Here is a 72,089-nt window from a genome sequence, read left to right on the forward strand (position 1 = left end):
AGTTTATACTGAGAGGTATATATGTTCTTATCTCTATACTGAGAATTTAAATAGATTGATACCTTACTATTTCATTTCTACTGATAATCCAGAAATTGGTTGATAATGTCATTCAGTTTAAACGTAGATTTTTGTGAAAATGGCAAAACTTCGGCTCTTGCCTCTAATGATATTTTTCGGTTCCTCAGTAACGTGATGTATATATAGCTAAGCAATTTAATTATTCTTTTCTCATTTTACTTTCAACTTTATTAATACTGATTCTTTATTCAGATGCACCTAAATCTAACAATAAAACCGGGCATGCACCTAAATCTAGATTTGATGTATTATAGTCTCCAAATATAAAAAGCTAGTGAGTATTTCGACTTGGAATTATTTTAAATTGTAATTTAAATTAAGTTATAGTATTATTTTTCGTATAATGCTATTATCTAAGCTGATTTGTGAGATTATATGGTCTGGAGTTTGTAAAATTTGGTCACAATACACTTAACAAAATTCTTAAAATCTGTGCCGAAGATATTTAGGTATATATTTTTGCATACGGAGGGTGTATTTTATACCATAATACTTTATCAGGCCGTCTACCAAAAGACATTTGCTCGCATAACAACCTTCAAAGACTCAAACTACTTAGCCTGTGGTCGAACAAATTGGAGGGAGATATACCGTTGAGTTTGGGTCAATGTACACAACTTGAGAGTATTTACTTGTCAGACAACAACTTTGGTGGAAATCAACTTGTACATTAATATTTTAGCAATAAACTGCATGCTTTGATAATAAAAAAATGACTTTTTAATTTTATTTTAACAACTGAAAACCAATTTGTAAATATCAGAGGGCCCATTTAATTGATTCATTGCCAAGACTAAATTGAACCGAGTCAAAATTAAGTGGATTCGACAATTACCATTTAATGTTCACTTAATAATGTATTCGAACTAACAAAAACGAACCATTAAATATAGTGTTCTAATACTTATTATTTTTGTGGTCGTGTTATAATAATCAAATCAATTTATTTTACGAATTGGCAATTGTGGAGGCGATATTCCAAAAGAGATTGATTATGTATATCCTGGGAATAAGAAATTCCACAATGCTATGAAAACTTTAGCAAATCTTTGGCCATCTTTCGTTCAATTATAAATCTTAGCCTCTCAGCTGCACAGAACATAACTCAAATCAAAAGTGATGAATCCATACTTCTTGCTTTAAAATCCCACATCACTTCAGATCCTCACAATATTTTGAAAAATAATTGGAGCAGTGGAGCCTCTTTTTGCACGTGGAGAGGAGTTTCTTGTGATTCACGTCGTAGTAGGGTGACAATATTAGATATCTCTGATATGGGACTCGAAGGAAGCATTCCACACGAAATCGGAAATCTTTCTTCACTCGTTTATCTTGATATGAGTAGAAACTCTTTTCATGGTTGTATTCTTCTCTATCCATTTTTAAATTTGTAGTTAGTAGAATCTATTTTATTTATATGGAAATGTGCCTACACAAATTTGGAATATCACACTGCTTAAGGAATTAGACCTTAGTTGGAACAATTTGATAGGTATGTTCTTATCTCTATACTGAGAATTTAACTAGTTTGATGCCTTACTATTTCATTTCTATTGATAATCCAAAAATTAATTGATAATGTCATTCGGTTTAAACGTAGATTTTGGGGTAAATGGCAAAGCTACGGCTCTTGCGTCTAATGATATTCTGCAGTTCCTCAGTAACATGATGTATATATAGCTAAGCAATTTATTTATTCTTTTCTCATTTTACTTTCCACTTTATTAATACTAATTCTTTATTCAGATGCTCAATCTAACAATGAAATCGGGCATACACCTAAATCTAGATTTGATATATTATAGTCTCCAAATATAAAAAACTAGTGAGTATTTCGACATGGAATTATTTTAAATTGTAATTTAAATTAAGTTATAGTATTATTTTTCGTAATGCTATTATCTAAGCTGATTTGTGAGATTTGGTCACAATACAGCTAACAAAAACTTAGCAAAATTCTTAAAATTTGTGCCGAAGCTATTTAAGGTATTTATATTTTTTGCATACGGAGGGTGTATTTTATACCATAATATTTTATCAGGCCGGCTACCAAAAGACATTTGCTCACATAACAACCTTCAAAGACTCAAACTACTTAGCCTGCACTCGAACGAATTGGAGGGAGATATAGCATTGAGTTTGGGTCAATGTACACAACTTGAGAGTATTGACTTGTCATGGAACAACTTTGGTGGAAATGTCCCTCGAGAAATTGGGAACATCACACAGCTTAAGGAATTACGCCTTAGTTGGAACAATTTGAAAGGTATGGTCTTATCTTTATACTAATAATTTAACTTAAATAGAAAAAATATTAATTTATTTAACTTATTTTTTTAAAATAAAAATAAATTTAGTTATTTTATTATATTCTCTACATTGTAGTTTTTTACAATTTTTTGTAACTTTTTTAGTTTTATTAAAAAAATCAATTAAAAATAAAAGATGCAAAAATATAACTACAATATAGATAATACAATAAAACAAAATTCTATTAAATTAATTGAAATTTTTTCTATTCAACTAAATTGTGGGTGACCAAAATGTGGCTGCATAGATTTATTGAATCTAATAACCATTATAGGTTCAATAAGTTTTGAAAGATCACGTTTAAGTACTCAAAATATCACAAGAGATACATACATACATTCATTTAATTTCATATAGTTGGATAATGTTAATTTACATTTCATAATTGATAAGATGTATGGATATTTTTATTTTCATTATTTGAATTTTTTTAGTCCCACCCTTGTAATGGGATATTAGCTCACGTATTTATGAAGGTCTTGAGATATCCTAAAATCTTACTTATGTTATTTTTATTTATCTAAGATAATCGTAAACAATAATTATCAACACACCTTTTGTTTATATCCACAACTTCCCCCATTGACGTTCACATTTTATTTCTTCGAGTTTATTTCTCTTCGCTTGCCGTCACCAAATTTTCTTTGGATTAAAATATTGGCCAACAATCACTTTAGTTCGTGATCGCGATGCACGAGAAGGCGTACTAATTATATAATATTTATCCTCACTTTCATATAATTAGAAAAAGCACATAACTAACTATTTTTCTAATACTTATGATTTTGGAGTTCATACTATTTGTAACATATCATTATACTTGATTCAAATCGAGTTATCATGACTTAACACAATTTCACAGGTGGTATACCGAAAGAGATTGGTAATCTTAATAATCTAGAGATATTAGCCATGAGTTCCAACAATCTTAGTGGACCGATTCCAAGACAAATTTTGAACATCACAAGTCTCCGTCAACTAGACCTCAGCAACGTCTCTTTAAATGGTATGTCTGCACTACTCTTTAAGCCAAAACTTTAGTGAAAGAGTTTGGTATATCGTAACTAACCATGAGAATTGGAAAAAATATGTGATACACATTTAGTCTTATGCTTAAGTCAAAGTCTATTGCCCGTCGTGTAAGAGATGATTATATTTCCCTCTCAACCGATTTTTGAAAATTATTGCATCCAAGAAAAATAATTGAAAGCAATTTTCCATATAGAAGATGCCATTAATTTTTTTTATAGTTAAGAAATTTAATTATTCATTTGTCATTCCATGAGCCTAAGAGATCCGATTACTTATTGCAAGATATAGCACCAGAAATCGAACATACCAGCTTCAAAAGAGGTGAAATAATAATAATTTTTTTGGGATTATCTCTATACTGAGAATTTAACTACTTTGATACCTTACTATTTCATTTCTATTGATAATCCAGAAATTGGTTGATAATGTCATTCAGTTTAAACGTAGATTTTTTGGAAAATGGCAAAACTACGGCTCTGTCCTCTAATGATATTTTTCGGTTCCTCGGTAACGTGATGTATATATAGCTATGCAATTTAATTATTCTTTTCTCATTTTACTTTCAACTTTATTAATACTGATTCTTTATTCAGATGTTCAATCTAACAATAAAATCGGGCATGCACCTAAATCTAGATTTGATGTATTGTAGTCTTCAAATAAAAAGCTAGTGAGTATTTCGACGGGGAATTATTTTAAATTGTAATTTAAATTAAATTATAGTAGTATTATACACATAACAAGAACTTACCAAAATTCTTAAAATTCGTGCTGAAGCAATTAAGGCATATATATTTTGCGTATGGAAGATGTATTTTATCGATAATACTTTATCAGGCTGTTTACCAAAAGACATTTGCTCGCATAACAACCTTCAAAGACTCAAACTACTTAGCCTGGGGTCGAACAAATTGGAGGGAGATATACCATTGAGTTTGGGTCAATGTACACAACTTGAGAGTGTTGACTTGTCATGGAACAACTTTGGTGGAAATGTCCCTCGAGAAATTGGGAACATCACACAGCTTAAGGAATTAGACCTTCGCTATAACAATTTGAAAGGTATGGTCTTATCTTTATACTATTAATTTAATTGATAATCTCCAAATCAATTGATGATATATAACGTCATTCAATTTCATGCTTTGTTTTTCAAGCTTTGCATTGTTTTACAGTTCAATAAATCTATGCAACCACATTGTGGCCACCCGCAATTTAGTTTAATAGGGAAAATTTCAATTTGTTTAATTTATTTTTTAAAATAAAAATAGGATTTAGTTATTTAATTTATTGTATTCTCTACATTATAGTTATTTTTTTGTAATTTTTTTGGAACTTTTATTTTTAATTTATTTTTAATAAAAATAAAAAGTTACAAAAAATTATAAAAAAATAACTACAATGTAGAGAATACAATAAAATAACTAAATCTTATTTTTATTTTAAAAAATAAGTTAAATAAATTAATTTTTTTTTTATTTAAGTGAATTGTGGGTGGCCACAATTTGGCTATTTAGCATTACTCTTTACATTATATCCATCATATGAATTTACCATTTTGTCATAATTATTACTCATTTTTCTCGTTTTGGGGTTTGAGAAGAAACGGATTTTGATGTCAAATCTAATAACCATTATAGGTTCAACAAGTTTTGAAAGATCACGTTAAGTACTCAAAATATCACAAGAGATACTTATATTCACTTAATTTCATATAGTTGGACAATGCTAATTTACATTTCATAATTGATAGTATGAATATTTTTATTCTCATTATTTGAATTTTTTCAGTCCCACCCCTGTAATGGGATATTAGCTCACATAATAGTATTTATCAAGGTCTTGAGATATCCTAAAATTTTACTTATATTCTTTTTCTTTTAGTATATCTGTGTATGGAATTCGGATTATTCCAACTCCTTTTTCTGCATTTGCAACTATCCACAATGGATAGGGGAGCAGTTTGAAGTGGCATACCACTAATATGTCATGACTTAGCTAATTTGTGCCAAAAGATCTGAATGCTTTACATCTCTATCTTTAAAGTGATTTGTATGAAGGGTTATCCAATTTTTAGGTCCAATACCATCTACCATTGGGAATCTATCAAATTTGGAGTATTTATTCCTCTCTTCCAACAAATTAAATGGTGAGCTTCCATTCTCCATGTGCAACATGACATCCCTTCAAATTCTTATTTTCTCAAATAACAGTTTGGAAATCTTTGGACATATTTCATCTAAATGCAAATCACTTTAGTGGCCCCATTCCATCAATATTTATGAGAGGGTGTATTTTTTGGTCTAACAATTTGAGTGTTAATAAATTGCAAGGAAATTTGTCTATACGTGTGTTCATATAAGATATGCGATTTGTCTAATTCCTTTGTCACTCCATGTGCAATATGAAATAGATTTATATATAAAAAAAAAGTTGAGTAATATATTTTCTCGATAAAAGAAAAAGGAAAACATACTCTAATATTTTGAAAAATAATTGGAGCAGTATAATCTCTTTTTCACATGGATAATGGAGTGATTTATTTAGAACTCTAGCTGGGGTATGACTTGTGGGACTCAAAGGCAGCATCCCACTAGAGATTGGAAATCTGTCTTCACTTGTTTATCTTGATATAAATGGAAACTCTTTTCATGGTACTATTTCCTCTATCTATTTTTTAATTTGTTGTTAATAGAATATATTTATTTATATGGTAATCCTATCAGCGTGTGTGATATCCCGACTTTTCTAATAAGCCAATTGTTAATCATATTTATCGTCACTTTTCTGTTCTATTTTCTGTTCTTTGAACATTGTATATTACTGCTTTGACTCGGTTTACAATTTACCGTTTACAGTTTAACATTAATATGATTGTCAGTGAACAAAGGATTAACCTTAGCAATAAATTAACCGTATGCTTTGATTAAATAAATGACTTTTTAATTTTATTTTAACAACTTATAACCCATTCGTAAATATCAGAGAGACCAGTACTTAACTTAATTAATACTATTGCTCATGATTACTTTAGTAGAAATATTTTTATTTTCATTATTTGAATTTTTTCAGTCCCACCCTTGTAATGGGATATTAGCTCACATAATAGTATTTATCAAGGTCTTGAGATATCCTAAAATTTTACTTATATTCTTTTTCTTTTCGTATATCTATGTATCGAATTCGGATTATAGTCCACCCAACTCCTTTTTCTGCATTTGCAAGATAGGGGAGCAGTTTGAAGTGGTATACCACTAATATACTTTATAATCAAACATAATTTATTAACTTGACATTATTTCACAGATATTCCGAAAGAGATTGGTTATCTTAATAATCTAGAGATATTAGCCATGAGTTCCAACAATCTTAGTGGACCGATTCCAAGACAAATTTTGAACATCACAAGTCTCCGTCAACTAGACCTCAGCAAGGCCTCTTTAAATGGTATGTCTGCACTACTCTTTAAGCCAAAACTTTAGTGAAAGAGTTTGGTATATCGTAACTAACCATGAGAATTGGAAAAAATATGTGATACACATTTAGTCTTATGCTTAAGTCAAAGTCTAGTGCCCGTCGTGTAAGAGATGATTATATTTCCCTCTCAATCGATTTTTGAAAATTATTGCATCCAATGCATGTACAATATGAAATAGAACACGTCTGATATTAAAAAAAAAACCATTTTTTTTCCAATTGCATGACTTAGCTAATTTTGTTTTCTTGGCTTGCTAAATGACATTGAATATATGAGACATTCGTGGGTGATATAAGAATAGTAGTTATAATTTAATTTGTGTCAAACGATCTGTCATCTGAGTGCTTTACATCTCTATCTTTAAATTTGTTGTACCTAGACCTCTCGTACAATGAATTAAATGGTGAGATTCCACTCCATCTACAACTTGACATCCCTTGCCATCTGCAACTAGGCAAAAACACTTGCAAAAAATGATCAGATCTTTAGCTTATTTTGTTTTCTTAGCTTGCTGGCTTGTTCTCATATAACTAACTTATGCTTAGTTAGATAAATACTCTAACAATAGTTGGATTTTCAGTTTCCCTCTATTTCACAAACTTTTTTCATGGTACTATTTCCTCTATCTATTTTTTAATTTGTTGTTAATAGAATATATTTATTTATATGGTAATCCTATCAGCTCGTGTGATATCCCGACTTTTCTATAAGAAATATAGAAGATCTTTACTTAGTTTATTATTGATACACGTCCATTTTTAATAAATTATATTATTCCAAAGAAATTTTACAACTTTGACGTTCGTGATTTTTTTTTTTTAGAAATTAGTTGATAATGTCATTCAATTTCATGCTTTCACTACCTTGTTATGCCATTTTTTTTAATTATTCTTTATTGACTTGATTGGAATAATAATATAGTTTTTGAAATAATTCAAAAATATGGAAAAGAATTTTGGGTTTTCTAAATTTTTTATAAAAACTATTTTTGATTGAATTATATTTTTATGTAAGAATCAATAGAATACATGTTTTTATTGAAGAAGACCCTTTCATAAAAAATTTAAGAAAGGGAGCATTTTTATCTATTAACACTTACTTTTATCCATCTAAACTAATCCTCAAAATTAAGTTTTTATAATATTTTTGATGAATTAATAGTTATTTGAGTAAAAGTCAAATTTTGTGGCTCAATGATTTGACTTCCACGTGGCATTGTCACATAAGTCAAATAATGACTTGCAAATTGAGTTGTCTTGTAAATTAATACTTTATTCGTTCCATAAAGGTGTGCATCATTTTTTGTAGCACGAGTTTTAATAAAATGTTAAATAAGTGTATTGGGAGTTGAAAAAGTGATTGTGTACTTTATTAAAAAATAAGAGTAAGAAATAAAAAATTAGTGGTGTAGTAGTGTCCAAAAATGCCAATGCACACTCTTATGGGCCGGAGTAAGTAGTCTCCAAAAATTCTAGGCTCACAAGAACAGTTTTAGATTTGAATATAAAGGGCATTTGTAGGCTTCTAGTCTCCAAAATTCTAGGCATATTTTAAATCAACTATTACTCTCTTTTTTATTAAAAAAAAGATTAGTAACGATTTTTCATTTTCCCAATAGTGATTCAAATCCCTAATCTATTAATTGGAAGTGGAGAACTTTACCAATTGAGTCACGCTTCGTTATGAAATTAACTATATACTTATAACTTTGCATGACTATATGTGACTTTGAATTTATTAGATATAAATTCTTGCACATTAATCTTTTTGCAATATGCTTTGATTAAAAAAAATGACATTTTAAGTTTATTTTAACAACTTAATACCAATTTGTAAATATTAGAGGGCCCACAAAACTTAATTGATACTATTACTTTGGTAGACTCTAAACCGAATTATTGACCACTACTTAGACATATCACAAGTATTTATTGCTCTCTTCCAACAAATTAAATGGTGAGCTTCCATTCTGCATCTGCAATTTGACATCCCTTCAGTTTCTTCTACTCTCAAATAACAGTTTGGAAGGGACAGTTCCACAATGCTTTCGAAACTTGAGCAAATCGTTGTCCATATTTCATTTAAATGCAAATAACTTTAGTGGCCCCATTCCATCAATATTTATCAAAGGGTGTAGTCTTGAGTCCATCAATTTGAGTGGTAATAAATTGCAAGGAAGATTACCTAAATCCTTAATCAATTGCAAAAGTCTAAAGGGTCTCGATGTTGGAAATAATAGAATACAAGATGAATTTCCGTTTTGGATGGAAGCTCTTCCTGAGCTTCGAGTGCTCGTCTTGAAGTCTAATAAGTTTGATGGTAACATGTCGCTGCCTTCACGAAGCAACCTTCCATTTCCTAAGCTGCAAGTTTTAGATATATCAGAGAACGAATTTGTGGGCTCTCTACCTCAAAGATATTTCAAGAGTTTTAGAGCAATGATGGATGTAAAGGAAAATCAAATATATAGAGGTTATGACGACTTTGGAGGATATTTGGAGATGAGAATCACTTTGAAAGGTCTCGATCAGTTATTGACGAGACTGTTGGAAGCCTTTACAACCATTGACTTATCGTCCAACAATTTCTCTGGTAGTATTCCAGATTCCATAGGTAATCTGAATTCTTTGAGATACTTGAATTTGTCGCACAATAATCTCATGGGACACATACCTGCATCTCTTGGAAATATAAGTGTGCTTGAATCATTGGACTTGTCATCGAACAAATTGGATGGAGGAATTCCAAGTGAATTGACAAGCTTGACATTTCTTGAGAAATTAAACCTGTCAATGAATAATCTAGTGGGGCAAATACCACAATCTACTCAGTTTTCCACATTTGAGAATGATTCATACGTGGGAAACTTGAGATTGTGTGGATTTCCGTTGACGAGAAAATGCAACGAGAAGAATGGGCAGCGGATGCAGCCAGAAGAAGAAGATGATGAAGATGATGAGTACGGATTTATTGATGGATTTGGATGGAGAAGTGTGGTGATGGGATATGGAAGTGGAATCATAGTTGGGATTGGAATTGGTTGTTGCATTATTCGATTTGGAAGGCCAAGATGGTTGGTGGAATTCTTCTTTGGCGTTGGATATATATACAAGAAGAAGAAGACAAGGAAGAGAGCTACTCCAACACAGAGGAGAACTTGATTCAAGACAAATATATATTATGAGCTTTTCTTTCTTGCTTTTTTGTTCTGTCCCGGATTTCAGATTGTTGTTTTTTTATTGATACTTGTGAGTTTGTGCTTTTGAGTTTATAAAATGTTGTTTATGATTGTTGTTCAAATTTGCTAAGTTTAATTTTATCTCGTTATTAGATAAGCATTTTTGTCATCAAATAGATTTTGTCTAACAATACTTGAATTCCCTTCTTCTCTTGGAAATATGAGCATTCTTGAATCACTGGACTTGTCATCAAATAGATTGGATAAAGAAATTTCGAATGAGTTGATCAAGTTGACATTTTTTACAAAATTAAATATTTTGATGATTGAATTTTTCCTATATCTCATTTTATCATATATTCATGTCAAATAAGCATTAAGGACATTTCATCGGTAAGCCCGCCGCCGCCGCCGCCGCCGCCGCCGCAGTGCAAATCATCCGTTCCGGCTAAATTGTTCCGCCATCACTTCTGCTCTTCCATTCGAGGTACTTCTCCTTCTTCATCTAAATTAGGTCGATTTATATGCGACCACTTTCTGAAACAAATTATGTTGTCAATTTGCTGTAATTCATGGATGTAATTTGTCCCGTAAGACTTCTTCGGAAGAATTCGGTAGAATTTTCTGTAGTGAAGGCTGAATTTTTACTGAATTGATTTGGTTGTATGTGTTTATTGAATGTTCTGAAGGTAGGGTAAAATTATAATGTTAAATTTGATTTAAACTGATCAAGGAAGTAGAAAGGTGAATTAGGAGAGTGAGTTGTGAAGATGGAAAACAGAGGTGATCCTGAGCAGCAGAAACAGAATAATGCATCATTTGTTGTGAAAATACCTTCATATGAAGAGGTGGTTGAGAGCTCCCAACCTAAGTCGCAATCTTTATTCAAGCCTTCCTCCTCCTTTTCGCAAGCTTTCAATTTTATCAAAAACACTGAATTTTACACCACCCCGCCGTCTGCACCAGTGGCTCAGTCCTCCAAAGATGCCCCTTCATCCTCTCAAGGATCCCATCCAAGGTCTCTATATATCTATGTATAATTATGAGAACGCTTTTTTGCTTTAGAGTGGTTCATGTAGGATGTTGGTTACATCAAGAGCTATTTTTGTCATCTTCTAGGCAAACCATTCATTCTGAAGCTCCATCCACTTCAGTTTCATCAGCTGCTGCAAATCGGAATGCCATCATCGTAAGCCATAGACAGGTGAGTTACTTTTGTTGTGCACTGTTACCAATATGTTCAATCAATAATAAGCATATGCCAAACTCATTGTTGATGTGTAATTCGTTATGTGGACTCAAAATGACTAAACATTATTACCTGGTCATTATGTTAACCTACAGACTACAGTTTTTATATGCTTGGGTTAGCACACTGCATTTTTCTTTTATTTTTGTAAATGTGATCTTTAGCCAGTTAAAGAATTTTGATATAATGCATTTTTTAACCTCTATCGGCATATAAATTGGTGACTTGTATTTGTTATTTTGCTCAAATTACATTTAGTTTGGCCTGTTATAAGCTGATGCCTTCCAAACTCTGAGACTGTAAACTGTTGTGGCATATTCATGCTCCATTGGGAATAGATAACTATGTTTCTCTATTTCTTGGAAGTTGGAGTTATCCAGGTCCTGTAGGTTGATACTTGATAGTATGATTTATAAATTATCCCATGTTTGTCTTGTAATGCAGAAGGGCAACCCTTTGCTAAAGCATATAAGGAATGTTCGATGGGTTTTTGCTGATGTTGTTTGCGACTACTTGTTGGGCCAAAATACTTGTGCGCTTTATTTGAGGTTTGAAGTCAAGTACAGTTTCATCGATGTTTATATGTTGGAATCAAGTACATTTCCTATGGCATGGTTTGACAGCACTCTTATTCCAATGTAGCCACTATTATGATCATAGAAACATGTGTTTTTGGCACAGGCTCTTGAGATAACAATATCTTGACACCATCATATTGAAATGCACCTATTTGATATACCTGAAATCTCGAGAAAGGACCTTTAACAACGCCTCTGTGCAACAATGAGGACCATAAACCTAACTTGGCCACTTCCTTCTGCCTTGGGTTTATTTTTTATCTGCAAAATCTTGGTTAACTCATGTTCTTCTCCGGCATCTCTGAAACCGCAAAACTCATTAGAAGAATTTTAGTTAATCATATAGCCCAATTTAGTCTATTCTATGCTAGTTAATCTTAGTTAATCTTCTATTAATTTTATCACTATAGCCCCTTAATTAAAATAATAATAAAATAATTATGATTATACTATTATACCCTTATAGCCACCATTTAAATTTTATAATGAATTATAAATTTATAAAATAAACAATCTGAAAGAGGCGTAAAACTGCAAAACTCATGTTCTTTTCCGGCATCTCTGAAACCGCAAAACTCATTAGAAGAAGGCGCTCCGCCTCATCCTTAGCGACTTTATCAACTCCTCCGCCTCTTCCAAGCACTCGTTATTCTGCAAATATTCTATACAAGTTATCAAGGATTGCTTCTGTGACACAAATTTAGGGTGCCAAGCAAAGATGGTCTTCCTCAACGATCGCCTCCTGCTAGATGGCACCACGTCGTTACAAGTGGACAGCCGCCTTTTGATACTAATCGAGCTATTAGAGCTTCGGCCTTATGTAGAGTAAGCATCGATCAAGAAGTTAGGCACCTGACTCCCACTCCTCGAATATCTTCTCCATCTCTTCAACGTCGTTAAACTTCATTAATGAGCGCATCATGCTAATATAAACTTTATTAACAACCTTCCTACCCTTGTAAGCCTTCCAGATTCTGTACAATTCTTCTTTCTTCCCTGCTTCAGCACATAGATTGAGGAGAAGAACTAACAAAACATTTCTCCTCAACTGCTTTATAAGTTTCTTGAGTAGTTGCATAGATTCCTCAAATGATCCAAATCGCTGAAACCTGACTTAACAACATATTAGACTACAACAAGCTAAGGCATACCAAAAACAACAGAAAAATTAAAACCAGCGAATCACAAATTATAATCACATTTTCCACTGAAAATGTTGCGGAACTTGAAGCTTAGCTTAGCTGCAGTAATGGAATCGATCACCATGAGACTATCCTTTATCGCCTTCGCCAATTCCTGTGGTGTCTTAGGCCTCGACTGCTTGAAGAACGAGAACGACGTTATGATGATTCATGAAATCACGAAATAGTACTTCGATAATCGAAGAGAAAACGACATTGTGATGATTCAGTCGTTGGCGATGGCGACGATATCTATAACATCTGACGAGGCTCTGCATGTGAAGAGAGAAAGAGATAGAGATAGAGACAAAGGGGCTATACAAATTTGAGTTGGGCTATATAAATAAATTAAGAAATATTTGGAATGAGGCTATATGAATTTGAGATTGAACATAAATGTTTTTTTAATTTAACTTTTATGACTTATGATTCATTATAAATTCTAAACGGTGGCTATAAGGGTATAATAGTATAATCATACTTATTTTTATTATTATTTTAATTAAGGGGCTATAGTGATAAAATTGGGGGTATGTATAAAATTACCCTTTTTAAAAATAATGGCCAAATATATATATGTCAATGTGAGCCTTATGGGCCGGGCCGACATGGTTTGGTCAGAGATCAGCCCAACTTTTGATTCAGACGTATATAAGGTTAGAATTGATTTATAATTCCTATACAAGGGTATTGTCTTATTGAATGTATATTTAGACATAGGGAATGCTCAAATAAATGCACGAGATTGTGTGTATTGGTTTAGGATTCTGTTGGATTTTTTTGGATTTTAAATATATATTCAGACTGTCTTTTTTTCTCTCTATACATTTAGCATTCTCTATCGATATATTCCCTATATAAATATATATTTTCTTTTTTCTGAGAATTACAAGAGGTATTTATTACATAATCAAATAAGTAACTCGCACGCACGCGTGACCTCTACACCATACAAATTAAGGTGAGAAAACTATCTACATGCAGGTAGGACCACTGTCCACACAAAAGTGGAAAAATTACTCGCACGTAGGCAGGATTGAACCCAAGACGGAGAGTTATCTTTCTAGTCACGTTATACTAGCTAGAGAGTCCAATTTTAATTGTTATTAAATTTTAACATTTAATATTATATGTCGATATATCATATAGGAGTGTAGAAATTGTTTTTATCACCAAATTAAAAGCTGGGCCATGTGGTCTTAATTTCCACACGTCTACTTTTGCAGATGGTCACACACCACATACTATTCAGACGCATACATACACTCATATTCTTCACATATTTCTTTTTGGAGATGAAAATTACCTTTAAAGTGAAGAGACTGATACTTGCTCCAGTTATTTTAATCTTTGTTTCTTACTTTTTCTTCATTTTAATTGTTTCTCTCTTTCTCTTTTATCTTTTTGAATTAGGTCGACTTATATACTACCACTTTCTGAAACAAATTAAGTTGTTAATTTGTTGTAATTCATTAGTTTAGTTTTCTCTGTGAGACTTCTGTCGTGCTAAGATATTTTGTAATTGCAATTCCGTAATAATTCATGGAGTTGAGGCTGAATTTTTCCTGAATTTAATTTTGTTGTATTAATTACTAGACCAAATATCCACACGTGGTCGGTGAGACAGAATCTTTGGTGCATCAATTTTGCTACTTGAATTAGGCCTCTTAGCATAAATTATTTTGGTTGTGTCACGTTGATTGAATCATATACTATTGAATACATTGTTAGAAATGATGCTTTAATGCATTTCATGATTGATATAATTATAGTTCTGAAGGTTCAATATGTTATAATGTTAACTTTAATTTAAAATGATAGGGAAATAGAGAGACTTTGTGAGCTCAACAATAATGGAAGTTGAATAGAAAGGAGGGATTTGGAAGGCAGAATTAGGAGAGTGGGGTGTGACGATGGAAAAAATGAATTTGTTTTTTATAAATTAGGAGAATTAGGCCATTAAATGGAGGTTCGAGGAAATTGGAGGTGTTAACTCTTCTTGGATTTTCATAGATAACATTCATTATATTCAACATTATGACCATTACTTGCACCAATTTACTTTTCAAGTTTGCCCTTTTCTCGATAAGAACACATTAATTTTCTTGGTAGCAAAGTTGACATGTCTAAATAAGTTTACCCAAATAAGTTTCAATTAAAAATTCAAGCTTTAGTTGGTTCAATTGAATTTAATGATAAGATGGTTCCTTAAATAAAATATCAGGAATTTTAATTTTATTATATTTGAGAAAAAAATCTAGGAGAATAACTATACTCTATTATCGAAAGCCTTCAATAAAATTGTAAAATGATAAATATATAAAGGGTAAATATGTCTTTTTATGTTGAACATTAATTAATTTTTGAATTTGATTCGGATCAAATTGATCCAAATAGCAAGGTCCTTTCAGAAAATTATCTCATTCAAGAAAATAATACAAGGCGCAATTTTTCATAAGGAAAATATACAGTTATATATTTTGCCATTATCATAATCAAACCGTTAAATTAAAATTCAAAAGATTGTGTGAAATTGTGAAGATGTGTGAAATTGTGAACCCATGATTAGATATAAATTCTTGCACATTAATCTTTTTGCAATAAACCGTATGCTTTGATTAAAAAAATGACATTTTAATTTTATTTTAACAATTTAATACCAATTTGTAAATTATCTGTCGTCCATTTCAGAAAGTGGTCGCATATAAATCGACCTAATTTAGATGAAGAAGGAGAAGTACCTCGAATGGAAGAGCAGAAGTGATGGCGGAACAATTTAGCCGGAACGGATGATGCGCACTGCGGCGGCGGCGGCTTGCTTACCGATGCTCCAGACGGCGGCGGAGAAACGCGGCCAAGGAGAGAATTGGGAGAAACAATATTAAATATTAACTGTAAAACTCTTCCAACTTATCTTGGATCAAAACGACATCGTCTTAATTTATGAAGTATTAAAAAAGTCATTTCTACAGAGTTTCACATACTGAAAAAATTGTTTGAGGATATATTTGCATTGTTTCTTGTGGTTTGGATAGAGTAATTAGTCAAAGTCGATATATAATTTACCATCAACTTGAAAAAAGTGTTACAATTTAGGATATTATTGAACATATTAATTAACTTCAAATTTAATAATTAAAACATATATAATTATATATCATTTAATTTATTTTTAAAAATAAAAATAGGATTTAGTTATTTTATTGTATTATCTACATTTTAGTTATTTTTTAATAATTTTTTGTAACTTTTTTTTATTTTTATTAAAAAAATAAATTAAAAATAAAAGATGCAAAAAAAATCACAAAAAATAACTACAATATAGAGAATACAATAAAATAAATAAATCCTATTTTTATTTTTAAAAATAAATTAAATAAATTCAAATTTTCTCTATTAAACTAGAATGTGGGTGGTCACAATGTGGCTGCATAGATTTATTGTAATTATATATCATTTGTCAATAATCAAGAACGACAATAAATACAAAAAGATAAAGAGTTATTAACGCCTAAACTAAATACACGAACTTTGAGCTTATTTTGGATTTTCCACTCATTTTTTTATGAACTTTGAGAATTGTCAAAAAAAGTACATGAACTTCGGCTCATTTTTTCCCCATGAAATATATTGTTATTAAAAAATTATCCAAATAATTCTTTTATATTTAACTAGCTAGCTTAATTGATTTAATTAATGATAGACGATAATTATTCATGTGTGACATGATATTTTTTAAGTTGAACTCGTAATCAAAACGACGTCGTTTTGAAAAAAAAAATTAAATAATTATTTGAATCATTTTTATAACAATATATTTCGTGGGAAAAAATAAAATTAAGCCAAAGTTTGTGTAACTTTTGATAATTCTCAAAATTCGTGGAAAAAACAAAATGAGTTAAAGTTTGTGTATTTTTTGAGAATTTTCAAAATTCATGGAAAAAATCAGAATGGACCGAAAGTTCGTATATCTAGATGCCAATAACCTAAAGATGAAAAAAGAAAGAGAGAAACAATTGAAGCACAAGCTCTTACACCAAACTTAAGAAAAAGTATGATACAAATAGTGGCGGAGCCAGGATTTTTTTTTGGGGGGGAGGGGGGGCTGAATTGTTACGGGTTCGGGGGCGGTAGCCCCCGGGAAAAAATTCATTTTTGATGATTTTTGTACAAAATTAAATTTATGATACATATTGATTATTTTTTCATGATCAAATTTGATGACATTTAGAAAATAATTACAATATAAAAAGGTAAAAAGAAAAAATATTTAAAATTTTAATGGATGAAAAGAGGAAAAAAATGGAGGTAGAAAACTCCTCTTTTATATACTATAGATGGGTTCATTGGTGGTTTTAACATCACTAGTACACTGTATTCAATTTCTACATGAATCTTCAATACGCAATTAAATCACCACTCAATTATAATTAATTATAAATTAGTCTTGGACTTTACTTGATAATAATAAAGTTATACACTATTAATCAAATTATAAAATGCTTGACTACAGTCAATTACATACAACTCAAAATCTTATCACTCACGGATGGATGGATGGGAATAGATAAAAAATATGTGATGCACATTTGGTCTTTTGCTTAAATCCGTTTTTCAAATGGAAACAATTATATATCATTTTCAATCAATTTCTGAAAATTATAAACCTCCAAAAAATTTAATACAATTGATTAACCAATTATTGTTCTGCGATTATCGCGATACCAAAACATTAAATATTGCAAATTCAATTTCACAATGACTTCCTCTAATGATCAATGTTAACATACATGGGTGTGATTCAATTTCACTTACCATTAAATATTGCGAATTTAATTTATCCATGAAAAATGGAAAAAAAAAAATATACATGTGATACACATTTAGTCTTATGGTTAAGTCAAAGTCTGGTGCCTGTCGTGTAAGTAACAATTATATTTCCCTTTCAATCAATTTTTGAAAATTATCACATTCAAAAAAATACTAATTGAAAGCAATTTTCCATATAGAAAATGTCATTTTTGAAAATTATCACATTCAAAAAAAATACTAATTGAAAGCAATTTTCCATGTAGAAAATGTCATTGTGGGCTCCCCAATAATTTGTTTATAATTAAGAAATTTAATTATTCATTTTTCATTCCATAGGTGTGAGAGATCCTATTACGAATCACAATTCCCCCAAATCAAACATCTCAGCTTCAAAAAAAGGTGGAATAATATTTTTTTTAAATGTTGCGTATTATATTTTCTCAAGAAAAGAAAAAAGAAAACAGACTCTAATATTTCCGTTACATGAAATTTCATGAGTTTTCTTCTTTGCCCGAATCACACTCCAATATTGAGAGCATAAAGAAGACTAGGTCAATTAATTTTAAGTCTAGACAAAATAATTTGTTATTTTCTTCTCAGTCTCCAAAACTCTAGGCTCACAAGAACTGTTATAGATTTGAATATAAATGGCATTTGTAGGCTTCTTGTTTTCTCACACAATTAGCACTCACAATATGGATACATTTTCCCCACTTTCCCTTCTTTCGCTTCTCATATTGTTTTCTTGTGTTAGCCTCTCTGCTGCACACAACATAACTCAAATCAAAAGTGATGAATCTATACTTCTTGCTTTGAAATCCCACATCACTTCAGATCCTCACAATATGTTGAAAGATAATTGGAGCAGTGGAACCTCGTTTTGCACGTGGATAGGAGTTACTTGTGATTCACGTCGTAGCAGGGTGACTAAATTAGATATCTCGGCTATGGATGTCACGACCGGCCTTAATTAAGGATAATTAATCCGGGAAAACCATGACTGGGGAAGGGAAATTAAGAAGCGGGTTTAGAAAGGGGCGCATAAAAGAATACTCAAAGAGCTTGAATACGCGTGAAATATTTCTTAAAAAGGAAAAAGGCATAGTTCGCATAAAAAGGGTACTCAACGAACTTGTATAAGCGTTATATTCCTAAAAAGGAAAAAGGCATCGTTAGGGGCTTGGCTAAAACATTATCAGAGTTTGCAACGGAAGGTGTAACTGAAATAATCAGTGTTTACAGCGGAATGCATAACTGAGATACATGTATGAAGACATGTATCCTTTCTGAGCCTACTTTAAGTTCAACAAAAACTCCACTCAGCAACACTTCATCGCCCATCACAACTCAACCTGCACAAACATAAACATACGAAGGGCTGAGTACAAGAGTACTCAGTGGGCAGTGCCAAACATATAACATAATATCAACAACAAAACACAACTTCGCATAAGAGGCATAAGTTTCTTTCAAATCCTTTGCTCATTAAACATTTCCATATTCATAAACAGCATGAGCGCATTCTTCATCATTAACAATCATCAACACGCATCGTGTCGTGGAGAAGGCCTTCCCCAACGAACACGGGCATCGCACCGTGAAGGGGGCCTCCCTCAGCGGTCACGGCATCGTACTATTGAGGGAGGCCTCCCCCAATAGACGCTGTAACACTGGCATACTGGCATACTGGCATCGCGCCGCGAGAGAGGCCTCTCTCAGCGGACACGGGCATCGCGCCGTGAGGAAGGCCCTCCTCAACGGACACGGCATCGTACTGTTGAGGGAGGCCTCCCCCAACAGACGCAAGCATCAAACATAAGCATAAACTTATCAGCGTAAAGCATTCAAGCGTAAATAAGCGTAATCATTTAATGTGCATCATAATAAAGCTTAACTCATTTAAGCGTAATAAAGCATACCATACTTGAAGATCCAATTTGCATTTTAAAGCATAACACTTGCATAGCATTTTATTTACGCGTAAGAAATTGCCCACCTGATAGCAAGGTTTTGCTAAGGTATTTTGACTCCTTGAGTAGTTCTTACTCTCGCGCTTGACCTTAATCACGAGAATATAAAATAAGACATTGCTTCGAGGAAAATTCTCAATTAATGAGAAAGCATAATTTAACTGTGCATGAATCTTGTATGCATGAACTAATATTTTTGAACGATATTTGGGAATTTTTGGGAACCTTTTGGATGGCTGGAATCGCCTTGCAAAACACTGCCGGAGCAGTGTGCTTATGGCAGAACTCGTGGCTGCTCTTCGGTTCCTTAGTGAAGAATGAAGATGATGAAAAGATTGTTGCCTGTATAATGGAATGTTAGATGCATTCTTGCGTGTGGTGGGGAAGGGAGTAGGTGGAAAGTTTGGTGTAGTGGAATTAGTGGAGTGGAAAGGGTGGTGAGAAAAAATGTAGTGGAAGAAAGCAAAAGGTGATGGAGATAGTTGGTGGAGTGGAGAAGTGGAGATTATGCGTGTATAGTGTAGGAAACATTAGGGAGTGGAAAAATAATGATTTGTAAAGTATTGAAGTTACAAGTATTTGTAAAACTAATATTGGGTTCTACTAAATAACGACGCTTCGTTATAACTCTCTACGAATTACATATTTTATAATTCGTTTTATAAGTCGAAAATTAATCACGACTTCAAGTAAATAATAGAAATACTATTTCTATCGCATATAAATTAATAACTTGACTTTGCTAAGTCAGTTATCAAACTGGATAATAAATTATTGAATGGCTCAATAATCCTCGTCGCGTTTTTCTTATACGTTATAAAAGTATAAAGCTAAAATAATAACTCCGTCTCTGATAAAAAAAAAAATCAGGACCATAAACTGGATTCATTTATAAAAATTGCATTTACTAGTTTTTATCATAAATAAAAGAGCGGGCTACTACATACTACCCCTCTTAACAAAAATTTCGTCCCGAAATTTGTATATCTCTGTTAAAACAATCCGGGTACTTCTCTTTCATTTTGTCTTCAAACTCCCACGTAATTTTTTTTTATATCTGCGGTGCCTCCATAAGATTTTCACTGATGTGATTGAAACTGATTTCGCAAGTGTCCACGTATTGCTGGCAAGGGGGTGTGGCTGTTCTCAATTGTTGAACCTCGTTGTTTGTTGGGGCATTGCGTGGAGTAGTGACCCTTTTGGCCACAATTGTAACAACCGTTAGTCCCGGCACGACAGACACCCCTATGCATCTTACCACAATTTGGGCAAGGTGAAATTCCTTGTTTTATTCAACCACAGATTTCTTTCCTTGCTTCAACTCGTAGAACTTAACTTCTTTCTTCTTCCTATAGCTTTTCGGAATATATTTATCATATAATCCTGTCTTAAAATCTTCCCAAGTATAACTTGCCCATTGTTCAGGTGTCAGAATTTTTCGTCGTGTTTCCCACCAGAAATCCGCTGATCATGTTAGCTGGAATGAGACGCAAGATAGGCGCTCCTCATCAGTACAATGTAGAAAGTTGAAGATGCGTTCATTTGCACGCACCCAAATCTCAGCTTCAGCTGGTTCACTCGTTCCGTCAAACGTAGGCGGATTTTGCCTTAAAAAGAGTTCTTCGACTCTCCTAGTTGGGGGCGGAGGGATGGGTTATGTCCTCGAGCATCTTGTGGTTCTTCGGGTACAGCGTTACGGTTTCTGCGATTGTTATTGTTTCTCGCAGGGCGTCCTCTCTTAGGCGGCATTCTGATAGCAAGGATGTGCCAATTAGTACACTCTAGCATAATCTAATACAATCCTCAAAAGAATTCTTGTACATGTTAACTTATTCTAACTTGTAAACAAGTCATAACTCCAATGACAACATTGATGTAGTAAGCTCTAAGGGTCCTTGGCATCTCATATCCATGAGTCATATCAATTCTTAAGCATATAATATCATATCATCTAAATTGGATACTTAGGCATAAGTCATGGAGATTCATAGCGGCTATAAAATCATGAGCTTAAAAATTATTCTATATGTATCACTTATCTTGCTGCCTTCACTATAACCACCAAAGATACAGTCGAATTTCTTCTACGTTTGCTTCTATGTTCTGTCGCAGTGGTGATCTCATATCTTAATAGCTCTATGTTCATAGGGATTCATTCCATAGGCATATTTAATCGTACTTGCGTAAATCATCTCATTCAATAACAACATAACAAAGCTATTGACAGTTACTCACTTTGCTATTACGATAATTCTCACTTTTTGTAAACATTAACTCAAGCTTGGAAGAGTTTACCATTCTGCTTCGTTGAGTGTGATGCGATGAAGTGCTGAGCTTTGTTGATTGAACTCTAGACACTTTATTGATCCATTCTAAGTTTGGCTTAAATAAACTCTTAGGCTCAGAGCAAATGAACTGCTCTGATACCACTCTGTCACGACCGGCCTTAATTAAGGATAATTAATCCGGGAAAACCATGACTGGGGAAGGGAAATTAAGAAGCGGGTTTAGAAAGGGGCGCATAAAAGAATACTCAAAGAGCTTGAATACGCGTGAAATATTTCTTAAAAAGGAAAAAGGCATAGTTCGCATAAAAAGGGTACTCAACGAACTTGTATAAGCGTTATATTCCTAAAAAGGAAAAAGGCATCGTTAGGGGCTTGGCTAAAACATTATCAGAGTTTGCAACGGAAGGTGTAACTGAAATAATCAGTGTTTACAGCGGAATGCATAACTGAGATACATGTATGAAGACATGTATCCTTTCTGAGCCTACTTTAAGTTCAACAAAAACTCCACTCAGCAACACTTCATCGCCCATCACAACTCAACCTGCACAAACATAAACATACGAAGGGCTGAGTACAAGAGTACTCAGTGGGCAGTGCCAAACATATAACATAATATCAACAACAAAACACAACTTCGCATAAGAGGCATAAGTTTCTTTCAAATCCTTTGCTCATTAAACATTTCCATATTCATAAACAGCATGAGCGCATTCTTCATCATTAACAATCATCAACACGCATCGTGTCGTGGAGAAGGCCTTCCCCAACGAACACGGGCATCGCACCGTGAAGGGGGCCTCCCTCAGCGGTCACGGCATCGTACTATTGAGGGAGGCCTCCCCCAATAGACGCTGTAACACTGGCATACTGGCATACTGGCATCGCGCCGCGAGAGAGGCCTCTCTCAGCGGACACGGGCATCGCGCCGTGAGGAAGGCCCTCCTCAACGGACACGGCATCGTACTGTTGAGGGAGGCCTCCCCCAACAGACGCAAGCATCAAACATAAGCATAAACTTATCAGCGTAAAGCATTCAAGCGTAAATAAGCGTAATCATTTAATGTGCATCATAATAAAGCTTAACTCATTTAAGCGTAATAAAGCATACCATACTTGAAGATCCAATTTGCATTTTAAAGCATAACACTTGCATAGCATTTTATTTACGCGTAAGAAATTGCCCACCTGATAGCAAGGTTTTGCTAAGGTATTTTGACTCCTTGAGTAGTTCTTACTCTCGCGCTTGACCTTAATCACGAGAATATAAAATAAGACATTGCTTCGAGGAAAATTCTCAATTAATGAGAAAGCATAATTTAACTGTGCATGAATCTTGTATGCATGAACTAATATTTTTGAACGATATTTGGGAATTTTTGGGAACCTTTTGGATGGCTGGAATCGCCTTGCAAAACACTGCCGGAGCAGTGTGCTTATGGCAGAACTCGTGGCTGCTCTTCGGTTCCTTAGTGAAGAATGAAGATGATGAAAAGATTGTTGCCTGTATAATGGAATGTTAGATGCATTCTTGCGTGTGGTGGGGAAGGGAGTAGGTGGAAAGTTTGGTGTAGTGGAATTAGTGGAGTGGAAAGGGTGGTGAGAAAAAATGTAGTGGAAGAAAGCAAAAGGTGATGGAGATAGTTGGTGGAGTGGAGAAGTGGAGATTATGCGTGTATAGTGTAGGAAACATTAGGGAGTGGAAAAATAATGATTTGTAAAGTATTGAAGTTACAAGTATTTGTAAAACTAATATTGGGTTCTACTAAATAACGACGCTTCGTTATAACTCTCTACGAATTACATATTTTATAATTCGTTTTATAAGTCGAAAATTAATCACGACTTCAAGTAAATAATAGAAATACTATTTCTATCGCATATAAATTAATAACTTGACTTTGCTAAGTCAGTTATCAAACTGGATAATAAATTATTGAATGGCTCAATAATCCTCGTCGCGTTTTTCTTATACGTTATAAAAGTATAAAGCTAAAATAATAACTCCGTCTCTGATAAAAAAAAAAATCAGGACCATAAACTGGATTCATTTATAAAAATTGCATTTACTAGTTTTTATCATAAATAAAAGAGCGGGCTACTACAATGGAACTCAAAGGAAGCATTCCACGGGAAATTGGAAATCTTTCTTCACTCGCTTATCTTGATATGAGTGGAAACTATTTTCATGGTTGTATTCCTCTATCCATTTTTAAATTTGTAGTTAGTAGAATCTATTTATTTATATGGTAATCCTATCAGGTCGGCTACCAAAGGACATTTGCAGTCACAATAACCTTCAAAGACTCAAACTACTTAACCTATCGTGGAACGAAATGGAAGGAGATATACCATCGAGTTTGTACCAATGTCCACAACTTGAGAGTATTCGCTTGTCAGACAACAACTTCGGTGGACTTGTGCCTGCACAAATTTGGAATATCACACTGCTTAAGGAATTAGACCTTAGTTACAACAATTTGAGAGGTGTGTTCTTATCTCTATACTGAGAATTTAACTAGTTTGATCCCTTGCTATTTCATTTCTATTGATAATTCACAAGAGATACATATATTCACTTAATTTCATATAGTTGGACAACGCTAATTTACATTTCATAATTGATCGTATGAATATTTTTATTTTCATTATTTGAATTTTTTTAGTCCCACCCTTGTAATGGGATATTAGCTCACATAATAGTATTTATCAAGGTCTTGAGATATCCTAAAATTTTATTTATATTCTTTTTTTTTTCATATGTCTGTGTATGGAATTCGGATTATTCCAACTCCTTTTTCTGCATTTGCAACTATCCACAATGGATAGGGGAGCAGTTTGAAGTGGTATACCACTAATATACTTTATAATCAAACATAATTTATTAACCAAGACAACTTTGGAATGTCACGACTCTTCGTGAATTACGCATTGGCAACATCTCTTTAATTGGTATATGTCATTACTCTTTCTGCTAATTTTTTTTATTGAGGCATTAACCACCTTTATTGTTATTTCTAATAAGTCAATTGTTAATCATATTTATCGTCACTTTTCTGTCCTATTTTCTGTTCTTTGAACATTGTATATTACTGCTTTGACTCGGTTTACAGTTGAACAAAGGATTAACCTTAGCAATAAATTAAATAAATGACTTTTTAATTTTATGTTAACAACTTATAACCAATTCGTAAATATCAGAGAGACCACTTAACTTAATTAATACTATTGCTCATGATTACTTTAGTAGACTCTAAACCGAATTGTTTACAACTTAGCCCATATCACAAGATATATTGCTCATGCATTACTGTTGGTGGGCTCTTATTTTTTTTTTTTTATTATTATTATTATTATTATTATTATTATTATTATTATTATTATTATTATTATCTCTCTCTCTCTCTATTATTGACTCAATTTGCATCGATCTAAATGGAATTGTTCACAATTTATCCCATATGATATATTCACTTTCATATAATTAGGAAAAGCACTTCACTAACTATTTAATTTTCTAATACTTATGATTTAATTTGCAGTTCATACTATTTGTAACATATTATTACACCCGATTCAAATCGAGTTATCATGGTTTGACACAATTTCACAGGTGGTATTCCGAAAGAGATTGTTTATCTTAATAATTTAGAGATTTTAGACATGAGTGGCAACAATCTTAGTGGACCATTTCCAAGACAAATCTTGAACATCACAAGTCTCCGTCAACTATACCTTCGTGGCGCCTCTTTAAATGGTATGTCTGCACTACTCTTTAAGCCAAAACTTTAGTGAAAGAGTTTAGTATATCATAACTAACCATGAGAATTGGAAATAATATGTGATACACATTTAGTCTTATGCTCAAAGTCTATTGCCCGTCGTGTAAGAGATGATTATATTTCCCTCTCAATCGATTTTTGAAAATTATTGCATCCAAGAAAAATAATTGAAAGCAATTTTCCATATAGAAGATGCATGTCATTGCAAGATATAGCACCGAAAATCGAACATATTTCCCCAATAATTTGTTGATAGTTAAGAAATTTAATTATTCTTTTTTCATTACATGAGCCTGAGAGATCCGATTACTTATTGCAAGATATAGCACCGAAAATCAAACATACCAGCTTCAAAAGAGGTGAAATAATAATAATATTTTTGGGAATTTATACTGAGAGGTATATATGTTCTTATCTCTATACTGAGAATTTAAATAGATTGATACCTTACTATTTCATTTCTACTGATAATCTAGAAATTGGTTGATAATGCCATTCAGTTTAAACGTAGATTTTTGTGAAAATGGCAAAACTTCGGCTCTTGCCTCTAATGATATTTTTCGGTTCCTCAGTAACGTGATGTATATATAGCTAAGTAATTTAATTATTATTTTCTCATTTTACTTTCAACTTTATTAATACTGATTCTTTATTCAGATGCTCAATCTAACATTAAAACCGAGCATGCACCTAAATCTAGATTTGACATTATTTCACAGGTGATATTCCGAAAGAGATTGGTTTTCTTAATTATTTAGAGGTATTGAGCATGAGCAACAACAAATTCAGTGGACGATTACCAAGACAACTTTGGAATGTCACGACTCTTCGTGAATTACGCATTGGCAACATCTCTTTAACTGGTACGTTGTTACTTTTTTGCTAAATTTTTTTATCGAGATATTTGGTCTGAGGCATTAACCACCTTTATTGTTATTTCTAATAAGCCAATTGTTAATCATATTTATCGTCACTTTTCTGTCCTATTTTCTGTTCTTTGAACATTGTATATTACTGCTTTGACTCGGTTTACAGTTGAACAAAGGATTAACCTTAGCAATAAATTAAATAAATGACTTTTTAATTTTATGTTAACAACTTATAACCAATTCGTAAATATCAGAGAGACCACTTAACTTAATTAATACTATTGCTCATGTCATGATTACTTTAGTAGACTCTAAACCGAATTGTTTACAACTTAGCCCATATCACAAGATATATTGCTCATGCATTACTGTTGGTGGGCTCAATTTCACAGGTGGACTTTATTATTATTATTATTATTATTATTATTATTATTATTATCTCTTTCTCTCTCTCTCTCTATTATTGACTCAATTTGCATCGATCTAAATGGAATTGTTTACAATTTATCCCATATGATATATTCACTTTCATATAATTAGGAAAAGCACTTCACTAACTATTTTTCTAATACTTATGATTTAATTTGCAGTTCATACTATTTGTAACATATTATTACACCCGATTCAAATCGAGTTATCATGGTTTGACACAATTTCACAGGTGGTATTCCGAAAGAGATTGTTTATCTTAATAATTTAGAGATTTTAGACATGAGTGGCAACAATCTTAGTGGACCATTTCCAAGACAAATCTTGAACATCACAAGTCTCCGTCAACTAGACCTTGGTGGCGCCTCTTTAAATGGTATGTCTGCACTACTCTTTAAGCCAAAACTTTAGTGAAAGAGTTTGGTATATTGTAACTAATCATGAGAATTGGAAAAAATACGTGATACACATTTAGTTTTATGCGATGAATATTATATTTCCCTCTCAATCGATTTTTGAAAATTATTGCATCCAAGAAAAATAATTGAAAGCAATTTTCCATATAGAAGATGCCATTAATTTTTTTATAGTTAAGAAATTTAATTATTCATTTGTCATTCCATGAGCCTAAGAGATCCGATTACTTATTGCAAGATATAGCACCGGAAATCGAACATATATACCAGCTTCAAAAGAGGTTCAAGGGTTTTATGTGTAAATATTTCTTTTTACCCACACATAATTCAAATGTCAACAAGTGTGGATAAAGCTTTGTAAAGAAAGAGTTTTACCCACACATACATATATGTGTAGGTAAAACACTAAACATTACCTACACATACATGTCACTAAATGTATATTTTATGCGTGGTTAAAAATATTTCTGCTATAATGTAATGATTACATGGAAATGACGTGGATTATGACGTGTATATAAACGTGTATATATTCACTTTCATATAATTAGGAAAAGCACTTCACTAACTATTTTTCTAATACTTATGATTTAATTTGCAGTTCATACTATTTGTAACATATTATTACACCCGATTCAAATCGAGTTATCATGATTTGAAACAATTTCACAGGTGGTATTCCGAAAGAGATTGTTTATCTTAATAATTTAGAGACTTTAGACATGAGTGGCAACAATCTTAGTGGACCATTTCCAAGACAAATCTTGAACATCACAAGTCTCCGTCAACTAGACCTCAGCAGCGCCTCTTTAAATGGTATGTCTGCACTACTCTTTAAGCCAAAACTTTAGTGAAAGAGTTTGGTATATATATCGTACATAACTAACCACGGGAATTATAAAAATACGTGATACACATTTAGTTTTATGCTTAAGTCAAAGTCTATTGCCCGTCGTGTATGACATGAATATTATATTTCCCTTTCAATCGATTTTTGAAAATCATCACGTCCAAGGAAAATAATTAAAAGCAATTTTCCATATAGAAGATGCCATAGGGCTCCCCAATAATTTTTTTATAGTTAAGAAATTTAATTATTATTATTATTATTTGCTTTTATAAAGTTACAATATTAAAAAGCTAGTGAGTATTTCGATCTAACAACAAAACCGGGCATGCACCTAAATCTAGATTTGATGTATTATAGTCTCCAAATATAAAAAGCTAGTGAGTATTTTGACTTGGAATTATTTTAAATTGTAATTTAAATTAAGTTATAGTATTATTTTTCGTATAATGCTATTATCTAAGCTGATTTGTGAGATTATATGGTCTGGAGTTTGTAAAATTTGGTCACAATACACTTAACAAAATTCTTAAAATCTGTGCCGAAGCTATTTAGGTATATATTTTTGCATACGGAGGGTGTATTTTATACCATAATACTTTATCAAGCCGCGTACCAAAAGACATTTGCTCGCATAACAACCTTCAAAGACTCAAACTACTTAGCCTGTGGTCAAACAAATTGGAGGGAGATATACAGTTGAGTTTGGGTCAATGTACACAACTTGAGAGTATTTACTTGACAGACAACAACTTTGGTGGAAATCAACTTGTACATTAATCTTTTAGCAATAAACTGCATGCTTTGATAAAAAAAAATTACTTTTTAATTTTATTTTAACAACTGAAAACCAATTTGTAAATATCAGAAGGCCCATTTAATTGATTCATTGCCAAGAATAAATTGAACCGAGTCAAAATTAAGTGGATTCGACAATTACCATTTAATATTCCCTTAATAATGTATTCGAACTAACAAAAACGAACCATTAAATATAGTGTTCTAATACTTATTATTTTTGTGGTCGTGTTATAATAATCAAATCAATTTATTTTACGACTTGGAAATTGTGGAGGTGATATTCCAAAAGAGATTGATTATGTATATCTTGGGAATAAGAAATTCCACAATGCTATGAAAACTTTAGCAAATCTTTAGCCATCTATCGTTCAATTATAAATCAGTTTAGTGGTAAAAAAAATTAGACGGAACATTACATAAATTATTTGTCATCCATTTCCTAATTTGTTGGTTTTAGATGCATTTGTTGAAAAGATATTTCAAATTATCTGTCAAAGAAAGATATGCTATTTGTCTAATTCCTTTGGCAATGCATGCACAATATGAAATAGAACACGAATGATATTTAAAAAAGAAAAAAAATAGAAAACACTTTTTTTCGAATTGTATGACTTAGCTAATTTGTGTCAAAAGATCTGAGTGCTTTACATCTCTATCTTTAAAGTGATTTATATGAAGGGTTCTCCAATTTTTAGGTCCAATACCATCCACCATTGGGAATCTATCAAATTTGTGGTACCTAGACCTCTCTTCCAACAAATTAAATGGTGAGCTTCCATTCTCCATGTGCAACATGACATCCCTTCAAATTCTTATTTTCTCAAATAACAGTTTGGAAATCTTTGGACATATTTCATCTAAATGCAAATCACTTTAGTGGCCCCATTCCATCAATATTTATGAGAGGGTGTATTTTTTAGTCTAACAATTTGAGTGTTAATAAATTGCAAGGAAATTTGCCAATACGTGTGTTCATATAAGATATGCGACTTTTCTATAAGAAATATAGAAGATCTTTACTTAGTTTATTATTGCTACACGTCCATTTTTAATAAATTATATTATTCCAAAGAAATTTTACAACTTTGACGTTAATGATTTTTTTTTTAGAAATTAGTTGATAATGTCATTCAATTTCATGCTTTCACTACCTTGTTATGCCATTTTTTTTAATTATGCTTTATTGACTTGATTGGAATAATAATTTAGTTTTTGAAATAATTCAAAAATATGGAAAAGAATTTTGGGTTGTCTATATTTTTTATAAAAACTATTTTTGATTGAATGATATTTTATCTAAGAATCAATTGAATACATGTTTTTATTGAAGAAGACCCTTTCATAAAAAAATTAACAAAGTGGGCATTTTTATCTATTAACATTTACTTTTATCCATCTAAACTAATCCTCAAAAATAAGTTTTTATAATATTTTTGATGAATTAATAGTTATATGAGTAGAAGTCAAATTTTGTGGTTCAATGATTTGACTTCCACGCGGCATTGTCACATAAGTCAAATAATGACTTGCAAATTGAGTTGTCTTGTAAATTAATACTTTATCCGTTCCATAAAAATGTGCATCATTTTTTGTAGCACGAGTTTTAATAAAATGTTAAATAACTATATTGAGAGTTGAAAAAGTGATTGATTTTATTAAAAAATTAGAATAAGAAATAAAAAATTAGTGGTGTAGTAGTGTTCAAAAATGACAATGCACACTCTTATGGGTCGGAGTAAGCTAGTCTGCAAAAATTCTAGGCTCACAAGAACAGTTTTAGATTTGAATATAAAGGGCATTTGTAGGCTTCTAGTCTCCAAAATTCTAGGCATATTTTAAATCAACTATTACTCTCTTTTTTATTAAAAAAAAGATTAGTAACGATTTTTCATTTTCCCAATAGTGATTCAAATCCCTAATCTATTAATTGGAAGTGGAGAACTTTACCAATTGAGTCACGCTTCGTTATGAAATTAACTATATACTTATAACTTTGCATGACTATATGTGACTTTGAATTTATTAGATATAAATTCTTGCACATTAATCTTTTTGCAATATGCTTTGATTAAAAAAAATGACATTTTAAGTTTATTTTAACAACTTAATACCAATTTGTAAATATTAGAGGGCCCACAAAACTTAATTGATACTATTACTTTGGTAGACTCTAAACCGAATTATTGACCACTACTTAGCCCATATCACAAGATATATTGCTCATGATTACTACGGTGGGCTCTTCTTCTTCTTATTATTATTATTATTATTATTATTATTATTATTATTATTATTATTATTATTATTATTATTATTATTATTATTATTATTATTTCTCTCTCTTTTTCTATTCTTGACTAGGTTTACATCGATCTTATTAAATGGAATTGTTTACAAATTAGCCCATATGATTAGAGAAAGCACACCACTAACTAATTTTCTAATAGTAATTATGATTTTAGATTGGTTAGATTAACTATATATGACTCTGCATTGAATAGGTTAGATATAAATTCTTGTACATTAATCTTTTAGCAATAAACCGTATGATTTGATAAAAAAAAATGACTTTTTAATTTTATTTTAACAACTGAAAACCAATTTGTAAATATCAGAGGCCCCACTTAATTGAACCATTGCCAAGACTAAATTGAACCGAGTCAAAATTATTTGGATTGAACAATTACCATATAATATTCACCTAATAATGTATTCAAATTGACAAAAACGAACCATTAAATATAGTGTTCTAATTATACTTATTATTTTTGTGGTCGTGTTATAATAATCAAATCAATTCTTTTATGACTTGGCAATCAAAGAGATTGATTAGGGAATAAGAAATTCCACAATGCTATGAAAACTTTAGCAAATCTTTGGCCATCTTTCATTCAATTATAAATCAGTTTAGTGGTTAAAAATGAGATGGAACATTACATAAATTTGTTGAAAAGATATTTCAAACTATCTGTCAAGTAATTCTTGTGAAGATTTGCTACTATTGAGAATCTATCAAATCTATGGAACCTAGACCTCTCTTCGAATGAATTAAATGGTGAACTTCCACTCCATTTACAACTTGACATCCCTTGCTATCTGCAACTTGGCAGAAACGCTTGCAAAACTTGATCAGATCTTTAGCTTATTTTGTTTTCTTTGCTTGCTGGCTTCTTCTCATATAACTAATTTATGCTTAGTTAGATAAATACTCTAACAGCAGTTGGATTTTCTGTTTCCAGCCATATTGGATCTTCTATTTTCTCAATGTTAACAGATGATTTGTTAAATTATGATGTCATCAAGTATACTTGGTGTGCATGTCTTCGTGATACAGGGAAATATAAGATTTGTAACAAAATATCTTGTGTGCATTACTAATTGATTTATACATTAGAGGCATTTAGAAAATAATAAAGTTTCAGCGTATGTTTTCAAGTACAAAACAAAATGTCTTTCTTACTATCCTCCATCTTTAAAGTGATTGAAATGAAGGGTTCTTCAATTATTATTCGCAATAATGTCAGTACACATAGCGTTAATAATGAGACAAAATTAACGTTATTGGAAAATATAATAAGAAATCTAACATTGTAAGGGAAAATTGTGAACCAATTATAAATTGGAGTATTTAGAAGTCAAATTAGAGGGTCGTGATATAAACCAAAAAATGAAAATTTCTCATGGATTTAAAGTGATTTATATGAAGGGTTCTCCAATTTTCAGGTCAAATACCATCCACCATTGGATATCTATCAAATCTGCAATACCTAAACCTCTCTTCCAACAAATTAAATGGTGAGCTTCCATTCTCCATGTGCAACATGACATCCCTTCAAATTCTTATTTTCTCAAATACGAGTTTGGAAATCTTTGGACATATTTCATCTAAATGCAAATAACTTTAGTGGCCCCATTCCATCAATATTTATGAGAGGGTGTATTTTTGAGTCTAACAATTTGAGTGTTAATAAATTGCAAGGAAATTTGCCTATACGTGTGTTCATATAAGATATGCGATGTGTCTAATTCCTTTGTCACTCTATGTGCAATATGAAATAGAAAAGGATGACTTATCTAATTTTGAATCTTTGATTTCTCAACTTGCTAGGTTGTTCTCATTTAATTAACTCGTGCTTAATTAACTAAATACTTTAACAATAGTTGGATTTGTTGTTTCCAGCCATATTGTAACTCTATTAATTTTAAGGATCAATATTAGCAAATGCTATATTAAATTAAGATGCCATTAAATATATGAGACATGCATGGTGATACAAGAATAGAAGAGGTAATTTAATTTCTATCAAAATACTTCACGTGCATAAAATGTATTTCTTCATTGCCATGTTTCTTTATGTATCCAGATTGTCTCTAAAGCAATATATATCTACGTTGACTTCTCAAACTTCCAGGTCCAATACCATCCACCATTTGGAATCTATCAAATTTATATATATTACAACTCTCTTCCAACAAATTAAATGGTGAGCTTCCATTCAGCATCTGCAACTTGACATCCCTTCAGCTTCTTCTACTCTCAAATAACAGTTTGGAAGGGACAGTTCCACAATGCTTTCGAAACTTGAGCAAATCGTTGTCCATATTTCATTTAAATGCAAATAACTTTAGTGGCCCCATTCCATCAATATTTATCAAAGGGTGTAGTCTTCGGTCCATCAATTTGAGTGGTAATAAATTGCAAGGAAGATTACCTAAATCCGTAATCAATTGCAAAAGTCTGAGGGGCCTCGATGTTGGAAATAATAGAATACAAGATGAATTTCCGTTTTGGATGGAAGGTCTTCCTGAGCTTCGAGTGCTCGTCTTGAAGTCTAACAAGTTTGAAGGTAACATGTCGCACCCTTCACTAAGCAACCTTCCATTTCCTAAGCTGCAAGTTTTAGATATATCAGAGAACGAATTTGTGGGCTCTCTACCTCAAAGATATTTCAAGAGTTTTAGAGCAATGATGGATGTAAAGGAAAATCAAACAGATGGATATTATGACCCATTTCAAAAATATTTGGAGATGAGAATCACTTTGAAAGGTCTCGATCAATTATTGAAGAGACTATTGGAAGCCTTTACAATCATTGACTTATCCTCCAACAATTTCTCTGGCAGTATTCCAGATTCCATAGGTAATCTGAATTCTTTGAGATACTTGAATTTGTCGCACAATAATCTCATGGGACACATACCTGCATCTCTTGGAAATATAAATGTGCTTGAATCATTGGACTTGTCATCGAACAAATTGGATGGAGGTATTCCAAGTGAACTGACAAGCTTGACATTTCTTGCGAAATTAAACCTTTCAATGAATGATCTCGTGGGGCAAATACCACAATCTACTCAGTTTTCCACATTTGAGAATGATTCATACGTGGGAAACTTGAGATTGTGTGGATTTCCGTTGACGAGAAAATGCAACGAGGAGAATGGGCAGCGGATGCAGCCAGAAGAACAAGATGACGAAGATGATGATTATGGATTTATAGATGGATTTGGATGGAGAAGTGTGGTGATGGGATATGGAAGTGGAATCATAGTTGGGATTGGAATTGGTTGTTGCATTATTCGATTTGGAAGGCCAAGATGGTTGGTGGAATTCTTTTTTGGTGTTGGATATACATACAAGAAGAACAAGAAGAAGACAAGGAAGAGAGCTACTCCAACACAGAGGAGAAGTTGATTCAAGACAAGCATATATTATGAGCTTTTCTTTCTTGCTTTTTTGTTCTTTACCGGACTTTAGATTGTTGTTTTTTTATTGCTACTCGTGAGTTTGTGATTTAGAGTTTATAAAAATTCCTGCTGCTACGTGACGCATTGATCTCAGCCTCCCGAGAAGCCATCACACGAAGAAAACGACAGTGGTTTTGCTGATTTTCTTACATTTTTCTTCATTCTTCGTTGTGGGTTTTCTTTGAAAAGTGATTTTGATGGAGTCCCGGTATGATAAAAGCAGTTATTTTCTTGTTGGCTTTTTGTCGAACATTTGGCGGACTTGTTTTCGCCATTCTTTAGGGAATCTTAATTCTCTTAGATACTTGAATTTGTTTCACAATACTAGAATTCCCTTCGTCTCTTGTCATCAAATAGATTGGATGGGGAAATTCCGAGTGAGTTAACCAAGTTGAATTTTTTTACAAAATTAAATCTTTCGATGTTTGAATTTTTCCTATATGTAATAGTGATAATTAATTGTATTGTGAGTGAAGATTGAGACAAAAATATATTTTCAACTCAAGCTAATTTGCACTAGTTTAATTATAGATCTATGAAATATTAAAAAATTGAACTTAAATATAGAATTGTCAAAAATGAATTGACGGAGCTAGATTGGGCCATAGAGCTTCAGGCCCAAAAAGATTTCAAAGCAAAAAATCATATAGCCCAATTTAGTCTATTCTATGCTAGTGCCGGTCATCATGAGGAGACCATTAATATAACTTGGGTGATTCTATTCATAGCCCCTATTTTACTCCTTACAGCCCCTTTTTTAAATTATTAATAATAATTAATTAAAATTTTACTATTTTATCCTATATTGTGTAGCCCCCAAGCTTCAGCCACACAAAGGCAAGCAAGAGCAGCAATTCTTCCTTTGGTTTGATCCATCTCAAGATTACCACCCCTACTCCATTGTCTGGAATCCCAAATGCATCATGTAATTAATCTTCTTTCATCATCACTAATCACTAATTAATTAATACTCATCATTAATACTCATCATTAGAGAATTCAAGAACGCAGACCATCTAGGCGTTCCATTCCCTAAGCATCAGGGAATGCGATTATACTCGAGCTTCTGGAACGCCGATGATCTAGGTGTTCCATTAATCATAATTATTTTATTATTATTTTAATTAAGGGGCTATAGTGATAAAATTAATAGAAGATTAACTAAGTCGATGATCTCAGTTTCATCATATTAAAAATTTATGTTATTTCAAAAACGTTCATCAGCAGGCTCAGAATCTTTAACTGTGCACCTGTATCAAAATCCATGATTTTCCAGCTCACTCGGACGGGAACTTATCTTCTTCCTTTTTTGGCTTTCACAGGAAAAAGTTTAAATTCCGAAACTAATATCTGAACTGAATAGCCTGAACTCATTCTACGGATCAACTCATCCTTTTAACTAAAAACTAGTAGTAAGAACGTGCGATGCACGTTTAACACTTGTAATTTTATACTATAAAAATAAAATGCATAGGTATTATTATATAGTTTTGAATATTATCACTAATTAATTGTATTTATTAAATTGACTTGTTCATTTGATTATAATTAAAATTTAAAAAAGAAATTAATGAAACTATTAATGAATAAATTTAATTGTAAGAAAGTAATACTCATACTATACGTCTAAATAAAAATGCGTAAAGATCTATGAAAAAACATCCTAAATTATCTTAGTACGGAGAAAGACGAATTTTAAATCTTTTCTTGTTTGATTTTGACAATTGGGATCTATTATTCTTATTTTTGGTTTTACTGTTAAAAATCAATCATCTCTTCACTGTTAAAAATTGTGATTTTACTTGCATCTACACACCCATTTCGAAAAGTTTGACTACTTTATAATATCTTCTAAGCAAAACAAATCACAATTTCCTCAAGAATATCGATACAGTAAATCAAAAAAGAAAAAAAAATGTAGTAGAAGAAGATGAAGAAGTTGGTGTTGGTCCAAAATTAACTAAATTGACTGTTAATGCTCAAATTACCTTCAATAGAAGACAAAAAATTATAATAAACCAATAACAACAGAAAAATTAAAACCAGCGAATCACAAATTATAATCACATTTTCCACTGGAAATGTTGCGGAACTTGAAGCTTAGCTTAGCTGCAGTAATGGAATCGATCACCATGAGACTATCCTTTATCGCCTTCGCCAATTCCTGTGGTGTCTTAGGCCTCGACTGCTTGAAGAACGAGAACGACGTTATGATGATTCATGAAAATCACGAAATAGTACTTCGATAATCGAAGAGAAAAACGACATTGTGATTATTCAGTCGTTGGCGATGGCGACGATATCTATAACATCTGACGAGGCTCTACATGTGAAGAGAGAAAGAGATAGAGATAGAGACAAAGGGGCTATACAAATTTGAGTTGGGCTATATAAATAAATTAAGAAATATTTGGAATGAGGCTATATGAATTTGAGATTGAACATAAATGTTTTTTTAATCTAACTTTTATGATTTATGATTCATTATAAATTCTAAACGGTGGCTATAAGGGTATAATAGTATAATCATACTTATTTTTATTATTATTTTAATTAAGGGGCTATAGTGATAAAATTGGGAGCTATGTTTAAAATTACCCTTTTTAAAAATAATGGCCAAATATATATATGTCAATGTGAGCCTTATGGGCCGGGCCGACATGGTTTGGTCAGAGATCAGCCCAACTTTTGATTCAGACGTATATAAGGTTAGAATTGATTTATAATTCCTATACAAGGGTATTGTCTTATTGAATGTATATTTAGACATAGGGAATGCTCAAATAAATGCACGAGATTGTGTGTATTGGTTTGGGATTCTGTTGGATTTTTTTGGGTTTTAAATATATATTCAGACTGTCTTTTTTTCTCTCTATACATTTAGCATTCTCTATCGATATATTCCCTATATAAATATATATTTTCTTTTTTCTGAGAATTACAAGAGGTATTTATTACATAATCAAATAAGTAACTCGCACGCACGCGCGACCTCTACACCATACAAATTAAGGTGAGAAAACTATCTACACGCAGGTAGGACCACTGTCCACACAAAAGTGGAAAAATTACTCGCACGTAGGCAGGATTGAACCCAAGACGGAGAGTTATCTTTCTAGTCACGTTATACTAGAGAGTCCAATTTTAATTGTTATTAAATTTTAATATTATATGTCGATATATCATATAGGAGTGTAGAAATTGTTTTTATCACCAAATTAAAAGCTGGGCCATGTGGTCTTAATTTCCACACGTCTACTTTTGCAGATGGTCACACACCACATACTATTCAGACGCATACATACACTCATATTCTTCACATATTTCTTTTTGGAGATGAAAATTGCCTTTAAATTAAAGTGGAGAGATGATACTTGCTCCAGTTATTTTAATCTTTGTTTCTTACTTTTTCTTCATTTTAATTGTTTCTCTCTTTCTCTTTTATCTTTTTGAATTAGGTCGACTTATATACTACCACTTTCTGAAACAAATTAATTTGTTAATTTGTTGTAATTCATTAGTTTAGTTTGCTCTGTGAGACTTCTGTCGTGCTTAATTAGATATATTGTAATTACAATTCCGTAATAATTTATGTAGTAAAGGCTGAATTTTTCCTGAATTTAACTTGGTTGTATTACTAGACCAAATATCCAAACAAATAAAATTCAATATCTACACGCGGTTGATGAGATAGAATCTTTTGGTGCATGCATCAGTTTTGCTACTTGAACTAGGCCTCTTAACATAAATTATTCTGGTTGTGTAATACATTTTTAGAAATATTGATGCTTTAATGCATTTCATGATTGATATAATTATAGTTAATTCCGAAGGTTCAATATAAGTTATAATGTTAACTTTAATTTAAACTGATAGGGAAATAGAGAGACTTTGTGAGCTCAACAATAATGGAAGTTGAATAGAAAGGAGGGATTTGGAAGGCAGAATTAGGAGAGTGGGGTGTGACGATGGAAAAAATGAATTTGTTTTTTCTAAATAATGAAAAAAATAAAAATAAAGAAGAATTAAAAATGATAAAAAAAATTGGAAAACAGTTCGTCTAATTAATTATATCTTCAAAGTTCGTATAGTCTCTCAAGTAATATCAAATATATTTAATAAATTATTCTCGAAATTGTCTCGATAATAAATTAATTTCACCCACATTTAATTTAGTCTATCGACTCTAGTGTGGGCATGTGGAGACCATTAATACAATTAATATTATTGACTATCACGCAATCATACACTTTAAAAAGTAATAAAAAATATATATTTCCCTTTCAATCAATTTCAGAGAATTATCTCATTCAAGAAAATAATACAAGGCGCAATTTTTCATAAGGGAAATATACAGTTGTTTTGCCATTATAATGATCAAAATAATTTGATGTGTGTAATTTTGAACCCATTTCAATTAAGCTAACATTATCTTCAACTTGAATAATATTGATTCTCCATTCAAATTAGTACGTACATTGAAATTAAATGATATGTTTAAATAAATAAATATTTTTGTATATAGAATTTTTTTAATGAAAAGAGGGAAAACAAAATATTTAAAATTTAAAATTTTTCATAACCGATTTGTTTTAAATTCCTTTTTGATGATTTTTATACCATATTAAAAAACTTGTAACAAACTTAAATTTAATTAAGATGCATATTGAATTTTTATCATGAATCAAATTTGACGATGTTTAGAAAAGAATTAAAAAAAGATAGAAAAAATTAATAGGAAGATAGAGAGAAAAATATTGAAAATTTTGGTGGAGAAGAAAGAGAAAAAGGGAGGAAAAAATGTAGGGAAAATACGTACTCACTTTTTATATATTGTATCATATGAAACGTTGACGATGGTGACAGATAATGTATTTCTCATGAAAATAAAGCTAAAATTGGTTAGAGAAGCTTCAATTATTTTAGATTTGAATATAAATGTCAATTGGTAGGCTTTTTGTTTTCTCACACAATTAGCACTCACAATATGGATACATTTTCCACATTTTTCCTTCTTTCGCTACTCTTATTGTTTTCATATCTTAGCCTCTCTGCTGCACACAACATAACTCAAATCAAAAGTGATGAATCCATACTTCTTGCTTTGAAATCCCACATCACTTCAGATCCTCACAATATTTTGAAAAATAATTGGACCAGTGGAACCTCGTTTTGCACGTGGATAGGAGTTACTTGTGATTCACGTCGTAGCAGGGTGACTGAATTAGATCTCTCTTATATGTATCTCAAAGGCAGCTTCCCACAGGAAATTGGAAATCTTTCTTCACTCGCTTATCTTAATATGAGTGGAAACTCTTTTCATGGTTGTATTCCTTTCTATCCATTTTTAAATTTGTAGTTAGTAGAATCTATTTTATTTATATGGTAATCCTATCAGGTCGGCTACCAAAGGACATTTGCATGCACAACAACCTTCAAAGACTCAAACTACTTGACTTGTCGTTTAACAAATTGGAAGGAGATATACCATCGAATTTCTACCAATGTCCACAACTTGAGAGTATTGACTTGTCACACAACAGTTTTGGTGGATATGTGCCTGCACAAATTTGGAATATCACACTGCTTAAGGAATTAGACCTTAGTGAGAACAATTTGATAGGTATGTTCTTATCTCTATACTGAGAATTTAACTAGTTTGATCCCTTACGATTTCATTTCTATTGCTAATCCAGAAATTGGTTGATAATGTCATTCGGTTTAAACGTAGATTTTGGGGAAAATTAATGGCAAAGCTACGGCTCTTGCGTCTAATGATATTCTGCAATTCCTCAGTAACATGATGTATACATAGCTAAGCAATTTATTTATTCTTTTCTCATTTTTTACTTTCAACTTTATTAATACTGATTCTTTATTCACATGCTCAATCTAACAATAAAACCGGGCATACACCTAAATCTAGATTTGATATATTATAGTCTCCAAATATAAAAATAAAACTAGTGAGTATTTCGACGGAGAATTATTTTAAATTGTAATTTAAATTAAATTGTAGTATTATTTTTTTGTTTAATGCATTTATCTAAGTTGATTTGTGAGATTATATCATCTGGAGTTCGTAAAATTTGGTTACAATACGCTTAACAAAATTCTTGAAATCTGTGCCAAAGCTATTTAGGTATATATTTTTTGCGTATGGAGGGTGTATTTTATACCATAATACTTTATCAGGCCGCCTACCAAAAGACATTTGCTCACATAACAACCTTCAAAGACTCAAACTACTTAGCCTGTGGTCGAACAAATTGGAGGGAGATATACCATTGAGTTTGGGTCAATGTACACAACTTGAGATTATTGCCTTATCATACAACAACTTTGGTGGAAATGTCCCTCGAGAAATTGCGAACATCACGCAGCTTAAGAAATTATACCTTGGTGGGAATAGTTTGAAAGGTATGGTCTTATCTTTATACTAATAATTTAACTGATAATCTCGAAATCAATTGATGATAACGTCATTCAATTTCATGCTTTGTTTTTCAAGCTTTGCATTGTTTTACAGTTATATCCATCATATGAGAAAAGATGATTGGAGGCTTTTCCGAGGCTAAAAAATTTACCATTTTGTCATAATTATTATTTATTTTTCTCGTTTTGGGGTTTGAGAATCAATGGATTTTGATGTCAAATCTAATTAGCATTATAGGTTCAACAAGTTTTGAAAGATCACGTTAAGAACTCAAAATATCACAAGTGATCATACTTATATTCAATTAATTTCATATAGTTGGACAACATTAATTTACATTTCATAATGAGTGGATTTTGAAAATAGCCACTTTTATATAGTAAAAATAAATTTTACCCACTAATATAAAAACTTTAAAAAATACCCACATTGACCATTTTACCCTTACATATAATTTTTTTACAAATACCCACGAATTCACAACCAGTGAATTCACAACCAAAATAAATTTTGGTTATGAATTCAAGCTTTAAAACTCGAATTCACAACTGAATAACAAGTATTGGTTGTGAATTCAAGTTTTAAAGTTTGAATTCACAACTATAAATAGTGTTAGTTGTGAATTCGCATGAATTCACAACCCACACTATTTCAAGTTGTGAATTCACAACCGATAAACTTGAATTCACAACCAATAATTTTTCAAGTTGTGAATTCACAACCAATAAAACTTGAATGCACAATCAACACTATTTCAATTGTGAATGCACAACCAACCCCGATAATTCAGTTGTGAATTCATAAACTTGGTTGTGAATTCAAGAACATTTGTACAAAATTGAGCGATTTTCATCAATTTCTTTAATGTGTGATCCAATATACTTAGTATTCAATCAAAGCAAAGCTTATGCAGAAAATTTATTGCATTTCCTTTCTTGAAACGAAATACATCGCTTGTAAACATCGAAAATCCCCAAAATAAGAAAAATTTAGAAAAGCCCCAAGTTCATCTCAAATTAGGGCACGATTTCCCCAAATCAGGAAACTAAATCAAAAACTAAATCAAAAACCAAATCAGGAAACTAAATTAGGCCAGGCTCCCTTCACGCCGACCTTCGGCGGACTTCGCGCGGTCGTTGTACGCCACCTCCGGCTCGTAGCAGTCGGCGCCGGGAGGAAGTAGACGGCGGCGTGCTTCTCCAGACTGCGCGGGCGCTGCAGATCCAGCGGCGATGCAGATCCAGGCCCGCGGCGATGCAAATCCAGGGCAACGGCGTGGTAAAGGACGGGGCGGCGCGGTTCAACAACGATCATCCTCCGCCGCGAGATCATCCGCTACGGCAACTTCGTGGAGGCCGCCTACTGCTCCTGCAACATCGACCCCTCCTCCTCCTCCTACGCCTCCTGCCACTTCTCCAAATCCCACCTCCTCTCCAGCTCTGGCTTCCCCGCCACCGGATACCGCGTCACCCGCAACCTCACCGCCACCTCCGCCATCCAACTGCCGCTTGGAAGAGAAAGATCGAGAGAAAGAGAGAGAAGAGAGAGGGCGTGTATAGAGAGAGAGAGGAGAGAGCGGGTAGAGAGAGAGAGAAATGAGAGAATGAAATGAAATTAGGGTTTGCCCATTTATATAGAAGGGTAATTTAGTCCTTTAACACAAAAAGTGGGTATTTTTTTATGTTTTTATTTGAGTGGGTAAAATTTATTTTTACTATATAAAAGTGGGTACTCTTATATATTAACACTTTCATAATTGATAAGATTTATGAATATTTTTATTTTCATTATTTGAATTTTTTCAGTCCCACCCTTGTAATGGGATATTAGCTCACATAATAGTATTTATCAAGGTCTTGAGATACTGATCAAAAAAAAAAATCAAGGTCTTGAGATATCCTAAAATTTTACTTATGTTATTTTTATTTATCTAAGATAATCTTAAACAACGTCTCAAAAAATAATTATAATAATAATAATAATCCTAAACAATAATTATCAACACACCTTTTGTTTCATCCACAACTGCCCCCATAGACGTTCACATTTCCAAGATAAATTTTGAACATCACAAGTCTCCGTCAACTATACCTCAGGAACGCCTCTTTAAATGGTATGTCTGCACTACTCTTTAAGCCAAAACTTTAGTTTTATGCGATGAATATTATATTTCTCTTTCAATCGATTTTTGAAAATCATCACGTCCAAGGAAAATAATTAAAAGCAATTTTCCATATAGAAGATGCCATAGGGCTCCCAATAATTTTTTTATAGTTAAGAAATTTAATTATTATTATTATTTGCTTTTATAAAGTTACAATATTAAAACAAAGAAATTTAAAGGTTGTTCTTGCCTCTAATGAGGTTCTGCATGCAGTTCCTCGGTAACATGATCTATATATAGCTAAGCAATTTAATTATTCTTTTCTCATTTTACTTTCAACTTTATTAATACTGATTCTTTATTCAGATGCTCAATCTAACAATAAAAACATGCATAGTTTTTCTTTTTGTTCCGTCCCATAAAAACATGCAGTCCATTTATAGTAATAATCCTCTCATTAAACATCACAATCAATGTGGACCATTTCTCCACTCACATTATAATGCAATTATCTAAGTTGATTTCTAAGATTATATCATATGGAGTCCGTAAAATATGGTAAAAATACACTTAACAAAATTCTTAAAATCTATGCCGAAGCTATTTAGGTATTTATACCTTTATTGTTATTTCTAATAAGCCAAGAGTTAATCATATTTATCTTCAATTTTTGGTTCTATTTTTTGTTCTTTAAACATTATGCATGGATGGGCGTGGGGTGACTGGGCGGGATATGATGGAGTCAAAATTAGCCCATATGACAATTTATATTCACTTTCATATAATTAGAAAAAACACATCACTAACTAATTTTCTAATACTAATTATGATTTTGGATTGGTTAGATTAACTATATATCATGACTCTACATTGAATAGGTTAGATATAAATTCTTGTACATTAATCTTTTAGCAATAAACCGTATGCTTTGATAAAAAAAAATGACTTTTTAATTTTATTTTAACAACTGAAAACCAATTTGTAAATATCAGAGGGCCCACTTAATTGAACCACTGACCAAGACTAAATTGAACCGAGTCAAAATTAAGTGGATTCGACAATTACCATTTTTAATATTCACTTAATAATGTATTCAAACTAACAAAAACGAACCATTAAATATAGTGTTCTAATACTTATTATTTTTGTGGTCGTACGTGTTATAATAATCAAATCAATTTATTTTACGACTTCGCAATTATGGAGGTGATATTCCAAAAGAGATTGATTATGTATATCTTGGGAATAAGAAATTCCATAATACTATGAAAACTTTAGCAAACCTTTGGCTATCTTTCGTTCAATTATAAATCAGTTTAGTGGTAAAAAAATTGGACGGAACATTACATAAATTATCTGTCGTCCATTTCCTAGTTTGTTGGTTTTAGATACATTTGTTGAAAAGATATTTCAAATTATCTGCCAAAGTAATTCTTGTGAACGTTTGCTACTAACTTTCAAATCTGCAAATCCTACAACTCTCTTCCAACCAATTAAATGGTGAGCTTAATTACACTCCATCTACAACTTGACATCCTGCAACTCGGCAGAAACGATTGCAAAACTTGATCAAATCTTTATCTTATTTTGTTTTCTTTGCTTGTTGGCTTGTTCTCATATAACTAATTTATGCTTAGTTAGATAAATACTCTAACAGCAGTTGGATTTTCTGTTTCCAGCCATATTGGATCTTCTATTTTCTCAATGTTAACAAATGATTTGTTAAATTATGATGTCATCAAGTTGTAATGACCCGCATTTTTATTTTATTTAATATGGTATCGCGATAATTAATATCGCATCTTTCAGTAAATGAAACCCAGTTACCAGTTATATATGAATTCAGTTTATAGTCCTGATTTTTTTTATCAGAGATGGAGTATTATTTTAGCCGTATGCTTTAGTATGCATGAGAAAAACGCGACGAGGATTATTGAGCTATTCAATAATTATTATTTTTAATTGACTTAGCGAAGTCAAGTTATTTATTAATCGAGAAACGGAAGCAGTTATATTTTATTAGTGCTACTAGAAGTCGAGGATTTATTCCGACAGCAAAGCAGATTAAATCTACGGATTTAATTTAAGTTATATTATAGTTTATCAAGTCAGTAGGCAAGGAAAAAGATATCAAACAGATACAATAACGGATGATAGAGAATAGAAGCCAGTATTTTATTTACAGTTCACAGATTACAGGCTAGTTCTCAGCTTGGGGAAAATCGTCTAGTATATCAAAAAGATTTTGTACTCTACGTGGCCACTTACTGCCACTCAATAAAGTATTAACAATCAAAGGAAGAAAAGTCAATAAAAGAAAAGAAGACAGAGAGATATGAAATGTGTGGGGCTGTGCAAAATTTGCAGCAGCCTCCAATCCCCTTCAATTTCCACTCACTCTTACCTCCCCACCACTACCATAAAAATCATTAAAGTTGAGAGAAAGAAAATGAGTGTGCTGCCCACCACCCTTGTTCCCCATCTCTTCAGCCGCCCTCTTTTAATATCAACTCCCATCAACCAACAACTCCTTCTCATATAATCTCTTTTTAAGCTAGCATTCCTCTCATTTTCTTCATTGGCGCATCGGCAATCAAACGAAAAGGGAGATTCATTGTGCTGCCAGAGGTAAGCCTAGGCTTAAATCCCTCCATTTCCTTCATAAGTTCAGCCTGCAATTGTTAAGCAAATAAGCAATTTATTTCAGTTTCTATCCATTGAACTCCAGAGCAACTAACCAAAAACACAAGAACATTCAAGGTATTTTTACATCGGTATGCTTTCTTCTTTGTTACACGCCTCATTTCCCATGAAGCATATGATCAGTTTATTTGAAAAGCATAGTAGGAGACGAATGGTATAATCTTTTATCCATATAGAATCAACAACCCATGACTTTCACACAAGGCAAATACAATGAGAATTTCTGACGACACATAGCAAAACCATGATGCCTAGTTTCAATCTATAGCATAAACGACAATAGGAGCCAAAGGTTTAATTTACGGACTGCACTGAACTAAAAAAAAAACCATATCTTGCTGCTTTTGCATTTAAAAATACTAAGAGTTAGGGCCGAACCTCAACTGCTGGAACGAAGAAGGAAAACGGCGAACTCTCGTCGTCTTGCCTGCATCGGAAAGAAGGGCTGACAGCCCGATGGGGACGACGACGACGGTCGGGACAGGGCGAACTCGCCCAACCTCATCAGGGCCCCGAACAGCAGCTGCCCGGCGACGAGCTGAGACTTGTGCGCAGCAGCAGCGTCCAGGGGCAGCAGCGACGCGGTGAGAGGCGTAGGCCTTCTTACTCCAGTCGCCGGAGGAGAGAATCGCCGGAGGCAGCTGACGCCGATCAGATCAGAGCCGAGCAGGGGCTCGAGTGCAGCAACCGCGGACGCTCGACAGCGGCGTCCTTCCCTTTTCTGAAATCTAGGGCTCGACGTCAGAGCGGGATTTATGAGGATGGGAGACGAACGGCGCTGCTTCCAGGAGGCGACCGCCCGTCGGATTCCAGATGGAGGTGCGACATCGGCGATGACTTCCTTAGATTCAGGGCTCGATTGGGTTCTGCGGATGGACCAAAGGAGCAGAAAGAGAACGGTGCCGGGGTTAGACGCGTCAACAGACGACGCCGGCCGAAGCAAGCGACGGCTGAACGGCCGGAGAAGGAGGGCCGATCGAGCGCCGATTTTGAAGAAGAAGGAAGAGAGGCTCCGGCTGCTGTTGGGTGCGGTGGAGGAAGAGTGAGAGGGAGACTTGAGGTGAGGGGATGAGAGAGGAGGCGGAGCCGCCGGCCTCCGGGGACGGCGCTGCCGTCCGGTGGCGGCGGCAGGAGGGCGCAGAGAGCGAGAGAGAGTGGGCGGATCTTTCAACTGAGAGAGAGAGAGAAAGAGTGGCAAAATGTTACGGGAGAAAGAAGATAGAAAAGGGTGGTGTTAGGCTAGGTTTGTGATGGGCTTGAGGGTTTGGGCTTTGGGTGTTGGGCCATTACATTGGGCCGAATTATTTCTTTATTTTGGGCCGAGTCTTGGGCCGATTTTTAATAAGTGATGGGTCGATTTTTAAATGGTATTGGGCTTTGAGTAATGGGCCGATTTTATTAAATGCTTGGGCTTGGTTTAATTTTAAGATATGGCTTTTCTTTTATTTATTTATTTGGACCTCATAATTTTAATTATTTTGGGCCATTTTCCTTCAAATGCTGATTGGGCTCGATTTATTTTAAAAAGAATTGGGCCTTTATCTATATTATTTGGGCCGAATTATTTGAGCTTGGGTATGTTTTATTCTTAAGGAATTGAGCTTCCAATTTAATTGATTGGGCTTTCAATTAAATTCGAACTGGGCCAGTCTTTTATTTAATTGGCCCTTCTCATTATTTCTATTGGGCTCGATTTAATTAAGGAGTTGGGCTGATGCATATTTTATGATGGGCTAATTTTAAATTATGGACTGAAATTTTATTTAGTTGGGCTTTACATGATTTATTTGTTTGAGCCCAACAGACCTTATTTTAATATCGGCCTTATTATTTTATTTCTTTGGGCCGAGGCTTATTTAATTGCAGCTGGGCCTTGCGTACTTATTTAACTTAGCCCAGCTATTCATTATTTATTCATTGGGCCAAGATTTATTTAATTACTTAAGCCAATGAATTATTTCGATTGGGCTTTCGTACTATTTATTCAGGCCCACTTCTACTTAATTAATTATCAGGCTGCCTTGTTGAGCCTCTTAATTATTGAGCTTATATTATTGTTTCCTTAAGGCCAAATATTATTTTGAGCTACCATTATTTATTTGAGTTAAGCTACTCGTTTTATTTAATTAATTGGCTACTCTCTTTTGAGCCTATTAATTATTTGAGATTATATTAGTAATTATGTTTCTATCGAAAAGCCCGATAGTTTCTACAAGGTCACACCTCGTTTAAAGCCGAGTTAGTCATTTTTCAATCAAGTACAAATGCGAGATTTATTTCACAACTAGAATATTACGATGAGGAAGGAAGAAGCACAACTTTATTCGACCGCGTTAGACGAGAATTAGTTAAATCTATTAACAAGGATTAATAGTAGAATTCCCGATTATCGCTCAAAAGATTAGATCATGCATACCAGATTCATGCATAGTTAAATTACGCTTTCTCATTAATTAAGAATTTTCCTCGAGGCAATGTCTTATTTTATATTCTCGTGATTAAGGTCAAGCACGAGAGTAAGAACTACACAAGGAGTTAGAGTACCTTAGCAAAACTTTGCTATCAGGTGGGCAATTTCTTACGCGTAAATAAAATGCTATACCAGTGTTATGCTTTAAAATGCAAATTGGATCTTCAAGTGTGGTATGCTTTATTACACTTACATGAGTTAAGCTTTATTATGCTACACGTTAAATGAATTACGCTATGTTGTTTATACTATTTACGCCCTATGTAATTTACGCTTGATTACGCTTATTTACGCTTGAATGCTTTACGCTGATAAGTTTATGCCTGTGATTGATGCTTGCGTCTGTTGGGGGAGGCCTCCCTCAATAGTACGATGCCGTGTCCGCTGAGGAGGGCCTTCCTCACGGCGCGATGCCCGTGTCCGCTGAGAGAGGCCTCTCTCGCGGCGCGATGCCAGTATGCCAGTGTTACAGCGTCTATTGGGGGAGGCCTCCCTCAATAGTACGATGCCGTGACCGCTGAGGGAGGCCCCCTTCACGGCGCGATGCCAGTGTTCGTTGGAGAAGGCCTTCTCCACGACACGATGCGTGTATATGATTGTTGATGATGAAGAATGCCCTTATGCTATTTATGAATTTGGAAATGTTTAATGAGCAAATGATATGAAAGAAACTCATGCCTCTTATGCGATATTGTGAAATTGTTAATGATGTTATGTTATATGCTTGGCAACTGCCCACTAAGTACTCTTGTACTTAGCCCTTCGATGTTTATGTTTGTGTAGGTTGAGCTGTGATGGGCGATGAAGTGTTGCTGAATGGAGTTTTTGTCGAACTTAAAGTAGGCTCAGAAAGGATACATGTCTTCATACATGTATCTCAGTTATGCATTCCGCTGTAAACACTGATTATTTCAGTTACACCTTCCGTTACAAACTCTGATAATGTTTTAGCCAAGCCCCTAAAAATGCCTTTTTCCTTTTAAGGAATATAACGCGTATACAAGTTCTTTGAGTACCCTTTTTATGCGAACTATGCCTTTTTCCTTTTTAAGGAATATTTCACGCGTATTCAAGCTCTTTGAGTATTCTTTTATGCGCCCCTTTCTAAACCCGCTTCTTAATTTTCCTTCCCCAGTCATGGTTTTCCCGGATTAATTATCCTTAATTAAGGCCGGTCGTGACAGAGTGGTATCAGAGCAGTTCGTTTGCTCTGAGCCTAAGAGTTTATTTAAGCCAAACTTTGAATGGATCACTAAAGTGTCTAGAGTTCAATCGACAAAGCTCAGCACTTCATCGCATCACACTCAACGAAGCAGAATGATATTCCAAGTTTTGAGTTAATGTTTACAAAAAGTGAGAATTATCGTAATAGCAAAGTGAGTAACTGTTAATAGCTATGTTATGTTGTTATTGAATGAAATGATTTACGCAAGCACGATTAAGTATGCCTATGGAATGAATCCCTATGAACGTAGAGCTATTAAGATATGAGATCACCACTACGACAGAACATAGAAGCAAACATAGAAGAAATTAGATTGTATCTTTTGGTGGCTATAGTGAAGGCAGCAAGATAAGTGATGCGTATAGAATAATTTTTAAGCTTATGATTTTATAGCCGCTATGAATCTCCATGACTTATGCCTAAGTATCCAATTTAGATGATGTGATATTATATACTTAAGAAATTTTTATGACTCATGGATTTGAGATGCTAAAGACCCTTAGAGCTTACTACATCAATGTTGTCATTGGAGTTATGACTTGTTTACAAGTTAGAATAAGTTAACCTGTACAATAATTCTTTTGAGGCTTGTATTAGATTATGCTAGAGTGTACTAATTGGCACATCTTTGTTACTAGAATGCCGCCTAAGAGAGGACGCCCTGCGAGAAACAATAACAATCTCAGAAACCGTAACGCTGTACCAGAAGAACCACAAGATGCTCGAGGACATAACACATCTCCTCCGCCCCCAACTAGGAGAGTCGAAGAACTCTTTTTAAGGCAGAACCCACCTACGTTTGACGGAACGAGTGAACCGGCTGAAGCTGAGATTTGGGTGCGTGCAATGGAACGCATTTTCAACTTTCTACGTTGTACTGATAAGGAGCGCCTATCTTGCGTCTCATTCCAGCTAACAGGATCAGCTGACTTCTGGTGGGAAGCACGTCGAAAAATTCTGACACCTGAGCAATGGGCAAGTTATACTTGGGAAGATTTTAAGACAAGATTATATGATAAATATATTCCGAAAAGCTATAGGAAGAAGAAAGAAGCTGAGTTCTACGAGTTGAAGCAAGGAAAGAAATCTGTGGTTGAATACGACAAGGAATTCTGCAACCTGTCGAGGTTTGCTCCACAACAAGTGGACACAGAGGAGAAGATGGCAGAGAAATTTTGTGCCGGACTGCGGTACGAAATTAAGATGGCTCTAGCAAGCCACGGAGGACTCTCATACACGGAGTCTCTGAACAGGGCACTTGACGTTGAAGCTGCAATGCCGTCGGACAAGTCAGCCCCATTGTTGATCTCAACGCCAAATGATCCACCAGTAGCCTCACATACTCTCAAAGGGAAGCGCAAGTGGGACAACAACAAAGACAATATCAATCAGACTAATAAGAAAGTGTGGCAACAAAAAGAACGGGCCGAACAGTTTATTCAACAAAGGCACGAGGCACAGACTAATCTCGAGCCAACTGGAGGTAACCAAGGTCAGAGAGGAATTTCACCTTGCCCAAATTGCGGTAAGATGCATAGGGGTATCTGTCGGGCTGGAACTAACGGTTGTTACAATTGTGGCCAAAAAGGTCACTACTCCACGCAATGCCCCAACAGACAATGAGGTTCAGCAATTGGGAACACCCACACCCCTTACCAGCAATACGTGGACACTTACCAAATCAGTCTCAATCACATCAGTGAAAATCTTATGGAGACACCGCAGACAAGAAAAGCTACGTGGGAACTTGAAGACAAGATGAAGGAAAAATACCCCGAACTGTTTTAGCAGAGATATGCAAATTTCGGGACGAAATTTTTGTTAAGAGGGGTAGTATGTAATGACCCGCATTTTTATTTTATTTAATATGGTATCGCGATAATTAATATCGCATCTTTCAGTAAATGAAACCCAGTTACCAGTTATATATGAATTCAGTTTATAGTCCTGATTTTTTTTATCAGAGATGGAGTATTATTTTAGCCGTATGCTTTAGTATGCATGAGAAAAACGCGACGAGGATTATTGAGCTATTCAATAATTATTATTTTTAATTGACTTAGCGAAGTCAAGTTATTTATTAATCGAGAAACGGAAGCAGTTATATTTTATTAGTGCTACTAGAAGTCGAGGATTTATTCCGACAGCAAAGCAGATTAAATCTACGGATTTAATTTAAGTTATATTATAGTTTATCAAGTCAGTAGGCAAGGAAAAAGATATCAAACAGATACAATAACGGATGATAGAGAATAGAAGCCAGTATTTTATTTACAGTTCACAGATTACAGGCTAGTTCTCAGCTTGGGGAAAATCGTCTAGTATATCAAAAAGATTTTGTACTCTACGTGGCCACTTACTGCCACTCAATAAAGTATTAACAATCAAAGGAAGAAAAGTCAATAAAAGAAAAGAAGACAGAGAGATATGAAATGTGTGGGGCTGTGCAAAATTTGCAGCAGCCTCCAATCCCCTTCAATTTCCACTCACTCTTACCTCCCCACCACTACCATAAAAATCATTAAAGTTGAGAGAAAGAAAATGAGTGTGCTGCCCACCACCCTTGTTCCCCATCTCTTCAGCCGCCCTCTTTTAATATCAACTCCCATCAACCAACAACTCCTTCTCATATAATCTCTTTTTAAGCTAGCATTCCTCTCATTTTCTTCATTGGCGCATCGGCAATCAAACGAAAAGGGAGATTCATTGTGCTGCCAGAGGTAAGCCTAGGCTTAAATCCCTCCATTTCCTTCATAAGTTCAGCCTGCAATTGTTAAGCAAATAAGCAATTTATTTCAGTTTCTATCCATTGAACTCCAGAGCAACTAACCAAAAACACAAGAACATTCAAGGTATTTTTACATCGGTATGCTTTCTTCTTTGTTACACGCCTCATTTCCCATGAAGCATATGATCAGTTTATTTGAAAAGCATAGTAGGAGACGAATGGTATAATCTTTTATCCATATAGAATCAACAACCCATGACTTTCACACAAGGCAAATACAATGAGAATTTCTGACGACACATAGCAAAACCATGATGCCTAGTTTCAATCTATAGCATAAACGACAATAGGAGCCAAAGGTTTAATTTACGGACTGCACTGAACTAAAAAAAAAACCATATCTTGCTGCTTTTGCATTTAAAAATACTAAGAGTTAGGGCCGAACCTCAACTGCTGGAACGAAGAAGGAAAACGGTGAACTCTCGTCGTCTTGCCTGCATCGGAAAGAAGGGCTGACAGCCCGATGGGGACGACGACGACGGTCGGGACAGGGCGAACTCGCCCAACCTCATCAGGGCCCCGAACAGCAGCTGCCCGGCGACGAGCTGAGACTTGTGCGCAGCAGCAGCGTCCAGGGGCAGCAGCGACGCGGTGAGAGGCGTAGGCCTTCTTACTCCAGTCGCCGGAGGAGAGAATCGCCGGAGGCAGCTGACGCCGATCAGATCAGAGCCGAGCAGGGGCTCGAGTGCAGCAACCGCGGACGCTCGACAGCGGCGTCCTTCCCTTTTCTGAAATCTAGGGCTCGACGTCAGAGCGGGATTTATGAGGATGGGAGACGAACGGCGCTGCTTCCAGGAGGCGACCGCCCGTCGGATTCCAGATGGAGGTGCGACATCGGCGATGACTTCCTTAGATTCAGGGCTCGATTGGGTTCTGCGGATGGACCAAAGGAGCAGAAAGAGAACGGTGCCGGGGTTAGACGCGTCAACAGACGACGCCGGCCGAAGCAAGCGACGGCTGAACGGCCGGAGAAGGAGGGCCGATCGAGCGCCGATTTTGAAGAAGAAGGAAGAGAGGCTCCGGCTGCTGTTGGGTGCGGTGGAGGAAGAGTGAGAGGGAGACTTGAGGTGAGGGGATGAGAGAGGAGGCGGAGCCGCCGGCCTCCGGGGACGGCGCTGCCGTCCGGTGGCGGCGGCAGGAGGGCGCAGAGAGCGAGAGAGAGTGGGCGGATCTTTCAACTGAGAGAGAGAGAGAAAGAGTGGCAAAATGTTACGGGAGAAAGAAGATAGAAAAGGGTGGTGTTAGGCTAGGTTTGTGATGGGCTTGAGGGTTTGGGCTTTGGGTGTTGGGCCATTACATTGGGCCGAATTATTTCTTTATTTTGGGCCGAGTCTTGGGCCGATTTTTAATAAGTGATGGGTCGATTTTTAAATGGTATTGGGCTTTGAGTAATGGGCCGATTTTATTAAATGCTTGGGCTTGGTTTAATTTTAAGATATGGCTTTTCTTTTATTTATTTATTTGGACCTCATAATTTTAATTATTTTGGGCCATTTTCCTTCAAATGCTGATTGGGCTCGATTTATTTTAAAAAGAATTGGGCCTTTATCTATATTATTTGGGCCGAATTATTTGAGCTTGGGTATGTTTTATTCTTAAGGAATTGAGCTTCCAATTTAATTGATTGGGCTTTCAATTAAATTCGAACTGGGCCAGTCTTTTATTTAATTGGCCCTTCTCATTATTTCTATTGGGCTCGATTTAATTAAGGAGTTGGGCTGATGCATATTTTATGATGGGCTAATTTTAAATTATGGACTGAAATTTTATTTAGTTGGGCTTTACATGATTTATTTGTTTGAGCCCAACAGACCTTATTTTAATATCGGCCTTATTATTTTATTTCTTTGGGCCGAGGCTTATTTAATTGCAGCTGGGCCTTGCGTACTTATTTAACTTAGCCCAGCTATTCATTATTTATTCATTGGGCCAAGATTTATTTAATTACTTAAGCCAATGAATTATTTCGATTGGGCTTTCGTACTATTTATTCAGGCCCACTTCTACTTAATTAATTATCAGGCTGCCTTGTTGAGCCTCTTAATTATTGAGCTTATATTATTGTTTCCTTAAGGCCAAATATTATTTTGAGCTACCATTATTTATTTGAGTTAAGCTACTCGTTTTATTTAATTAATTGGCTACTCTCTTTTGAGCCTATTAATTATTTGAGATTATATTAGTAATTATGTTTCTATCGAAAAGCCCGATAGTTTCTACAAGGTCACACCTCGTTTAAAGCCGAGTTAGTCATTTTTCAATCAAGTACAAATGCGAGATTTATTTCACAACTAGAATATTACGATGAGGAAGGAAGAAGCACAACTTTATTCGACCGCGTTAGACGAGAATTAGTTAAATCTATTAACAAGGATTAATAGTAGAATTCCCGATTATCGCTCAAAAGATTAGATCATGCATACCAGATTCATGCATAGTTAAATTACGCTTTCTCATTAATTAAGAATTTTCCTCGAGGCAATGTCTTATTTTATATTCTCGTGATTAAGGTCAAGCACGAGAGTAAGAACTACACAAGGAGTTAGAGTACCTTAGCAAAACTTTGCTATCAGGTGGGCAATTTCTTACGCGTAAATAAAATGCTATACCAGTGTTATGCTTTAAAATGCAAATTGGATCTTCAAGTGTGGTATGCTTTATTACACTTACATGAGTTAAGCTTTATTATGCTACACGTTAAATGAATTACGCTATGTTGTTTATACTATTTACGCCCTATGTAATTTACGCTTGATTACGCTTATTTACGCTTGAATGCTTTACGCTGATAAGTTTATGCCTGTGATTGATGCTTGCGTCTGTTGGGGGAGGCCTCCCTCAATAGTACGATGCCGTGTCCGCTGAGGAGGGCCTTCCTCACGGCGCGATGCCCGTGTCCGCTGAGAGAGGCCTCTCTCGCGGCGCGATGCCAGTATGCCAGTGTTACAGCGTCTATTGGGGGAGGCCTCCCTCAATAGTACGATGCCGTGACCGCTGAGGGAGGCCCCCTTCACGGCGCGATGCCAGTGTTCGTTGGAGAAGGCCTTCTCCACGACACGATGCGTGTATATGATTGTTGATGATGAAGAATGCCCTTATGCTATTTATGAATTTGGAAATGTTTAATGAGCAAATGATATGAAAGAAACTCATGCCTCTTATGCGATATTGTGAAATTGTTAATGATGTTATGTTATATGCTTGGCAACTGCCCACTAAGTACTCTTGTACTTAGCCCTTCGATGTTTATGTTTGTGTAGGTTGAGCTGTGATGGGCGATGAAGTGTTGCTGAATGGAGTTTTTGTCGAACTTAAAGTAGGCTCAGAAAGGATACATGTCTTCATACATGTATCTCAGTTATGCATTCCGCTGTAAACACTGATTATTTCAGTTACACCTTCCGTTACAAACTCTGATAATGTTTTAGCCAAGCCCCTAAAAATGCCTTTTTCCTTTTAAGGAATATAACGCGTATACAAGTTCTTTGAGTACCCTTTTTATGCGAACTATGCCTTTTTCCTTTTTAAGGAATATTTCACGCGTATTCAAGCTCTTTGAGTATTCTTTTATGCGCCCCTTTCTAAACCCGCTTCTTAATTTTCCTTCCCCAGTCATGGTTTTCCCGGATTAATTATCCTTAATTAAGGCCGGTCGTGACAGAGTGGTATCAGAGCAGTTCGTTTGCTCTGAGCCTAAGAGTTTATTTAAGCCAAACTTTGAATGGATCACTAAAGTGTCTAGAGTTCAATCGACAAAGCTCAGCACTTCATCGCATCACACTCAACGAAGCAGAATGATATTCCAAGTTTTGAGTTAATGTTTACAAAAAGTGAGAATTATCGTAATAGCAAAGTGAGTAACTGTTAATAGCTATGTTATGTTGTTATTGAATGAAATGATTTACGCAAGCACGATTAAGTATGCCTATGGAATGAATCCCTATGAACGTAGAGCTATTAAGATATGAGATCACCACTACGACAGAACATAGAAGCAAACATAGAAGAAATTAGATTGTATCTTTTGGTGGCTATAGTGAAGGCAGCAAGATAAGTGATGCGTATAGAATAATTTTTAAGCTTATGATTTTATAGCCGCTATGAATCTCCATGACTTATGCCTAAGTATCCAATTTAGATGATGTGATATTATATACTTAAGAAATTTTTATGACTCATGGATTTGAGATGCTAAAGACCCTTAGAGCTTACTACATCAATGTTGTCATTGGAGTTATGACTTGTTTACAAGTTAGAATAAGTTAACCTGTACAATAATTCTTTTGAGGCTTGTATTAGATTATGCTAGAGTGTACTAATTGGCACATCTTTGTTACTAGAATGCCGCCTAAGAGAGGACGCCCTGCGAGAAACAATAACAATCTCAGAAACCGTAACGCTGTACCAGAAGAACCACAAGATGCTCGAGGACATAACACATCTCCTCCGCCCCCAACTAGGAGAGTCGAAGAACTCTTTTTAAGGCAGAACCCACCTACGTTTGACGGAACGAGTGAACCGGCTGAAGCTGAGATTTGGGTGCGTGCAATGGAACGCATTTTCAACTTTCTACGTTGTACTGATAAGGAGCGCCTATCTTGCGTCTCATTCCAGCTAACAGGATCAGCTGACTTCTGGTGGGAAGCACGTCGAAAAATTCTGACACCTGAGCAATGGGCAAGTTATACTTGGGAAGATTTTAAGACAAGATTATATGATAAATATATTCCGAAAAGCTATAGGAAGAAGAAAGAAGCTGAGTTCTACGAGTTGAAGCAAGGAAAGAAATCTGTGGTTGAATACGACAAGGAATTCTGCAACCTGTCGAGGTTTGCTCCACAACAAGTGGACACAGAGGAGAAGATGGCAGAGAAATTTTGTGCCGGACTGCGGTACGAAATTAAGATGGCTCTAGCAAGCCACGGAGGACTCTCATACACGGAGTCTCTGAACAGGGCACTTGACGTTGAAGCTGCAATGCCGTCGGACAAGTCAGCCCCATTGTTGATCTCAACGCCAAATGATCCACCAGTAGCCTCACATACTCTCAAAGGGAAGCGCAAGTGGGACAACAACAAAGACAATATCAATCAGACTAATAAGAAAGTGTGGCAACAAAAAGAACGGGCCGAACAGTTTATTCAACAAAGGCACGAGGCACAGACTAATCTCGAGCCAACTGGAGGTAACCAAGGTCAGAGAGGAATTTCACCTTGCCCAAATTGCGGTAAGATGCATAGGGGTATCTGTCGGGCTGGAACTAACGGTTGTTACAATTGTGGCCAAAAAGGTCACTACTCCACGCAATGCCCCAACAGACAATGAGGTTCAGCAATTGGGAACACCCACACCCCTTACCAGCAATACGTGGACACTTACCAAATCAGTCTCAATCACATCAGTGAAAATCTTATGGAGACACCGCAGACAAGAAAAGCTACGTGGGAACTTGAAGACAAGATGAAGGAAAAATACCCCGAACTGTTTTAGCAGAGATATGCAAATTTCGGGACGAAATTTTTGTTAAGAGGGGTAGTATGTAATGACCCGCATTTTTATTTTATTTAATATGGTATCGCGATAATTAATATCGCATCTTTCAGTAAATGAAACCCAGTTACCAGTTATATATGAATTCAGTTTATAGTCCTGATTTTTTTTATCAGAGATGGAGTATTATTTTAGCCGTATGCTTTAGTATGCATGAGAAAAACGCGACGAGGATTATTGAGCTATTCAATAATTATTATTTTTAATTGACTTAGCGAAGTCAAGTTATTTATTAATCGAGAAACGGAAGCAGTTATATTTTATTAGTGCTACTAGAAGTCGAGGATTTATTCCGACAGCAAAGCAGATTAAATCTACGGATTTAATTTAAGTTATATTATAGTTTATCAAGTCAGTAGGCAAGGAAAAAGATATCAAACAGATACAATAACGGATGATAGAGAATAGAAGCCAGTATTTTATTTACAGTTCACAGATTACAGGCTAGTTCTCAGCTTGGGGAAAATCGTCTAGTATATCAAAAAGATTTTGTACTCTACGTGGCCACTTACTGCCACTCAATAAAGTATTAACAATCAAAGGAAGAAAAGTCAATAAAAGAAAAGAAGACAGAGAGATATGAAATGTGTGGGGCTGTGCAAAATTTGCAGCAGCCTCCAATCCCCTTCAATTTCCACTCACTCTTACCTCCCCACCACTACCATAAAAATCATTAAAGTTGAGAGAAAGAAAATGAGTGTGCTGCCCACCACCCTTGTTCCCCATCTCTTCAGCCGCCCTCTTTTAATATCAACTCCCATCAACCAACAACTCCTTCTCATATAATCTCTTTTTAAGCTAGCATTCCTCTCATTTTCTTCATTGGCGCATCGGCAATCAAACGAAAAGGGAGATTCATTGTGCTGCCAGAGGTAAGCCTAGGCTTAAATCCCTCCATTTCCTTCATAAGTTCAGCCTGCAATTGTTAAGCAAATAAGCAATTTATTTCAGTTTCTATCCATTGAACTCCAGAGCAACTAACCAAAAACACAAGAACATTCAAGGTATTTTTACATCGGTATGCTTTCTTCTTTGTTACACGCCTCATTTCCCATGAAGCATATGATCAGTTTATTTGAAAAGCATAGTAGGAGACGAATGGTATAATCTTTTATCCATATAGAATCAACAACCCATGACTTTCACACAAGGCAAATACAATGAGAATTTCTGACGACACATAGCAAAACCATGATGCCTAGTTTCAATCTATAGCATAAACGACAATAGGAGCCAAAGGTTTAATTTACGGACTGCACTGAACTAAAAAAAAAACCATATCTTGCTGCTTTTGCATTTAAAAATACTAAGAGTTAGGGCCGAACCTCAACTGCTGGAACGAAGAAGGAAAACGGCGAACTCTCGTCGTCTTGCCTGCATCGGAAAGAAGGGCTGACAGCCCGATGGGGACGACGACGACGGTCGGGACAGGGCGAACTCGCCCAACCTCATCAGGGCCCCGAACAGCAGCTGCCCGGCGACGAGCTGAGACTTGTGCGCAGCAGCAGCGTCCAGGGGCAGCAGCGACGCGGTGAGAGGCGTAGGCCTTCTTACTCCAGTCGCCGGAGGAGAGAATCGCCGGAGGCAGCTGACGCCGATCAGATCAGAGCCGAGCAGGGGCTCGAGTGCAGCAACCGCGGACGCTCGACAGCGGCGTCCTTCCCTTTTCTGAAATCTAGGGCTCGACGTCAGAGCGGGATTTATGAGGATGGGAGACGAACGGCGCTGCTTCCAGGAGGCGACCGCCCGTCGGATTCCAGATGGAGGTGCGACATCGGCGATGACTTCCTTAGATTCAGGGCTCGATTGGGTTCTGCGGATGGACCAAAGGAGCAGAAAGAGAACGGTGCCGGGGTTAGACGCGTCAACAGACGACGCCGGCCGAAGCAAGCGACGGCTGAACGGCCGGAGAAGGAGGGCCGATCGAGCGCCGATTTTGAAGAAGAAGGAAGAGAGGCTCCGGCTGCTGTTGGGTGCGGTGGAGGAAGAGTGAGAGGGAGACTTGAGGTGAGGGGATGAGAGAGGAGGCGGAGCCGCCGGCCTCCGGGGACGGCGCTGCCGTCCGGTGGCGGCGGCAGGAGGGCGCAGAGAGCGAGAGAGAGTGGGCGGATCTTTCAACTGAGAGAGAGAGAGAAAGAGTGGCAAAATGTTACGGGAGAAAGAAGATAGAAAAGGGTGGTGTTAGGCTAGGTTTGTGATGGGCTTGAGGGTTTGGGCTTTGGGTGTTGGGCCATTACATTGGGCCGAATTATTTCTTTATTTTGGGCCGAGTCTTGGGCCGATTTTTAATAAGTGATGGGTCGATTTTTAAATGGTATTGGGCTTTGAGTAATGGGCCGATTTTATTAAATGCTTGGGCTTGGTTTAATTTTAAGATATGGCTTTTCTTTTATTTATTTATTTGGACCTCATAATTTTAATTATTTTGGGCCATTTTCCTTCAAATGCTGATTGGGCTCGATTTATTTTAAAAAGAATTGGGCCTTTATCTATATTATTTGGGCCGAATTATTTGAGCTTGGGTATGTTTTATTCTTAAGGAATTGAGCTTCCAATTTAATTGATTGGGCTTTCAATTAAATTCGAACTGGGCCAGTCTTTTATTTAATTGGCCCTTCTCATTATTTCTATTGGGCTCGATTTAATTAAGGAGTTGGGCTGATGCATATTTTATGATGGGCTAATTTTAAATTATGGACTGAAATTTTATTTAGTTGGGCTTTACATGATTTATTTGTTTGAGCCCAACAGACCTTATTTTAATATCGGCCTTATTATTTTATTTCTTTGGGCCGAGGCTTATTTAATTGCAGCTGGGCCTTGCGTACTTATTTAACTTAGCCCAGCTATTCATTATTTATTCATTGGGCCAAGATTTATTTAATTACTTAAGCCAATGAATTATTTCGATTGGGCTTTCGTACTATTTATTCAGGCCCACTTCTACTTAATTAATTATCAGGCTGCCTTGTTGAGCCTCTTAATTATTGAGCTTATATTATTGTTTCCTTAAGGCCAAATATTATTTTGAGCTACCATTATTTATTTGAGTTAAGCTACTCGTTTTATTTAATTAATTGGCTACTCTCTTTTGAGCCTATTAATTATTTGAGATTATATTAGTAATTATGTTTCTATCGAAAAGCCCGATAGTTTCTACAAGGTCACACCTCGTTTAAAGCCGAGTTAGTCATTTTTCAATCAAGTACAAATGCGAGATTTATTTCACAACTAGAATATTACGATGAGGAAGGAAGAAGCACAACTTTATTCGACCGCGTTAGACGAGAATTAGTTAAATCTATTAACAAGGATTAATAGTAGAATTCCCGATTATCGCTCAAAAGATTAGATCATGCATACCAGATTCATGCATAGTTAAATTACGCTTTCTCATTAATTAAGAATTTTCCTCGAGGCAATGTCTTATTTTATATTCTCGTGATTAAGGTCAAGCACGAGAGTAAGAACTACACAAGGAGTTAGAGTACCTTAGCAAAACTTTGCTATCAGGTGGGCAATTTCTTACGCGTAAATAAAATGCTATACCAGTGTTATGCTTTAAAATGCAAATTGGATCTTCAAGTGTGGTATGCTTTATTACACTTACATGAGTTAAGCTTTATTATGCTACACGTTAAATGAATTACGCTATGTTGTTTATACTATTTACGCCCTATGTAATTTACGCTTGATTACGCTTATTTACGCTTGAATGCTTTACGCTGATAAGTTTATGCCTGTGATTGATGCTTGCGTCTGTTGGGGGAGGCCTCCCTCAATAGTACGATGCCGTGTCCGCTGAGGAGGGCCTTCCTCACGGCGCGATGCCCGTGTCCGCTGAGAGAGGCCTCTCTCGCGGCGCGATGCCAGTATGCCAGTGTTACAGCGTCTATTGGGGGAGGCCTCCCTCAATAGTACGATGCCGTGACCGCTGAGGGAGGCCCCCTTCACGGCGCGATGCCAGTGTTCGTTGGAGAAGGCCTTCTCCACGACACGATGCGTGTATATGATTGTTGATGATGAAGAATGCCCTTATGCTATTTATGAATTTGGAAATGTTTAATGAGCAAATGATATGAAAGAAACTCATGCCTCTTATGCGATATTGTGAAATTGTTAATGATGTTATGTTATATGCTTGGCAACTGCCCACTAAGTACTCTTGTACTTAGCCCTTCGATGTTTATGTTTGTGTAGGTTGAGCTGTGATGGGCGATGAAGTGTTGCTGAATGGAGTTTTTGTCGAACTTAAAGTAGGCTCAGAAAGGATACATGTCTTCATACATGTATCTCAGTTATGCATTCCGCTGTAAACACTGATTATTTCAGTTACACCTTCCGTTACAAACTCTGATAATGTTTTAGCCAAGCCCCTAAAAATGCCTTTTTCCTTTTAAGGAATATAACGCGTATACAAGTTCTTTGAGTACCCTTTTTATGCGAACTATGCCTTTTTCCTTTTTAAGGAATATTTCACGCGTATTCAAGCTCTTTGAGTATTCTTTTATGCGCCCCTTTCTAAACCCGCTTCTTAATTTTCCTTCCCCAGTCATGGTTTCTACAACTTGACATCCTGCAACTCGGCAGAAACGATTGCAAAACTTGATCAAATCTTTATCTTATTTTGTTTTCTTTGCTTGTTGGCTTGTTCTCATATAACTAATTTATGCTTAGTTAGATAAATACTCTAACAGCAGTTGGATTTTCTGTTTCCAGCCATATTGGATCTTCTATTTTCTCAATGTTAACAAATGATTTGTTAAATTATGATGTCATCAAGTATACTTGGTGTGTCTTCGTGATACAGGGAAATATAAGATTTGTAACAAAATATCTTATGTCCATTGCTAATTGATTTATACTTTAAAGGCATTTAACAAATAATAAAGTTTCAGTGTATGTTTTCAAGTACAAAACAAAATGTATTTCTTACTATATATGCTCCTTGTTTAAAGTGATTGAAATGAAGGGTTCTTCAATTTTTAGGTCCAATACCATCCACCATTGGGAATCTATCAAATTTGTGGTTGCTAGAGATAGCTTACAACAAATTAAATGGTGATCTTCCATTCACCATCTGCAACTTGATACAACTTCTTTACAAACTTGATCGGATCTTTGGCCATTTTTATTTAAACTAGTCTTTTTAATATTTTACATTTGTTAAGATAAGATATGCGATTTGTCTAATTCCTTAGCCAATGCATGCACAATATGAAATAGAACACGAATGATATTAATAATAAAAGAAAAAAATAGAAAACACTTTTTTTCGAATTGTATGACTTAGCTAATTTGTGTCAAAAGATCTGAGTGCTTTACATCTCTATCTTTAAAGTGAATTATATGAAGGGTTCTCCAATTTTCAGGTCCAATACCATCCACCATTGAAAATCTATCAAATCTGGTGTTACTATACCTCTCTTCTAACAAATTAAATGGTGAGCTTCCATTCTCCATGTGCAACATGACATCCCTTCAAATTCTTATTTTCTCAAATAACAGTTTGGAAATCTTTGGACATATTTCATCTAATGTCATTCAATTTCATGCTTTCACTACCTTGTTAATTATGCCATTTTTTAAAATTATGCTTTATTGACTTGATTGGAATAATAATTTAGTTTTTGAAATAATTCAAAAATATGGAAAAGAATTTTGGGTTGTCTAAATTTTTTATAAAAACTATTTTTGATTGAATGATATTTTTATCTAAGAATCAATAGAATACATGTTTCTATTAAGGAAGACCCTTTGTCAATGCATGCACAATATGGAATAGAACACGAATGATATTTAAAAAAAAAAGAAAACACTTTTTTTCGAATTGTATGACTTAGCTAATTTGTGTCAAAAGATCCGACTGCTTTACATCTCTATCTTCATTGCCATGTTTCTTTATGTATCCAGATTGTCTCTAAAGCAATATATATATCTACGTTGACTTCTCAAACTTTCAGGTCCAATACCATCCATCATTGGGAATCTATCAAATTTGGAGTATTTATTGCTCTCTTCCAACAAATTAAATGGTGAGCTTCCATTCTCCATGTGCAACATGACATCCCTTCAAATTCTTATTTTCTCAAATAACAGTTCGGAAATCTTTGGACGTATTTCATCTAAATGCAAATCACTTTAGTGGCCCCATTCCATCAAATATTTGGCCATCTATCGTTCAATTATAAATCAGTTTAGTGGTAAAAACAAGTAGACGGAACATTACATAAATTATCTGTCATCCATTTCCTAATTTGTTGGATTTAGATGCATTTGTTGGAAAGATATTTCAAATTATCTGTCAAAGTAATTCTTGTGAAAGTTTGTTACTAACTTCCAGGTCCAATACCATCCATTATTGGAAATCTATCAAATCTGCAGTGGCTAAATCTCTTTGACAACGAGTTAAATGGTGAGCTTCCACTCCATCTACAACTTGACATCCCTTGCTATCTGCAACTCAGCAGAAACAATTGCAAAACTTTATCAAATCTTTATCTTATTTTGTTTTCTTTGCTTACTGGCTTGTTCTCATATAACTAATTTATGCTTAGTTAGATAAATACTCTAACAGCAATTGGATTTTCTGTTTCCAGCCATATTGGATCTTCTATTTTCTCAATGTTAACACATAATTTGTTAAATTATGATGTCATCAAGTATACTTGGTGTGCATGTCTTCGTGATACAGGGAAATATAAGATTTGTAACAAAATATCTTGTGTGCATTGCTAATTGATTTATACTTTAGAGGCATTTAGCAAATAATAAAGTTTCAGCGTATGTTTTCAAGTACAACCAAAATGTGTTTCTTACTATGCTCCATCTTTAAAGTGATTGAAATGAAGGGTTCTTCAATTTTTAGGTCCAATACCATCCACCATTGGAAATCTATCAAATTTGTGGATGCTAGAGCTCTCTTCCAACAAATTAAATGGTGAGCTTCCATTTTCCATCTGCAAGTTGATATAACTTCTTTACAAACTTGATCGGATCTTTGGCCATTTTTATTTAAACTGGTCTTTTTAATATTTTACATTTGTTAAGATAAGATATGCGATTTGTCTAATTCCTTTGCCAATGCATGCACAATATGAAATAAAACACGAATGATATTAATAATAAAAGAAAAACATAGAAAACACTTTTTTCGAATTGTATGACTTAGCTAATTTGTGTCAAAAGATCTGAGTGCTTTACATCTCTATCTTTAAAGTGATTTATATGAAGGGTTCTCCAATTTTCAGGTCCAATACTATCCACCATTGGAAATCTATCAAATTTGCAGGACCTATTCCTCTCTTCCAACGAATTAAATGGTGAGCTTCCATTCTCCATGTGCAACATGACATCCCTTCAAATTCTTATTTTCTCAAATAACAGTTTGGAAATCTTTGGACATATTTCATCTAAATGCAAATCACTTTAGTGGCCCCATTCCATCAATATTTATGAGAGGGTGTATTTTTTAGTCTAACAATTTGAGTGTTAATAAATTGCAAGAAAATTTGCCTATACGTGTGTGTTCATATAAGATATGATAGTTGTCTAATTCCTTTGTCACTCCATGTGCAATATGAAATAGAAAAGGATGACTTATCTAATTTTGAATCTTTGATTTCTCAACTTGCTAGGTTGTTCTCATTTAATTAACTCGTGCTTAATTAACTAAATACTTTAACAATAGTTGGATTTGTTGTTTCCAGCCATATTGTAACTCTATTAATTTTAAGGATCAATGTTAGCAAATACTATATTAAATTAAGATGCCATTGAATATATGACACATGCATGGGTGATATAAGAATAGAAGAAGTAATTTAATTTCTATCAAAATACTTCACGTGCATAAAATGTATTTCTTCATTGCCATGTTTTTTTTTATGTTGACTTCTCAAACTTCCAGGTCCAATACCATCCACCATTGGGAATCTAAGAAATTTGGATAATTTATTGCTCTCTTCCAACAAATTAAATGGTGAGCTTCCATTCTGCATCTGCAACTTGACATCCCTTCAGCTTCTTCTACTCTCAAATAACAGTTTGGAAGGGACAGTTCCACAATGCTTTCGAAACTTGAGCAAATCGTTGTCCATATTTCATTTAAATGCAAATAACTTTAGTGGCCCCATTCCATCAATATTTATCAATGGGTGTAGTCTTCAGTCCATCAATTTGAGTGGTAATAAATTGCAAGGAAGATTACCTAAATCCTTAATCAATTGCAAAAGTCTGAAGGGCCTCGATGTTGGAAATAATAGAATACAAGATGAATTTCCGTTTTGGATGGAAGCTCTTCCTGAGCTTCGAGTGCTCGTTTTGAAGTCTAACAAGTTTGATGGTAATATGTCGCTGCCTTCACGAAGTAACCTTCCATTTCCTAAGTTGCAAGTTTTAGATATATCTGACAATGAATTTGTGGGGTCTCTCCCTCAAACATATTTCAAGAACTTTAGAGCAATGATGGATGTGAAGGAAAATAAGACAGATCTAATTACAAGTAGTGATGATGACACTTTTCTAGGGTTTGTGGAGATGAGAATCACCTTGAAAGGTTTGGATCTGTTATTGAAGAGACTGTTGAAAACCTTTACAACCATTGACTTATCCTCCAACAATTTCTCTGGTAGTATTCCAGATTCCATAGGTAATCTTAATTCTTTGAGATACTTGAATTTGTCACACAATAATCTCATGGGACACATACCTGCATCTCTTGGAAATATAAATGTGCTTGAATCATTGGATTTATCATGGAACAAATTGGACGGCGGAATTCCAAGTGAATTGACGAGGTTGACATTTCTTGCGGACTTAAACCTTTCGATGAATGATCTCGTGGGACAAATACCACGATCTAATCAGTTTTCCACATTTGAGAATGATTCATACGTGGGAAACTTGAGATTGTGTGGAGTTCCGTTGACGAGAAAATGCAACGAGGAGAATGGGCAGCGGATGCGGCCGGAAGAAGAAGAAGAAGATGATGAAGAGTACGGATTTATAGATGGATTTGGATGGAGAAGTGTGGTGATGGGATATGGAAGTGGAATCATAGTTGGAATTGGAATTGGTTGTTGGATTATTCGATTTGGAAGGCCAAGATGGTTGGTGGAATTCTTTTTTGGTGTTGGATATACATACAACAAGAACAAGAAGAAGACAAGGAAGAGAGCTACTCCAACACAGAGGAGAAGTTGATTCAAGACAAATATATATTATGAGCTTTTCTTTCTTGCTTTTTTGTTCTTTTCCAGACATCAGATTGTTGTTTTATGATTGCTACTTGTGAGTTTGTGCTTTTGAGTTTATACAATATTGTTTATGTTCAAAGTTTGCTAAGTTTTAATTTTATCTCATTTAAAATAGTTTTGTGATGGAGCCCCGTGTTATTAGATAAGCATTTTTTTCATCTGGGCTTTTTGTCGAACACTGGCGGACTGATTTTCCCTATTCTTCTCCACCGTCTTTACTTCACCGGAAAATGGAGCTTTTACTTCGTCTATGGTGTCGTTTTTCTCGAAATACGGAGTGTTTGAAATCCTACAAAGATCTCCGACAATGATTATTAATTTTGATTGGTTGAGGCTGGTTATAGTGATAACTTGCATGCATTTTAGATCTTGGTATTCAGATAATCGAGATTGGATATATCATATAATCCACCCAACTTTGGATTGATAAACGATTGTAAACCGATTTATCAATCACGTGTCCAATCATGCAAATCAAATATTTGATTAAGGTTAATTATTTTATCAATCATGCGTTAGCACTCAAACCAAACGCCTTCTTAGATACTTGATTTTGTCTAACAATACTTGAATTCCCTTCTTCTCTTGGAAATATGAGCATTCTTGAATCACTGGACTTGTCATCAAATAGACATTTTTTACAAAATTAAATATTTTGATGATTGAATTTTTCCTATATCTCATTTTATCATATATTCATGTCAAATAAGCATTAAGGACATTTCATCCCAATTTGTAGTAGTTTTAAGCATTAAGCATTAAGGACATTTTTTACGAAATTAAAAATTTATGGGCTTGCTCTAGTTATTTTGATCTTCGTATCATACTTTTTCTTAATTTTTTTAGAGTAAAATAGGACACTAATTAATAAGCGTCGTAAAAATAGGACATTTCTCGGCCGATTATTAGTCGAGAAATGTACTGCGGGTGCAACACTTATTAATTAGTGTCCTATTTTACTCTAAAAAAATTAGTGTTCTATTTTTACAAGTCCGAAAGCTTGTGTCCTAATTTCCAAATCAACCTAAGTTATTGTCCTAAAAAACCCTCGAACTCTGCATAAATATGTAGATTTGCACGAGTCGTGGAATTTACAAGCTTTTACCATGGGCCCAAAGTTAGCCCAATAATATTGGGCTAATGGAGTGTGTGATCTAATTAACGTACTCGGTTTGAATTTCAATTCACAAAAAAAAAAAAAAAAAAAAAATCAATTGTCCTGACTTTTATTCTTAATTTGTTTTTCGCATTTTTTTAAAATAATGGCCTAATATGTTAATGTGTGGCTTATGGGCTGGGCCGACATGGTTTGATCAGAATTCAGCCCAACTTTAAATATTTGATTCAGACGTGTCTAAAGGTTAGAATTTATTCATAATTCATACGTAAGGAAATCGTTGTTATTGAACATTTATTTATACATAGGGAACATATATATAATTTCTTTTTAAAATTATGAAATTTGATTAATTATAAAATATTTAATATATATATTTATTTAAAGATTAAAATTAAAAAAAAAAATCTCTCTTCTCTCATCTTTTTTTGAATAAATATACTTTTCAAAAAAAGTATATAATTAAGGGGGGCGTTTACTTTGAAGGATTAACCTTGATAGATAAAAATATAGTAAGACTAATCTCTTGTTTACTTTGATGGATTGAAACTTTGGGATATCCAAAAGTCCTTGATTATTTCTATCATTCAAGCTAGCTAGTTGTCCCATAATAAGTGTCCACTTTCTAACAAAGGAAGTGGGTTCCATCACTTTTTATTTTTTTATCTTTTAATTATCTTCACCTAAATTTTATTCCTCTCACAAAATAAAAGTGAGCTCCCCCACTTTTTATCTTTTTACTATTTAATCAAACTCACCTAAATTCCCGTGCTCAAAACAAATTTGATACTTGTTATGGAACAAAGGGAGTACTTTTTTATTCCTGTGTCTTTCAACTCAAAATAGACTCGAATTCCGTCATCGCACCTGTCGGTATTTTAGCGACGGTCAACACAATTCGTTGGTATTTATTTTAACGAAACTTTCATGGCGACACGTGGTCGACGTCGGTGTTCCGTCGATGGTCGTCGGAATTTGCACCTTTTTTCTCGGAGTTTAGGGGTTTTGTTGCACACACAATGACTAAGAGGAGTTATACGCTATAGGGGCTACTACTTCGGGGGTCAATCTGCACCTTTTCTCTTTAAATATTTGTTAAAGGTTAACTTTTTTTTTCTTTCTTTTAAGATGTACTTGTGAGGCAGCATCCCACTTGAGAAACACAACTTGGTAGACATGTGATGCATATTTGGTCTGTTGCTCGAGTCAAAGTTCATTGTATTACTGTCGGCTAAAGTTAATAATGTGCTTGTGTTTTACTCGTTTCATTCTGCAATTCACTTGACTTATAAGTAGTCGTTGTCGCTTTTGCCTCTAAAATTCTACCTTCACCACAATTATTTTCGTCTTCTTTGCCCCAATCACGGTTCAATTAATTCCTCCATCCATCCGTCCCAAATTAATAGGTCATATTTCTTTATACTCAAATACTCCTGTGCAACCGTATACTCCCTCCGTCCACAAAAAAATAATCCATTTTTGTCATTTTAGAATGTCCACAAAAATTAGTTTATTTTCACTTTTAGAAACTTTCTATCACATGGTGGGCTCATTTCTCCACTCATAATACAATTAATTATTATTATTAACACTACCTTTTAATTAAGTGTGACACTTTCTCCATTACAATAAATTAAGCCATTTTCATTAAAACATGTGTCGTCCTCTTCTATTACTATTTTTGATGGACGGAGAGAGTATTAAATATCATTGTGGCACACACATAATTATCTCTCTATTTATTTCAAAAATAATATCTTGATTTCTGTCACTTACTTTTTGGACAAACATATATTAAAAAAAATTATTTTCTCTCTCCTATTGTATCATAAAATTATTCATTTCTTAACATCAATATCCAACTCTTTTGCGACCTATTGAATTGGGACATAGGGAATAGTTAAAATTGATTGGAGAAGCTTCGCATTATAAATGACATCAGGTAGGATTCTTGTTTGCGCACACAACTACAATATGGAGAGAGTTTCTTCCCATTTTCTCGTCCTTGCACTACTCTTACCAATCCATTATTTGATGGATTATAGCTCAGCCAAAAACGATATCACTGATCGTTCTTCCCTTCTCGCCTTAAAATCCCAAATCACATTAGATCCTCAAAATATATTGACCCAAAATTGGAGCACTGAAGCCAGTGTTTGCAATTGGATCGGAGTTACTTGTGATTCACACTACAATAGGGTGACTCAGTTGAATATATCGTACATGGGTCTTGTCGGAACCCTCCCACGAGAAATCGGGAATCTTTCTTTCCTTGTCTCTTTAAATGCGAGTCACAACTCTTTTCATGGCCTCATTCCCCCATCTATCTTCAACATGTCATTTCTAGAAGTTTTGGAACTAAAGAATAATAGTTTGTCTAGTAGTTTACCTCTTGATATGTGCACACACAATCTGCATAGACTCAAGAGGCTTCGTATATCTTACAATGTGTTGTTTGGGGAAATACCATCGAGTTTGGGGCAGTGTTCACAGCTTGAGTATCTTTCTTTGTCCAACAACACTTTCACTGGATTTGTGCCGACAGAAATTGGGAACTTGACCAAGCTTCAAATGTTGTTCCTTAGTGAAAATAAGTTGACTGGTAAGTGGATTCCTATATTTTTGAGGTCAATTCATGCATTTAATCCCATATTATTTAATTCTTTAATTTATGTGCTTTGCGTTTGAGGGTCAAATTTGAAATTTTATCTCATGTTAATTGTATTGTATAAACTCAATTTGAACCACTAATCATTATACAATAATGCATACAATGTAAGGATGTGATTTGTTTATAAAGGGTGCGTTCTTTTTTGTTGTAAATTTATCATGAGAAAATGAGGGATAAACAAAATTTAATCCTTTAAATCCTTCATTTTTTTTCCTACATTTCCTACTTGACCATTACTTATTCCTCATTTACACTATAAAGGAGGGTTAACATTATCACACCATTTTTGGAGGGATAATATTATCCCTCATTTGTAGTGTAAATGAGGAATGAATAAGGGTCAAGTAGGAAATGTGGGAAAAGAAATGCACGTATACTGGATGAGTCGAACCTCCAACCTACATAATTTGATCTTCTTTAAATGGTTGTCTTGAAGTTGGTATTTTATGTTATACATAATTTCTCCTCTTTAATTTCAGGTCCAATACCATCTACTATTGGAAACCTCTCAAACTTGGTATACTTATATCTTAGTTACAACAATTTAAATGGTGAGCTTTCATCCTCCATCTGCAATTAACATAAAATAGGGCACATATATTGGATGACTCGAACCTCCAACCTACATAATTTGATCTTCTTTAAATGGTATGTTGTCTTGAAGTTGGTATTTTATGTTATACATAATTTCTCCTCTTTAATTTCAGGTCCAATACCAT

At 34.4% G+C, this 72,089-nt stretch overlaps 6 protein-coding genes and 1 long non-coding RNA gene across 7 annotated transcripts in view; 6 read left to right on the plus strand and 1 right to left on the minus strand.

Annotated features, from left to right (window-relative positions):
- Positions 1 to 2,131: 2,131 nt before the first annotated feature.
- Positions 2,132 to 4,644, plus strand: LOC131006337 (receptor-like protein 36). Its single transcript, XM_057933548.1, has 3 exons — positions 2,132 to 2,347; positions 3,254 to 3,397; positions 4,261 to 4,644. Exons 2-3 carry the CDS (start codon positions 3,304 to 3,306, stop codon positions 4,509 to 4,511), a joined length of 345 nt encoding a protein of 114 aa, XP_057789531.1. The 5' UTR covers positions 2,132 to 2,347; positions 3,254 to 3,303; the 3' UTR covers positions 4,512 to 4,644.
- Positions 4,645 to 8,864: 4,220 nt separating this feature from the next.
- Positions 8,865 to 10,101, plus strand: LOC131006331 (receptor-like protein 54). Its single transcript, XM_057933542.1, has one exon. It carries the CDS (start codon positions 9,166 to 9,168, stop codon positions 10,060 to 10,062), a length of 897 nt encoding a protein of 298 aa, XP_057789525.1. The 5' UTR covers positions 8,865 to 9,165; the 3' UTR covers positions 10,063 to 10,101.
- A 385-nt stretch (positions 10,102 to 10,486) lies between these two features.
- Positions 10,487 to 12,073, plus strand: LOC131006336 (DNA excision repair protein ERCC-1-like). The gene is made up of 4 exons (XM_057933547.1): positions 10,487 to 10,566; positions 10,813 to 11,097; positions 11,199 to 11,283; positions 11,773 to 12,073. The coding sequence occupies exons 2-4, from the start codon at positions 10,850 to 10,852 to the stop codon at positions 11,968 to 11,970; spliced, it is 531 nt and encodes a 176-aa protein (XP_057789530.1). The 5' UTR covers positions 10,487 to 10,566; positions 10,813 to 10,849; the 3' UTR covers positions 11,971 to 12,073.
- A 6,893-nt stretch (positions 12,074 to 18,966) lies between these two features.
- On the minus strand, positions 18,967 to 24,170 carry LOC131006345 (uncharacterized). Its single transcript, XR_009095475.1, has 4 exons — positions 23,545 to 24,170; positions 22,105 to 22,701; positions 20,095 to 21,619; positions 18,967 to 19,251 (listed from the first exon to the last, which is right to left on the minus strand). It is a non-coding gene; the product is annotated as an uncharacterized LOC131006345 (long non-coding RNA).
- Positions 24,171 to 34,093: 9,923 nt separating this feature from the next.
- On the plus strand, positions 34,094 to 34,996 carry LOC131013897 (putative receptor like protein 25). The gene has a single exon (XM_057941832.1). The coding sequence runs from the start codon at positions 34,094 to 34,096 to the stop codon at positions 34,994 to 34,996; it is 903 nt and encodes a 300-aa protein (XP_057797815.1).
- A 9,793-nt stretch (positions 34,997 to 44,789) lies between these two features.
- LOC131013913 (uncharacterized) lies at positions 44,790 to 60,344 on the plus strand. Its single transcript, XM_057941837.1, has 4 exons — positions 44,790 to 44,795; positions 46,663 to 47,352; positions 53,153 to 53,842; positions 59,643 to 60,344. The coding sequence occupies exons 1-4, from the start codon at positions 44,790 to 44,792 to the stop codon at positions 60,342 to 60,344; spliced, it is 2,088 nt and encodes a 695-aa protein (XP_057797820.1).
- A 10,328-nt stretch (positions 60,345 to 70,672) lies between these two features.
- Positions 70,673 to 72,089, plus strand: part of LOC131013921 (receptor-like protein 11) — a 5,460-nt gene continuing 4,043 nt past the window's right edge. Inside the window, exons 1-3 of the mRNA XM_057941849.1 lie at positions 70,673 to 71,301; positions 71,850 to 71,921; positions 72,078 to 72,089. The exon at positions 72,078 to 72,089 is cut by the window's right edge and continues 60 nt beyond it. Coding sequence (XP_057797832.1) covers positions 70,674 to 71,301; positions 71,850 to 71,921; positions 72,078 to 72,089 — 712 coding nt within the window. The 5' untranslated portion in view covers position 70,673. The remainder of the gene's footprint in view (positions 71,302 to 71,849; positions 71,922 to 72,077) is intronic.

The sequence above is a fragment of the Salvia miltiorrhiza genome, chromosome 1, assembly GCF_028751815.1.
Source record: "Salvia miltiorrhiza cultivar Shanhuang (shh) chromosome 1, IMPLAD_Smil_shh, whole genome shotgun sequence".
Lineage (NCBI taxonomy): Eukaryota > Viridiplantae > Streptophyta > Magnoliopsida > Lamiales > Lamiaceae > Salvia > Salvia miltiorrhiza.

What these genes read in the sequence shown, in the direction of transcription:
- LOC131006337 (XM_057933548.1), top strand. Translation starts at nt 3,304, where the DNA reads ATGAGTTCCAACAATCTTAGTGGACCGATTCCAAGACAAATTTTGAAC. An exon ending in CAGCAACGTCTCTTTAAATG is followed by an intron (nt 3,398 to 4,260) that starts GTATGTCTGCAC and finishes ATACTTTATCAG; the next exon opens with GCTGTTTACCAAAAGACATT.
- LOC131006331 (XM_057933542.1), top strand. Translation starts at nt 9,166, where the DNA reads ATGGAAGCTCTTCCTGAGCTTCGAGTGCTCGTCTTGAAGTCTAATAAG.
- LOC131006336 (XM_057933547.1), top strand. Translation starts at nt 10,850, where the DNA reads ATGGAAAACAGAGGTGATCCTGAGCAGCAGAAACAGAATAATGCATCA. An exon ending in TCTCAAGGATCCCATCCAAG is followed by an intron (nt 11,098 to 11,198) that starts GTCTCTATATAT and finishes GTCATCTTCTAG; the next exon opens with GCAAACCATTCATTCTGAAG. An exon ending in TCATCGTAAGCCATAGACAG is followed by an intron (nt 11,284 to 11,772) that starts GTGAGTTACTTT and finishes CTTGTAATGCAG; the next exon opens with AAGGGCAACCCTTTGCTAAA.
- LOC131013897 (XM_057941832.1), top strand. Translation starts at nt 34,094, where the DNA reads ATGGAAGGTCTTCCTGAGCTTCGAGTGCTCGTCTTGAAGTCTAACAAG.
- LOC131013913 (XM_057941837.1), top strand. An exon ending in GAGTGAGAGGGAGACTTGAG is followed by an intron (nt 47,353 to 53,152) that starts GTGAGGGGATGA and finishes ACTAAGAGTTAG; the next exon opens with GGCCGAACCTCAACTGCTGG. An exon ending in GAGTGAGAGGGAGACTTGAG is followed by an intron (nt 53,843 to 59,642) that starts GTGAGGGGATGA and finishes ACTAAGAGTTAG; the next exon opens with GGCCGAACCTCAACTGCTGG.